Below are 72,089 nucleotides of genomic sequence, written 5' to 3' on the forward strand. Positions count from 1 at the left end.
CAATTAACAAAATTAATTTTAGATGTGGCGCAAATTACATATACAAATTTTAACCATTTATATTTTTTTTATTTTTTTTATTTTTTTTTTTTGGGGGGGGGGGGGGGTATTTTTGGCGCAAATTACATACGCCCATTATAAATTCTAATAAACTTTTAACATAACACAAAATAAAAATAACCACAATAATAGTTTTTTGTTGCACATCTATCATATGTTAGGTTCGTGTTGCAAGAAATAATTTCACTGTTATTTGAGGGCTTTCTTGATTAACATGCAATTAATAATTTCATAATAGGTATAATGGTACATATATAGGTAGGTTTATAGTTATCAGGGTTGCCACTTAATTAAACAACTATAAAAAGTGAATAAATAGTGTAAATTATTTTTTTACGATAATGTTTGATATTTAGTGTTTGATATTCCCATTAATCAATTTTTGATATTATTATATCCAAAAACTTATAGTATTGTAGACACTTGATATTTTTACCAAATATTATTATATTAGAATTTTTAATACATGGCGTAGAATTTTTAAAATATTTTGACTTTTTTGTGCTATTTATAGACGTGGGAAATTTTTGAATTTTATTAATTGTGTTTATATTATTGCCGATAAAAATTTTCACTTGGTAAAAAGTTAGTTTTTTGATATCAGTAGAAAAATATTTATAAAATATATACCTAAGCACAATTATTTTTGTATGCTTTTAAATTTCTATTTATAAAAACATTTCCTTTTCAAAGCTAACGTTAGCAATTTTAAAAGATGATTTCCCACAATTTATTCTACCTTTATAACAACAAACAAAGTTAGTATAAACTATAAACACTATAAAACGCACTATTCATAGAGGTCCGTACAATATAGAATTATGGATTTAGTGGTCCGTGAGGTCCAAAAGGATAGCGAACATACTGATTTAGGCTAATAAATACTTATAAATGAAAATATCAATGTAAAATTAAGTACCTAATAGCTATTTTATAGGTATTGGAGGTAAAGTGTATGGATGGAGAATTATACTGTATAGGTACTAGGTAGGTACTACTAAAGGTACTAAGGTACCTACTAAAAAATACTCGAGCCAATTTGACAAATGCAAAATGCAAATGATAGATAAGTAGATTTATAGATTACAGCTAGCTACCCGGCTTTGTGACGGTATGGATCTATCTGAATCTATTGATGAACATTTTATGAAAATCGGTCAAAAACTTTGGATTTGGATAAGGTTCTTCCGTTTTATACCTTTAATCTTAGGTATATGTATATAGTGTAAATAGCTATATAACCCGACTTCGCCTGTGCAGGGAAAAAATTAACAAATATAAAATACAAAGCTAAATATAAGTGCGTATCTCGGATTGAGTGTACCTATCTCCTATCTCAGTTTTATCTCAGTGCACGGACAAATCGGCGTCAACCTATAGAATTGTGAAATAATTCGAGCTAAATGGGCAACCGCCACTCGTGGATTGGATTTAGCTCTTGCCTCTTGCTATATTATTTTATAGTTGGTTTGAATTACTTATACTCTCTAAACAATTATTGATTACCTTGTTCAAGTATGTGGCTATAATATGACTCTAATATTGTATGATTCCTGCCACCCCCTCCCCCCTCAAAGTTATCTGACGTCGTCGTCGACCAATGCAGGTATACGCTCTATAACGGGCCACTATAAATATTGTGACTAATTAAAATTTTTTTAAAGTAAATTGCGGCATCTTTATATTTCGTATAGGTATAAAATAAAATGTAAATTACGGACTAAAAGAAAATATTTTTTAATTCAGGCGTTAATTACGTCTAGGGTTATTTTAGAAAATCAATATTTTCCTTCTCGTTTTTCAGACTATGATAGGATTGGCAGCATATTAATAGGTATTACAGGTTTAATTAAAAATATTGGTTTGGCCGTTTATACTGTTGATTAAAAATGTTAATTATAGGTATATATAGAAAACTGGTACGAATTTGTATTATCATTCACGCAAAAAGTCTAAATGAGTATTTTTTTTTTTGCTTGCTATTCATTCATTTTTTTTTATAACTAATAAAGATGTAAAATATTTCTTTTTCCATAATTTTTCTGCTTTTTTAGACTTCTAAAATAAATATATGTATGATGTATCTACCTATTGATGTATATCGCTTTTTAAATGACCCGGGACGCAATTTATATACGTTTCAAAAATACCAGTGCCGATTTATCTATTTCGCGCTCCACTGGAACGCGGCTTAACCTAATCCTGTGGCCCACTTTTTCACCACCATCTTTATGCCTTTACTTCCTTATATTTTGCGGTATATACCACTGTACTACCATATCTACTCATTTAAATTATAAATACTTATAAATTTATAACTCGTAAACTATATACTAGTCCAAATTTCGATGTTTATTCACCAAAAATTATGTTGCTTGGAATAAGAATTAAAAAAGCATATTGTCATTATAAAGTTTTAAAAAAATGATTGCAAAAAATAGTTTAATATATTTATTTAGAAAAATGATTCTTAACGACTTAAAAATAAATAAACGTATATTAAGTTTATTATTAATGTTAATAATGTTTGAAATAATTAATGTCTTGCGTTAAATGGTTCACTTAGTACCTCTATACTCTATATATATAAATAAAATATATATAGAGGTTATTTTACATTATTTATATATAAGTGCATTGATACTAAATTAATTTATAATATAAATAAACTTTTAAAAAATATTGTTTAGTTATGTGTGTACCTACAACAATTTACAATTTTAAAATTCTCATATAATTTGCTTTAAAATAAATTAAGTTATAAAATAGTGAAAAGTAGAGTTAGGATGTTGATGACTTTTGCATTTTTTTCCCTTTTATTCTGTACAATGCTATCCTAACTAAAAATTTGTTTCATGCTCCCTTGATGCAGAATATTTTAATTTTATTTTGCATTTTTTTGAATTTTTTGCATTTTTAGCTATAAATGCATTTTTTTTGTTTTTTAACGTCATTTCGATTCATTCAAAAAATGACTTAAAAATATTGTAAAATTACGTTCAAAAACAAAAAAAATGAATTTTTAGATAAAAATGCAAAAAATGCATTTTTTTGTTTTTTAACGTCATCTTACAACATTTTTAAGTCATTTTTCATCTTTTAGGGCATTTTTGTACTTTTTATATAATGTGGGGCATTTTTCACAAATTATAGATTTTAGGGCAAATGTTACACCCAAGTTTGGAAACAAATTTAATTTATTTAAAATCTAACTTTAGATTTGGACTATTAGTAAAAAATAATTTTAATATTATTATTGTGGGGGTTTTGTTGTGATTACATTTATCACGTTCCGATAAGATTTACTCTTTGAGTGTTGTATATTGATGAAACAAGTGCTCTTTCAGACATACGCCGATTATACACCCTTATCGAGTATTATATTTATAAATTGTATGGAATAAATCCGATAAACAAGATTAAATTGACATAGCCATTAGACCTATTGATTGACGTGCTTATTATTGTAGTAAAAGGAACTATGGCAAAGGCCACGTTGTCACGTATCTACTTTCGTAAGTACGGGTGTTATAGAACATATTAGTTGCCTTGTCCGTCCATAACCTACTACCGGCTGATAAGGAATCCACTGCGCTTAAGACGGGTTTCCACTATACGCACGTACGCGTATCCTTTACTGCGATTGATTGGTTAGGTTAGAATACCACACAATCGTACCACAAAGTTACCACGATACCGTATTGTTTGACATAGCTGAATATTTTTCATGTACCTATGGTGAAAATACATTAAAAATCATTTATTACTATAATACAACGATCACGAGTGACGGCGATGAGATTATAAATTACCTGAATGCTGGCCCTTAAACAATAGCCACTAAGAGCCACCTTAACAACTATAGTAAAAAATAATAATAGCTGATCAAGTGGAATTGTAACGGTGTAAAAGTTATAGGTATTAGGTTTATCGAAAAACTAGATGGGCGGCCCGTGACTGTACTGAGAAACTATAAGCCAAGGGAACGCATATGAGGCTCGTGCCAAAAGATCGTCTAGGAGGCGATCACACGCTCACGATTTCTATACGGTGCGTCCATGATACCAAGCCAGCACGAGCCACGAGCCGAACCACGCATTGTGGAAAGCCGACTTTAGAAATGACATGTAACCTGACATGTAACCTTTGTAAATCTTGGGACCTGGCCGAAACAATAATTTTATTTTATCAGGTTACCGAACTCGAAACCACGTACCGATTTCTAATTATCTGGTGGTATATATAAAGATTTTTCGGTTATTATATAATTTATTTGATGTTTTTTAAAGTTTATTAAAACTTATCAACATCGCATCAGTTATACATTGATAAAATATGATGGTAACATTATTATACATATCTACCTATTATCATAACCTATTTGATTTAAATCGTGGTATTCACTAAAACTAAAGAAACCGAACCCTCTTTATTGTAATTTTACGAACCAAAATCAGAATCAAAAATATAACATTTTTAAAATCTAAACTTGAACTTTAATTTTAAACTATATAATGTGTACAAGCCTTTAAGTACATGGTTAAGAGCTTACATTAATTTTTATCTGTGAGGTATGTGTTCAAATTAATTGTGATAATTTAAAATAATTCTGGGTGCGATAATTTAAGTGGTGCATTTCTGGGCATTTTTACCTGTTTTAAATCTCAAATCGACACAATAGTTGGCCACATAATATCCTAAAAATTGTTACACGTATTAGGGTCCTAAAATATTAAGAATGCCTATAAGTGGGCGTATATTTTTTCCATTCTGCCGAAATTGCCTACCTTTTAGATTCTGAGTGGAATGATGAATATTGTATTGGTTTTAAATTTGTCTTTGTACACGATAATTAGTCGAAATAATGCTACGATTTTCAACTTTAGTAACTTGTTCGGTGAGAAAGTGAATATTATTGGTGCATTGGGGAGGTCAAAATTTAAAATTCCCTATAGTTTTTAAAAAAGCTGGGAAAAACAACATAAAAATTAAGAAAAAACAGGAAATTTTATGCAAAATTGGTTTTCCACAAATCGATTTTGGTTTTTGGTGTAACTCTAAAACAAATGAACATACAAATGACATTTTCACTGGTCATTTATATTTGCATTTTCTACACACGATAAAATGTTCAAAATATTTTGATTTGTTTTGAACTGTTTAGGAACATTTTTTTTTCCAATTTTATTAGTCTTTTTTTCTATAAATATCATTAAAACTTTATTTGTTGGGTAAAAAAGCTTGAAAATTTAATACAAGGCTCCTACTATATTGTTACAATGATATTTGAAAAATATTAAAAATCCTTAGTCACAGTTTTTATTTATAAGCATTTAAAGTTCAAATCTTGACAAAATATAGAAAAATCGCAAAAATTAGCAAATTATTATGAGAATTCATAAACATTTTTCTTTTTCTAAGATTTGAAAATGTAATACAAGATTCCTTATAAGGTTGTATATCTTTATCAAAAAAAAAATGTCTACAAGCAAATCAAATGAAATTTTTATGAGCGTTTGAAATTCATATTTTTATAATATTGGATATTCACTCGATTTCTCATATGTAGCAGTTTTGTTATTTTATTGTTATTGAAAAACGAACAACTATTCTGTTAACGACTCTTATTTAAATAAAATATTGATAAATTCACAATTCACTATAATATTATTATATTAAACTGCAGGTATCAAGATTCAATATTTTATAAAATGAAAATTTTGTAAAAGTAATAACTAACTACTATTATTAACCCCCATCAGTATTATTGGAGTTAGTATATCTATTATTATTATTTTATATTTTATTGTTTTTTTTCTGTCATACTTTAAGTATATTATTAATGTATCTATTATAATATACTTATGTCCGCAGGCATGAAATTAAAATGGCAGAATTGATCAAATCTTGTATAGCCGTTTTATAGATATAACAATATTAACGATACTCCGACTTTTTTTAAATAATAATTAACAATATTCATAAGAGTGTGTTTATATTATAGTTTTAGACAACATAAATCATAAATAGGTATAATTATATAATGTGTATTAATATGCAATCATGCAGGTAGGAGGTAAGGTAGGTATATTATAGGTAGATACCTATAATATTTAGATCAAAATTAGGTAAAATAAATTAATAAGAATATTATGTGTAACTGGAAAACCTGCAATAAATACCCTCAACGTTTAAAATTAAATATAATATGACATAAAAAAATTAAAAATCAAATTTGGGAATTTTAATAGGTATAAAAATTGTTTTGAAACAATATTTAGACAAATCGATACATACCCTCTAAATATTTTTTTCTATAATTTATTGTAATGGATAATTTTACTTTAATATCACTCAAAAACGTAAAAAAAGATAATTTATAACTATACATAAGCTAAAATGGATGACCATAAAGCAAATTCATAGTTTTTGACCGATGTTCAAAAAATATGTTCGTCAAAAGATTCGGCAAGATCCGCTTAGTGACATATAGCCCATTAGGCTACTTTTTACTACCTTTTTTTTATTTTTCAACATATAAAACATTGGTTTTAGAATATAAAATAGTAACTATGATTGGATACAATTTTAAGCCCGCGTATCATCAAAGCGACCAAATATAACTGTGAAATAAAATATGTGTTGTTTACATTTAACGCGGAGTTAAGAATATAAGGTGTAATTCACGGATATGCGGGATCAACTAGTACATAATATTATTAAAATAAAATATAATAATAATATACTGTGACACTGTGTCACTGTATTATGGAAGCGCATTATGGCCGCACAACAGGACATCGCTTATTGTTTGTCAATTTAGATACACGCGCGGGTATAATAAATAACAATATTTTATATCTATTTACTTAGATACTCTGCTTGCGCTATAGTTTTTTATGTAATCGGTTATTATACGTCTATAATGGAAAAATATAAAATATAATTGTCATTAAAAGCGATGTAATAATAATATACTTCAATATTATTTCACCTAATACGAAATTCAAACGACCTCATCAAGCGATTCTAGAATCCTGGTTTTTTTTATTGATAATATTTATATACGTTTTATACGTAAACCAAACCCCAATTTTTTTAAACTTTACAATATTATATACTATAACGATGGCTTAATTTAAAAATGTTGCATGTAAAAAATAATGAATTTTACAGTAAAGCCAATACAATTTTTTTAATTTTGTATGTATCACTGAAGTAATTAAACCAAATTGAATAGTTAATGATGCACTGCTTATTTACTCTATGAATAGTATATAAGAACATAAGACATTTTAAAGATAAATAAATTAAAACTGTACTTAACACATTTATTTAACACCAGACTTGGGTAAAATACTTTTTAAAAGTATTTCAAATACATATTCCGAATACTTTTAAAAAAAGTATTCAGAATATGTATTCGAATACTTTATGATAAAAATATTCCTAAGTATTTGGAATACTTCACAAAAAGTATTCCAAATATTTTTCGAATACTTATTTTCAGTGGCTTTAGATTTCAATAGCAAAAATATTTTTTTTTCAATTCTGTATTTATAAATGAACATTATTATAATCTCGATAATACACACCTATCTGAGTATACCTATATAAGATCTCATATCACCAACTATTGTACCTAAATAATTATAATACAATAATATCAATCAATATAATACTTTTAAGCCGTTTATTTCATCAATATATTTATTATTTTATTAGAAATCATAATAATATCTTATCGCCGTCGCTGGCTCGTCGCTATGAAATTAGAAAATACGTAATAACATTACTGGCCAACTAAAAATAGTAGAAAATAAAATAATATACATATACATAAACATATTACTATAAAATATTTTGTATAGAAATATACATACCTATACAAGCACAGAAGCAATTTCTATGACGGAAAATTAATGAAATTATTTTCAAAATTTAATTGGAATAAAAATATTCCGAATACTGTACTCAGAATACTTGTAAAAAGTATTCAAAATACCATGTTGAATACTTTCAAAAAAAAGTATTTAAAAAGTATTCGGAATACTACCCAAGTCTGTTCAACACACACTCAATATGGCGGGAAAAATTTCGTAGACGGTAAAAATGTTGTATAAGTGCTCACTTAACACATTATTGCAAAACTGTTATTAGTACACAATTATAGGACTTAACACATTTTAGAAATAACAATATTTATTTATAGTACTTATCACATAGTAGTCCGCTATCTATTGACTTAAATATGTACAATATCACTTACCACATATTTTCAAACATATAATAATTATTACTATTCTTATACTATTATGCACTTGACTCATTTTCGTCAAAAAATGTACTTACAACATTTTTTAATTAAGCCATCGATAAATAATATATTCTATTACATTGTTGCTGTCGTTGTCGAGACTCTTAAGACTGTAAATAATTACATATAGACGAGCCGGGCAGGCGGGGGGTGTGGTTCTTAAATCTTAATTTACATTTATAAATAAAATAGGTATTATAAATAAGAAAGTGACGGTATATACAGGAAGATTCATTTATCGAGGAACACTCACTATTTCAAAAACATTAAACGTTTATAATAACATTTTTTTATCAAAAGAATTATATTTTTATTTTTATTGTTTTTATGTTTTTATAGTACCTCTAAGTATATATTATTAATTTTAGCATAATATACTGTTTTAGTTCCTATTAAGAAGAATATTTTTCGGAGTAGGTTTCTACCTATTCCAATATATAAAAATCAAATTTTGAACGAGTAGTTTATATATGTGTTAGAAACATATAGACCAATACATTTTATGGACAGCGCTTGGAGAGAGAAACCTGCAGTGGACGAGGTAGCCGAGAAAGAAAAACCATGCGTTTAGTACAATGTTTTTCTCTCTCACTCTATCTTGTTCCCATAAATCCCATCGTGCAGAACTGTGGGTAAGTTAGTGTGGTTAGCACTGTAAATTAAATATAAGTCAATATGGTTAGAAATGTTTAATGTTCAGACTTCAGGAGACCGGAGTTAAGTGGCACAAATGCCTACAAAATGTAGGTCCACTTCCTATACACCGTGCCTATTAGTTAGTTATTACCAATTAACTACTCATCTAAAATTCGATTATTATGCTTATTATATTGAAATACTGACTATGAAATTAAGAACCATATTTTCGTTAAAAAAGTAAAAACTTAGAAAATGATAACAATAAAAACTAAAAAGTAGTAAAATATATTCTTTCAAAACTGTTGTTTTTTAACGACTTTTAGGAATATAAAAAAATATTTTCAAAAACGTCTATAGTGTACGAAACAATGAACCTTTTACGTTAAATGAATCAGAGATGTTATAATATTATAATACTGTTCTCGTTTATGTTGTATACCTATAGGTAAGTCGGGTGAACCGTGCCTATGGAATTTCGTATAGCGCCCCTTCTACTCTCAAGCGGATGGGATCGTGGTCACGGCAGGTGACTCGAAAGCATACGCTGAACCCTAAATGTCTCAAAAAAAAACTGGTTTTAAAACACGTTTCAAAAATCTAAAGACGTTAAATATTTTTGAATTACCGGCACAACCAGTGGTTCTAGCGTGTATGCAGCATGGTCGGGTGGTGAGGTAGGTAGGGGGGGGACCGCCGCTGACACCGACAGGCAACATCGCCGGTGGCGGCGCTGCAAATATTTTCGTTGGCAACAAAGGCGCGCGGGGGGAGGGAGGCGTTGGCGTCCCCACGGACCGCTGCCATTGCTCAAAATCTCGTGTGTCACGCATGCGCCCGGAGCTCTTGGCGCGTCCGAGGCAGATTTAGTGGAGTTAGTGGCCAGAGAGTGCGCGCGCGGCACCGCATTTTTGTCACCAGGCTCTCTTCGGCGTTCCTCCACAGTGATTAGTCGTTTTTGACAATCGTTTCGTTGTAGTCCTCTTTGCGTGTTCTCAACTCTTCGCTCCTCGTCGACTTTCGTCCATCGTTCGCTAACTTGTTCACCGCGTTTGTGGTACCTAAGTGTTTCGAAACGCGTTTATCGGATAGAACGCGCTACCTAAGTCGGTGTCCGTCTCTGTGAACCTATCTCGTACCTGTGTAATTTTCTATAAACTTTATCGTCGATTTAAAATTCTGCTTGCGATCACAATATACTTTTCGCCAATAAACCATAGTTGACATTCAAAAGGCAGTCACAGTCGGAGGAGAAGATCGAACAGACGCCACCATTGTATGTAAAGTCATCAACGCAGCGGGCATAGTAAGTTAAAAACGCTTATTTGTAATAAATTGGGTGGGTAACATAGAGATGTCATGTCCTTGTCCGTGATTCCGGGATCAACAATAAAATATTTTTTTGGTTGGGAAGTTGAAGCTAGTAAATTACTAGCTGCTGGCATGTTTACCGTATTTTTTGTATAATATTATATTCATCAATGCTTAACTACACAGTATCATATAAATTGTAGATAATTTTTCCTTCAATTTTGGAAGTGCTGCAGCCCCTCGAGCACCCTCTCCCCTCCGCTTGGTTACGTCGTTGGCGGGAAGCGAGAAGAGGTTATGATTTAGAGTCGGATAGTGGATGGGTGGGTGCATTTTTGCTCGATTATGTAATAACAACAACAACAACAACAACAACAAACAATAAATACAATACCTATCACCTATGTCTACAACTGGTAGGTGTTTTCAAAATGATCGAGTAGCGTCCTGTTCAGTAGTGCAAATAGGAAAAAATTTTAAGGGGGGGGGCTCAAGCCTCAAAACATTTTTTTTCAAAATTATAATAATAGGTATATATTATATTATTTTTTTTGAGGGGGCTAAGCCCCCCTAAGCCCCCATCTATTTGTGGATTGGAATACAACCGTTTTCGATCGAACTGGCTACTGATCGCTAAAAAAATTTTTTGTTCTAACTGGAATCACATATTAATTAAACTTAGGTTACCTCTTCTAATATTTATTTTTAATGTTTATACATATCAAACGTCCATTCAAAGGTGACTGCGTAAATTGGTGTTTCATTTTACAATTCATGATCCATTTACGATACAATGAGTCGTGTATCGTGAATTCCCCAGTTTTTTTATTTGTTTACATCGCAATTGTTTTACATATATTGTGATTATTTTACTATAATATATTTATTTTAACAACTGTACGTCTGTACCTCAATGAGTATATACAAATTGTTAAAATTTCTAAGATTGAAGTTGACTAAAAAGAAATAATTGCATTAATTTGTGTTTCAAATTTTAGTATAGGTTTGTTAATTCCAATTTTCTTCATCGATCCTCGAATCAAAATCAGTTAGTAGTTACCTATCGATTCAGATTCTTTTCGCTGTATCTATTATCAAAATTAATTTCATCAATATTCGCTAACCCCCCCCCCCCACCGATTTTTTTAGGAATCTATTCTCATGTAATTTAAGCCAATCCTAAATTCCTTGGAATCGATTCGATTTAAAATTCCTTTTTCTACTTCCAAGAATCGAGAATCAAAGATATGTTATAGTATTATACATATTACACAAAACCTATACATAACCTAATGTTGTTTTGTACTTTCAACATTTATAACACTAGTTGAAACCGACAAATGTATTTTATTGAATTTAGGTACATAAATATTCATTACTTATCTTACTTATATTATTAGCTACCATGCAGGATGCGCTCTACCACAAAATGTATTCTACTAGATGTTAAACTAATGACTTCCCATATGTGAATGATATGACAATTTTTAATATTCAAAATATAAAAATATAACTATTGTAATATTAATATAGTACCTACCTACCTAGTTCTATTATTTTATTTAAAAAAATGTAAGATGTATAAACAATACACATTTCTTCATTAATTAATATAGGTACATATACAAAATGACAATATAGGTATTATGAGTAATATTTAAATTTATAATTCCAGATTTGTTCAGTGGCTTTATTTTATGTGTATATAACATAAATATTAAAGCATACCCAAAAACAGCTTGGTTGAGAGTACATAATAATAGTTCATTGTTCAGCAACCATCAAAAATTCATTTTACATTGGTATTGAGAAATGTGTGTACTGCGGTAAGGAATTATTTATCTATATAAATTAATAATAATATAAGAATAAAATGTAATATTAGTTATAATCAATGGTACCTACTACCTAATATAATAATATATACCTAATGTTATGGCTATAGATTAATTTGTTATAGTAATGATTGGTTTATAATTATATTTTATGTTTTATTAGATACTTCATCTGATGCATCCATAACTGTTTGTAATTACATTAAACTGCAAATGTGAAGAAGATCAAATTGAAGGAATATTATTCAACAATTTTTCATTGTCCAAAAATCCTGTTAACTTTTCGGTTCTATCATCATTAAACAGTATCAACTTATTCAGTTTCAAATCTTACTCCATAAATACAGGTAATTTAAGTAATCAATTTATAATTTTTTTCAAAACATAATAAAAACTATATAGGTTTTTAAAACTAAAAACAATGCATAACTTTAACTTTTATACACTAATACTTGCATCTTTTTAGTCATCAGTTTTCTTTATAAAAAATGATGACATTATTAATTGTTAAAAAACAGTAAATAAGATACTGTATGTTTAACACAAGCAATTGTATTACTCTTAAGACAAAACTGATAAAAAAAACATTGTTATAAAAACAATATACTTCACATTTTGCACAGAATCTAAAACCTTATATACTGGTGACTGGTGTTATGTATATTGTATATAATTGTAGTGATATTATTATTTTTACTTACCTATTGATTTATTATTGAATTTAACATTGATATAAACAAATGTATAAGCGTAATAGTGTCTTATAAAAATGACTGGGTAATTTGTCATTGCAGATATTATTTAATTGTTAAGTTGATTATTTAAGCCTTATACACACCAAGTATATACCATTAAAGGGGGTCCGTATCATGTTTTAAGGAGTAATGTTTAAGCAATTCATTTGACATGAACATTTAGACTATGTCTATGTGTGAGTGATAAATGTGTGTTTCCGAAAATCGCTGTAATGCCGCCACAAGCAACCACCGCCGGATCCGATGCAACTCTTGCACGCTCAAGCGCATATCAATACTTAATACAATTTAAATATATTCTTGTTTGCATAACTATAAAAACTACTAAAAGCGGTAGTAAATTAAACATAATTCCTAAAGTTTGATTATATTTTCGAAAAAATGGATGAATTTATAATCTTCTAGACTATGTTCTTAAGGAATCACTGGATTGATTTAAAATCAGATGTCTGCCAAATAAATACAAATTTAATGCAATTATTTTATGGGATTTTTGAAAAAAAAAACTTAACTTTAAGATCCCTTAAAATTGAAAATTAAAAATTGACTTTCTAAAAAGCCTAGATATTTTGTCAAGTTAATACATGTATAAAAAAATTAAAATTGGACATTCCAAAGTATGTGTAATTTGCCACCGCTGTTTGGTCTAAAACTTATGAAAAATATATGTGCTGCGATCCCCTTAAATATTATTAAATATGTCTACGTAAGTGGGATTTTGTTATTTAGTTTAAGTGCGATATTCCTTAGTAAAGCGGCCTGCCAAAATCAGAAATGATACCTTATCACTCAATTTTTATATGTAACTACATTGTTATAAAATTATGTTGATGGAGAATGGAGATCAAAGTATTTATTATGTGAATTGTTGTGGTTAAAGTTTTAAAATTTGTTTCTTTTACTATAGCACGTTTATTTTATTAATTAAAAATTAAAAATTAATTTTAACAATGTCGATTACCGGTGTATGGATATTTAATGTGATAAAAAGTACGAGAATATGCAAACTCAAATACATCAGATCTGGATACAATATACTTTTGAACACACTTTAATTAACAATACATTTTAAAACCTTATAACATTTTTTATGATTTTTATGAGGCTTGTTAAGTCTACATAACTGTGTACAAATGTGTGCATGATAACTGGAAATACTGATCGCATTGATTTAACTATATCTTAATTCTTTTTGCTAATACATTTTTAGTATGTTAGTCTCGCTTTATGCAATATACAAATTATTTTAAATTGCAATCCCTCGTTTTGACCAACAATGCTTTTGTCACAATTCATGTTCAAAAATTGGTAGAATAATATTGATTATAATTTATGTTGATGACATATAAAATTTATGAGTTTTAAACTTGAGCTTATAACACATTATTATTACTACTAATATCATTATTTAATTATCAGTGCATATTAACTGACATAGTAAAGTACAGTTAAAAACAATATTAATATACCGATTGTTATTCAAATTGTTATCATATATTCTTTAGTTTCTATTTCACATTTTTATTTAACTTGAGAAATAATTGTGATGTCATCAAAAGAATTTAGTCAATTGTGCATGTGCTAAACTACCTAGTTTGAGCGTTAAACATGTGACTTATTTGATTTATTGCCAAAAATTATAGAAATATGTTTTGTTGGGCTTTGAGTATTTCTAGTTATTGTGGTCACAATATGTATACATATTTTTTTTAAATTTTAATTCTTTATCTGTGTTAATAAAAAAAAATTTCATTTAAAAACCATAATGAAATCTTATTTTTTTAACTATAAAACAATTATTTATTTGTTTTTTAGAAAATAATTGTATTAATTGTAAAGCACTATAGAGATTTAAAATTTTGAGAAAATGCGTTTTTAAATAATGAGTAAGTAATTTATTATAGTTATAGTATTTTTGTCAATTGCTTTAGAATTTATATATTATATATGCTATATGCTAGTATTTATAATCAATGGTATTATGCATGTTTTATTAGTAAATAATTTAATGCTAGTAGTTTTATTATTATTATTATTATAACTATCATAACCCACATCATGAAATTTTATAATTATCCATATCTTTTAACTAAAGTAATAATATGCAAACAACTTGAAAAAATATTTTATATATTAAAAAAACAAATAAAAAACAAAGCCAGTAATAATAATTATACATTATTAAAAATAGCATTTTCAGAATAACAAAATAAAAACTAATTCTATTTATTTATAATCTTTTTTACCTTAGTTATAATACAGAGAATAATGTTTTTAAATTGATATGGACATTATATTAAAATACGTAGGCCAAAAATAGTTAGCAAATAATCAACTAAAATATGTATTAGTATATTTCACAGACCTGGCGTATACTCTATTTTCTTTTTACCCTTGAAAAATGTACTATTATTATCCATCATAAGACGTATAAATACAAACAAAATACCAAATTTTGTAATGGGATTACACGGTAATATACCCAAATCCCGGTTAAGTAATTTTTCCTAGAAGATCCACCTTAAATAATATTATAATTTCAATAATTGATCTTGATTTTAATACATTTATATTCAAAAGCTATCTGAAGAAATCTCCTAACTCTATTGAAATGTCAGGGGGGAGGGGGTTAAGCTCCTCTAAGCCCCCTCTGATATCCACCTAAAACTTCATCAAATATTTATAACCCTCTGCTTGAAAATGTTAAAGTTGAGATTTTATGTGGTTTGGTATTATATGTCTGTGACCTAAATTATAATTTATAAGTAACTAACAATATTCATCACCATAATATTTGTTAAAAGTAGAGCTAGGAACTTCAACTAAATGCTTTGAAAAATCTTTAAAACTGCATGTATTAATGCCTTAAAAATGTACCATAATAACATTAAAAAATGCTTAAAATACTCTCAAAAATATTTTATTGTCACAATTAAAGAAAAAAAAATTTTAAAATTATATTAACATGTATTTCTTTTTCTTTTTTTGGCTTATCTATTCGGTTAACTGATTTGACATGCTTTTCGGTTTTAAGGTGCTGCAAATAAGTAAAATGTTTTTCAGCACTCACTTCAAACAGCTTACAATATAGTACTGATTGATCGATTAGATAAAAAAAACACCAAGCTTCTGAATTCTGAAACATATGACTGTAGGCGATACGTCTATATGTATTTATTTTTACTAAAAATTTCAATTAATTAATTTATATTTTATACATTTGGACAACTACAAGCTAAATAACACTTTTGAAATAAATAACAACAAAATATGATCATTAGTTATTAAATGGCATAAAAGAAATAACATTAAATATATTAAAATTATGTAAATAATAAGTTTCAAAAATGTAAACTTTTAATCGATAAATTCCATTAAGAAGGTACTTTTTGGCTATTACAATATTAAAACTACTGTATGAATTAGTTTCTTATAAATATTGGTACATGTAATTGAGCTATAATAATTATCATTTTTCAATAATAGTCCATTTACAAACATTATAGTTTTAATCCAAATGTTTTAATAATAAATAACTATAGCTTTTGTTATGTGTGTCAATATTTTTAATTGGTGCTAGTTTGGTATTAATATTAGTTTTATTAAAAATAAAATATTTTTAAGCCTGTATCATATTTGCTTAGTTTGTATTTTTATTTTTATAATCTAATGTTAGCCTACTAAATATATTATTTATTTTTATTGTTTCAGAGAGAAACTTACAAGTGATTAACAACTAAAATTAATGATCAAATTGCTCCATTAAACAGCAGGTGTAAATAATAATGTTTAAAATACGTAGTAAGAGGAACCTCGAGAAAAAGAAGCAGTGGTCATGGGCTGACAACACTCATCCTGATGACATCAACGATACTCATGTGAATAAAGCGTTTTTGCTGTTACTTTCCAGATGTAAACCTTTATCTAACCATCGCCATTATAACAATCCATTCTGCCTATCTGGACTAGGTGAACAACGTTGGCTTCAAAACAAAGTCATTCCAATTGAAGTCCCAGAGCTAGAGCATCGACAAACAAATACTTTCTGTGGTTTGAAAAACTTAGGTGCAACATGTTATATTAATAGTCTCCTCCAGCTATGGTTCCATAATTTAAATATTAGAAATGCAATTTTAAATTGGAATCCTGAGGAGGATGAAATTGAGAAGAATAATCATACTCTATATACTGAAAATGTATATGAGCCAGTAACTGGTGCTGGTCAACTACAGTTAGTATTTGCGTTAATGCAATTTGGAAAAGAACAAACAGTTAATCCAGAAGGGTTTATTAAATCTTTGAAAATCGATGCAAGTATTGAACAGGACGCTGAAGAATTTTCCAATTTGTTTTTAACAATACTGGAAAACAAATTTGAAAAACAAACAAATGTATTTGTCAAAAATATGGTGAAAAATAATTTTTTAGGTGAATATCAGAGTATAATTACATGCTTGACATGTAAATTAAAATCATCCAGTTGTTCAAAATTTAGGGATCTTAGTTTAAACGTTGAGGATCGACAAACTTTAAATAACAGTTTGAAAGAATACTTAAAAGAAGAAGTTCTCGGCGGGAATGACCAATATTATTGTAGCCGGTGTAAACGAAAACAAATTGCTATGCGGCAAATATGTTTGACTGCATTACCTTCAGTGTTAAATTTTCAACTAATACGTTTTATCTACGATAGACAATCAATGCAGAAGAAAAAACTAAACTCATATATAAGATTCCCACAAACATTAGACATGAGGCAATATTTAAATTTACCCGATAAACCCAATGTGTCTTCAAGAGAAAATTATAACTACAATTTATACGCAGTGCTCATACATAAAGGTCCCAGTGCAAATTGTGGTCACTATGTTGCCCAGATCAAGGATAACACTACAAAACAATGGTACCAATTTAACGATGATAAAGTAGTCAAGCTCATTCATAAAGGTACAAATTTGTTTACCGATGATGATTCTAAAAAATTAAAATCAACGAAAACTGACAAAAATTACGTTGATGAGTTTCTATCAAATGAAGCGTATATGCTGGTGTATATGAAAGATACAAAGGCTGAAGAACTGAATACCAAATCAACCACCTTTGAGTTGTCACCTAGATTGACTCAATTGGTAAATTTTCATAACAACAATTTTGAAAATAAAATATTAGAGAGTAAACAAGGTAAAGTATTTGTAGAACAAATGTTAAATTTAATCAATGAAATGAAACATAGTCAAATAAAAGAAAACAAAGGAGATATTATCTCGTTACAGTGGTTAAAATATTGGTTGAAATTGAACCCCAATGAGAATGTCAAGAAAATAAACAACAATCCAATATTATGTAAACATAACTTACTGGATCCAGATAAGGTATTTGAAGCCAAATACATTGGATCAGACTTTGCAGATAAACTGTATGGTATGTATGAAGGGGGTCCAAGATTGAAGTTAATGTCATCATTATGTCAAGTATGCATCAGGAACAAATGCGCTTTAATGTATACAAGAACTTTAGCTGCTAAACATAATGAATCTATTACCGCAATCTTACAAAATTGGTCCCCAACTAACAATTCAGACAGTGAAAATAAAGAAACAAGTTACTGGGTAGGCAATAAAACAATTAAATTCTGGCAAACAAAATATTTTGAGTCATTTCAAACATTTCTCAAAAAAAACGATGTACTTCCTAATACAACATTTCCAATCAGCCACGAAACGTTGTCCGCAGTATGTGAATCATCCACCATATGTGAAGAAATAAATGTCAATGGAGAAATAAACAAAGAAAATGTCAATATGGTCAAAGACACAGAAAATATGATTAAACCTGATTATGATTTTTGTAGAAAGTGGGATGACAATTTGTTACAAAGCCACGAGGAAACATGTCAGAATGATAGTTTCAATTGTTTGCAAATCATAAATAATACTGAACATGTGCCGTGGGTATTTAATAGTGACATTATATGCATTCATGGGAATATGACTATTGAGAAAAATACAAAGAGATTAGTGCCGGAAAAAGTAAAAAATATGTTTCAAACTTATTTTCCAAAAGCATCATTGTTTGTTAAAAGGACCATACAGTGCCACTTGTGTGCGCATATTCGGGTTATGGTAGGCAAGCTTACGCGTATAAGTCTGGCCAAGATAGAGGATTTATATTTAAATGATTTACTGAGGAATAAAAACAGAAGTGTTTTTTCAAAAGTACGTTCCCCATATGCGTGTATTTCTATGAAATTTTTAGAAGCTTTCCGAAAGTTTGTCGGATATCCATTAAAGGAACCAATTCCCAAGTTGATCAGGAATAAAATACTGCTTTGTGATGACCACAGCAAATTGCTTTATCATCCAATGTCGAGTTTGAATCCAACACATCATGACTATAATAAATTGGTGCTTGTAACAATAGAAGAATGGAAAAAGCTTTTACTGTGCTGTGATGCTGATTTTGGAATATTTGTGTACTTTGATGATCAATGCGTGTTTAAATCATCAAACCCAGAATTATGTGAAACTTGTCGTGAGAAGAAACTGCATGAAGATAAAATGAATTATTTGAAATACAATGATGCACAAATTTTTATTCAAGTGATCAATATTGAAAATCAGAATTTGATGTCTGGCAACTGCTCAAAGAAATTCAAACGAGATACTACTGTGTCTGTGAATGGCACTAGTGGCTCAGATACAGCCTCCACTTCAAAGAACACTAACAATCATGCATCTCTGCCCGGAACCAGAAGGAGTGAACGAAAACAAATGCCAAAGGTTGAGTCAGTTATAGTCTCTTCCGACAGTTCGTTGCTTCAGCTCAAATTAAAGATCATGGAAGTATTTCATGTTAAGCCCAACAATCAATGTTTAAAAACGCCAGATGGAATAGAGTTGCTGAACGATGAAGCAACCATGGAAGACCTTAAAATCCTTCCTGATTCGGTGATACTAGCACAATTTGATGAACACGTAATACATAAGCCAGAAGTTGTTATTGCAGAAGAGATTGGATTTAAAGGTACCGAACTCATGAGTTCAAATGTCTGAATTAATTTAATTAATTTATACTTATTATTGTACATTTATAAAGTTTTATACGGGCCGGGCCCTTAGTTTATACAATTATAAATTGCCAGTTTTTTTTTTAATGTTAGCTTATTGAATTGTATAAATTGTGTATGTTATTGTATATAAAACGTTATTTGTGTATTATTCAATACATTGTCTTTTATACATTAGGTTTGTAAAAAGTTATAATTTATATATATATAAATTATTTCTTAACAATGGTATGTAATAATTTTTATTTTATCATCAAAACTTTTTTTTTAAATATAAGATTTATGTATTTTGTATGTTTTATGCTTTATGTTTCAATTTTATATACAAATATTTTTTCAAAATTAGAATTCTCCTGAATATATTATTATAAAATAATATTATAATGTATTTAAGCTTGTTAGAAAACTACCTAACAAATAAAGTATGATATGTATTCTACTCAAATAAATACTTTTTAACACCATTTATGACATTATATTTATCACTTAATGTCACTAAATTATTACTGAGTTATGTGAAAATGATTGTTTTGAAAACACTAAGATCAGAATTTCAAAAACCACCCACTTAAATGTGTAAATGATAAATATTTATAGTTAGTACATAAATTGTACAGTAAATAAATAAATTAATTTAAGAAGACGTTACACTGATATAATATATGAACGCGCTGTTAGATGTTTTCATGATCTACAAGCGAGCGACATTTTTTGAAAATATTCCATTAATGTTCACAGAAAAATTTCACTTAAATAATGCTCTAAAATATGTTCAATACGTTTTTGTTTTAAAATACAAAAATTAAATGTATAATGATGCGATTGAAGTAAAAATATAAATACCATTTCTGCATTGGTTTTAAGACAAAAATATTTTAAGTGTATTTCATGGCAAGGCGCAACTAAAAGATTTAAAAAATCTACATTACACAATAATAGTATTTGATTAATCTTGACACTTAAATTTACTCCTATTTTTTTATTATTTTTAAGACAATTACAATTTTTTCACATAGTATAAATATTAATTATTAAAACAAACACAAATAATTTTTATAATAATATTATTTATTCCAACTACATAGGTATCACATTAAAATTTTGGTTGAAAAGTATACCTATAATTTTCTTTTTACATTAACATCATTGGAAACTAATAATTTTGCAATATAATTAATAACAAAAATATGATAACTTAGATGTAAATAGATATTTTAATACATATTACTTTATCAGTAGTAGTTGTAGTTTAACTTTGTTAAAATTGAATGAATTCATAATTATTATTAGATTTTATTTTAAGTATTCTGTTGTATCAAGATTCGGGACAACTCTGATAACTTCATCAAAATAGAGTGTTATTTCAATTCCCAATTTATAATTAAATAATCGAAATAATATACCTTCTAAATTAGTATCGAAAAACCCCTTATGTAGCAGTGAAACCTCTCACACATTATGCACTCTATTTGGAAGCACTCGTTAAAGGGGAGGTTTGTCAAAAACGCACTACTCAAAAATTAATTATTTTTTTTGTCGATATTAATCTTTTGCCAATTGTATTAACTAACCTATTTATCCAATAAAATATATGAAAACATATTTTAATTTGTCATGAAATTTACTTGAAAACCACTTATTAACATTTTTAAATAATTATTTTCACTTCAATATTATTATAATTTTAAAATGCCAACTCTCTTAAAACTTAAATGTAAGGGTCTGAGAGTTAAGTTTTAAAAAATCAGAAAAGTCGTTTTTATGTAATCTTCAATGACTTGTTGTTATCTGATAAGTTAGGTCATATAGGTATACTATGTATGGAAACTCGGAATTGAATCCCCTTAACAAACTAAAACTAAACGATACGATAACATAACGATAATACCAAACGATCATACAACGAAAGTATCAATGCCTTGACTCCTAATGTTTCGTCTGTTTTTAGTTTTATTAGTTAGTGATTAGTTTTAGACGCGATAAATTTGTATTAAAGCAAAAGAGGTTTTCGCTTCGCTGAAAAATTAAATTCTTGACTTTTTTCGAAACGTTATAAGAATTTGTGTATTTTCAGAAAAGTTTTAAGGTGGAAAAGTCAGAAAATCACCGGGTGGAGTCCCTTTAACCAAAATATATCTAACACTTTTATACACTTTATGAATTTCAAAAATGTATCCCCTTTTGAATAGCGGACAAAATATCGGTGGGTGAGTGTGTCCGCTATTCGGAGGTTTCACTGTGTATAATATATGAGAGGTAGAAAAACAACACGTACTATTAACTATTGCCTAAATTTATAAAATCGATTCTTTCACGATGGAAAATAACGTCGATAAATCATTTTGCATCGTCAGTATATAGATCAAAAGTAATATTTCATAGTCAGAGCCTAATTTAAAAACTAATGAATGCAAAAATGCAAAATAAGAGTTTCACCTTTGAATTATCTGTTACATGGTTGGACTAGGTAGGTAGATGAAACGAAATATGTGCTTGGAATGTGCATTGTCCTAGAGTTTCTAAATAATAATACACTGCTTTGAAATCCGGACTCTACCGGCTACTATAAAACCCCATAGTTGTTATATTATTCTACCCAGTTACAACTTACACCATATTTTATATTACCCAACTCCGATAGGTATTACTTTTACAAACAACTTTTAAACATGAAATCAAAAATTAATTTTTCAATTTTTTTTATTGCTAAAATTTTAGGCTTATGATTGGAAGAGGAAAGTTTTCAACATTTCGCAGTAAATCGCACCCGATTCATCAATTTCTTTATCCGGAACCAATAACTTTGAAGGTATATAATGTGGCGACATGCAAAAGCATCACTTTCACAACACTGCCCAATAAAAAATGTCTTCGGCGATTACACGGCAAAGCTCATGCTTATGACACGTCTTCGTAATCGTAAACTGAGCTTTACCCAGTTTTTTAAAAAAGCTGATGAGCTTAATGATCCGTTATTGAGAAATGACTTCACAAATAACGACGACGACGACGGTTCTGATTGTAGTTCCGAATGTTCTGATACACACACGACTGATACTATGAATACTGATTTGTAAATTCAAAATGATTATATTTTAATTATACTTTTTAAGTACTCATGTAATACATTTAATATTAATAAAAACGTAAAAATTATAGTAATTTTCAATGTGTTATAATTTCAAGACTAATGATAATATGCTCAAATTTATATTGACACCGTCCGTTTTAAAACGTTGATTTACATAATATATGGGTTTCAAAAATAAAAAAAAAGTTCGAAATTCAAAGTGTATTTTGTACTGTTTGAACCCTTTACCCATGATTACACTAATTTACAGTGTTTCTTAACGCACCAGTGCACACTACCGCCTACGACTAAAGGCACATTGTTAAGTCACGGTACAGACCACCACAGGACGACAAAATATTAGTATATTAGTACCAATATGGGACAAATCAAAAAAAAATAAACTAGTAATTACTAATTAGTAATTACCCATTTAAGCGCAGTATAGATAGTAGGTACAGTAAAAACAAACAACTACAAACTACTATAACTTTGAAACTATAATGATATATATATAGATATTATGTGCACATGTGTATCATCATTTTCAAATTTCCAAACGTTGATTAATCTAGGTTTCGAAAAACATACTTTTTCGTTTTTTAAGTAATGCAGATTCGAATCCGTGACTTGCGGTTACCCATCTAGGTCGAATTATTTCACAAAGCTAGGACGCCAATTTTCCCGTGAACTGAGGTAGGTATACTAGAACTGAGATACACATATGTGGTTATACAGCGTACCTACACACCATGTGGGATTTACTACAAAAATGACTGGACACGGGCAAAGTCGGGATATACTCAATAGAAAATCGTGAAAATCGTGAAAATACATAATATTTTATATAAAACTAATGCATTTTTTAGTCCTTGAACTTATATTTATATTATAGGTAGGTACTTATAACATTTTCAATGTGAAAAAATCTCTGTTTTCACCTGAGGTGACTTTTCCCGGGAAACGCAGGGTGGGACAGACGACAGTTAGTACCTATATAATAAATAAAACAAAAATAATCCGTCTTTAATAATAAAATCTTCATCGTTATAGATTTCTCAGCATCAAACGGTATTTATAAAATGTAGTTAATTTAATAACATCTTTCTTTTTTTGCCAATTGTAGATGACTTTAATTGGGCAGGATATAAATTTGACCAATATCTTCAAGATTGGCATTTATTTTTATGACCCCCAACTCTAGTTAGTTCTCCTTCGTATGTTTTATATATCAGTTATCTCAACTGTGTTTTTTTCATTTTAGGTACCTATTGAAATATTTTCTGTTCTATAATTGTTACTCGGAACAGAATTAAAATTTTTAGGATATTAATTGTGTCAGCACGGTAATTTTATCAATTTATTAAAGTTGATACATTTTTAATTATCTACAAAAGCATTTTTAATAAGGTGGTCGTAAATAATGTTGATACATATTCCAAGTTAAGTTATTTATTTTTAACAATTAAAAAAAAGTAGTGTGTTTAACAAATATCTAAGAGTTATAAATTAAAAATAGATATACGGCCAACATTCGCCCATCTGAAGGTAACTTAGTGCAGCCATATAAAAAATAATACAAAATCAGCCACGTCATGAGCATTACCTATATACTTTAATAATTATTTATATTTTTAAAGCAAGACCAAACTTTTAAAGTTAAAATTAGCCTTCTATGAGTATTTGTTACGAGGATAAAAATATTTAAATGTAATTAAAACGGTAACTATACTACAGCACCTAGTATTAGACATTAGTATAGTACCTACCTATATATCTGTGTATATAGTATGTACCTATCAGCGTAGTACCTATATAGACAAACAATGCAGTAGTAGCCAGTGGTGGATTTTAAAAAATTTTCTGGGGGGGGGGGGGGGTCATAAAAATAATATATATTTCAAACCTACCTATTATTTTTTATTTTTATAAACGTACAATTGTTGATAAATTAAAAATAAATATCGAACAATATATTATTTCAGTTTATTTGAAATAGGTATCATAGGCGTGTTCAGACTTTAGTGGCCGAGGGGGCACAACAAATTTTTAAATTGTGAAACCTATTTTTTAGAAATGAAAAAACATTCATTTTTTATGTTACAAAATTCACAATGATAGAAGTATTTTTTAATTATGATCAAAAAGTATAACCATTGTCAAAACAATAAAAATACTTTTTTCCCATCCATTATACAAGGTAAACAACATACAAATTGTAAAACTATTAACTAATCAGTAGGTAATATATATTTTGAGTAGGTATCTGACAAAATTTAAATTATTTTAACAAGTCGTAAAATATCTAAAAACATTTTTGAAATTATAACCGGTAATTGGATAATATCAACTGATAAAACTATAATATGATGAACATAATATTATAATATGATAATAATATAATCACTAGTTAATGAATGCGTAACCAAAAAAATTACAATTAATCAAAAACTATAGGTACTGCAGGGTACACACCGCACGACTTTTTTTATCCTGGCATGATTTTGTTGGGGGCACAGGCTGCCGGGGGGGGGGGGCAGTGCCCACCCGGCCCCTCCCGTAAACACGCCTATGATAGGTATTTAAATACCCTTATATTAATATATTATGCTAGTGTATATAATATAACATAAATATTTATAGTGTCAGAGGGGGGAGGGGGGCCCCTGAAAATCCGCCACTGATAGTAGCGCAGTACGATAGTATAACAATAATAAATTAATAGTACCTATAGGTACTAAAAACGATGCGTTGTCGATAGTACGATAGGTAATAAAATTCGTTTACGTAACGGATTCCGCTCATAAAAACAAAAACCTACATCGCAAGTAGACATAATATTTTAGCATAAGAATAAAAGAGTCGCAGATGTCCATCACATGGCGCTTTAACCCTCGGGCCGCTTATCATTATAATATAATCTATTTGTGGCCAATTATAATAATTCATATTTAGGTACCCATATACTATATTTGTCTGACGACATGAATCGAACGGTTTAGACACACTGGCCCATAGTTAAAGTTGCAAAAAAAATATTTTTAGGAACAATTAACTATTAAGAGCCAACCTCCTCGGTAACGCTATAATATAGCCCTTAAAACGTAAACAGTAAAACAAAAAATGTGAACGCATAGGTACTCAAAAGTTGTACTCATTATAGATGTCTGAAAAAATTGTGTACCATAACGTAGGCTGCATACAAATTGTGTCCCGTTGCAAAAATTCATTCTTATTGCGCTCCCTTATAAACAATATTTCCCATCCAATTTATACACAGACTTAGGACTAACTGGCAATAGTAATTACTAGGGTTCAGATTTGAAGGCAATACCTATAGTCAATAAAAAAAGCATTTAAAATGTAAAAAAAGGCATTTAATTTATACAAAAAGGCAATTCATAAATATACTACAAAATAAAAAAAGTGAACATTTTTTAAACACTTTCAATAAATTGCACACATTTTGAGAAAAATACAAATTAAAAATTAAAACTGCATGCAAAATAAACTAGTTGGTATTAAAAAAAAAATTGACTACCATGTATTTTGATAGGCTTTCTTCAGTAAAACGGCTACGGTTAGGGGTTAAAATGCGGGCGGACTGACGAACAATCTTGAATCTACGCATTACGAACATATCTTAATCTTTAAATAGGTGTACGGGTAATTTTATGGCCATACCAAATACTCGATAAGACGATATCGATAAATATTGCGAATAAGAAAACCCATTTGTAGCGATAGTACGCAAGCTGTGTATAAAATTATAATATCAACTGAAAAATTAAACACAAAATAGGCATTTATAAGTACAAAAGGTAAAAAAAAGGCAAAAGGCAAAAAAAGGCAAAAAAAAAAGGTTCCATCGTCTAAGAAATTAAATGAAACACATTTTTGTATAAAAATTATTTTTCTATTATGATTAATAAAAGAAAGGCATTAAAAGCCTTCAAATCCGAACCCTAGTAATTACTGTTACAGGTATAGGTTAAAAATAATATTTCGTGTGTTATATTATTATTAAATATGCGTTTTGTAATTTTGTAATAGTTAAAAATAAAATAATGTTAAATAAAAATATATTATGGTATTGGTAAAAACTTAAAGATGAATTCAAATCTGCTACCTAATTTGTTTTAATTAAAATCTGTCATTGCCTGTTTAAAAATTAAATTTCATAAGTTGTGTACGTTGTTTAATATAAATATAAGTTTGTAACCACCAGATTAGGAAGGCAATTCGGACGTACTCAAGAAATACCTGGGCAGCAATTAGTATTATACCTTTTTATTTGGGATGCAACTAGTATAGGTTGTACACAAACCCAGGTACACAACTATAAAAAGTATGGGTGATAAATTAATTCCAATTGTAGGTGATGGAATTGTTTATTTTTTTACGTGGCATACACATTAATTGACACGCAAGAAAATTATTGAGATATTCGAATAATAGAAGTTACCCGGTGATTATTGATTGGACAATGAAAAAGAATTTATTATTGGTGATCTTCCTTATAGATTACCAATTGGCTGTTCATAGTTGTAAAGATTACTAGTACTTAATGAACACAATTAAGACGTAGTTTGTCTAACTATCTAAGTGCAAACAAATTGATTTTAACTTAAGGTGTCTGAGTTGCTATATAGATACTCAAACACGGTTTTCGATTTTATATTTTTTACATAGCTCGGGATACGGACAAAGCACTCAATCCACTGTAGGAATATGGCATATACATTTTTTAACAAACATATAATATTATTTTAAACTTAACTTTGGCACGGATAGTGCTGGGCGTTCCGTCTAGCTTAAAACACAATTCATAATTATTTCATCTACAATGTCTTTTTCACATTTTAGAATCATAAAGAAGTTAAATAATTATACTTGTTATTTGTTGGGTTAGTTTGGGACAGCTATGACTTTTAACCATTGTACTTAATATTGATATCAAGTTTAAAAATATGAATTGACATTTAAAATTTGTAGTATTATTCTCAGTAAAATTATTTTTGTAGTTAAATAATTAAATAATACCAATCTAAATCTATAAATTATAGTAAAAATAGTTTGATTATTTCAACAAGAAACAGTCTAATTATTAGTGACCGAATATCAATTCTTATTCATATCAGAATAATTTTGATATTGATTTTATGTTAAACGGCTTTAATTAGTTTTAATAAATATTAGTATTATTAAAAAAAATTAAACTAGTATCAATCGAAATATCTTCACTATAACTGCATTTCTAAATTTAATATTTAAAATTGAAATACCCATTTTCTATATTTATTGTTTTTTTTATTGTTTCAGTTAGACACTATAAAGTGCTAAACAAGAAACGAGCACTATCAATTTCAAAACAGAAGATTTATAAATCAAACTTTTTGTATAAAATTGATAAAAAGATTAAGCTCATGACAAATATGGAATCTACAAACAACATTCTTCCTAGAGAGACAGATATACAAAAAGACTATGTTTTGAAAAAGTATAAAATAGGTTTTCCTAAGTGTAAACTGACATCTGACCATAAAAATCAAATTACTTGTGACAACCCGCATTGTTTGCATGACATTAAAACATTTCATGTGAATGAGGAATTAGAGTACAAGCTCCGACCAGCTGATACTTTTGTCGGATTGAAAAATTTAGGAGCAACTTGTTATCTCAACAGTTTACTTCAACTGTGGTTTCACAATATAAACATTAGAAATGCAATATTAAATTGGGATCCCATAGATGATAAGTATGAAAAACAAAATCAAACTCTTTACATTGAAAACTCATATAAGCCAATGTCTGTAATTGGTAATCTTCAGTTAATATTTGCCCAAATGCAGTTTGGAAATCAAAGAATAGTAGATCCTCAACCCTTTGTAAAATCGTTTAATATTGATGTTAATATTCAAGAGGATTCGGAAGAATTTCAAAATATTTTAGTAACATTTTGTAACGAGAAATTACAATCACAATCAAATGTGTCTGTTAGAGATATTATGAAAGACAATTTTTATGGTAAATCTTACAGTATAACTACATGTTTAAACTGTAAAACTGAATCAGTAACTACATCAGAATTTAGAGAAATTTGTTTAAACATTAAATGCTATAACACCGTAACTGACAGTTTACAAGAGCATTTTAAAAAAGAAAAAATGACAGGAATTAATAAATTTGATTGCTTACAGTGTCATAGTAAACAAAACGCTATTCGCCAAACTGTATTAACTTCATTACCGAATTTAGTACACCTTAAACTCATGCGTTATGTGTATGATAACAATTTGATGACAATAACAAAATTAAATACTGAAACTAGATGCCCGTACACTATAGACTTGGGAAAGTATTTTGATGTATCGCATGAATCATCAAAAGAGGAGCATGTGTATAATTTATATGGAGTTATAATCCACAAAGGCAAAAATGCAAATGTTGGTCACTTCATCACACATATAAAAGATCTGAAAACCGAACAATGGTATGAAATGAACGATGAAAATGTGAAAATGTTGAATAATAACAATTCAAATTTGTACAATGGTAGCATATTTAAGGAATTTGCATCAATTAAATTTTTCAACATTCAAACAAACGAGTACAGAACGAATAATGCATATATTTTGGTGTACATAAGAGCTTCCATAGTAATGAAATTAAAAACTGAATCATCTAACTTCACATTGTCACCACGACTGACTGAGTTAATTAAGGCCCAAAACAATTATTATGAAGATAGATTATCATATGAAATTGATTGTATAGAATCTGCGAAATTTATATCAAAGTTAATTGAAGAAATTAAATGTAATAAAGTGAAAAAAGATGAAGGCGATGCTATTTCATATACCTGGTTAGTATCGTTGGCGGAAACAAAACCTCCTGAGGAAGTTTTTGAAATAAACAACACATCCATAGTATGTCCACATAACAAACTGAATCCTAATGCATTACACATAACCAAATACATTGGAACGGAACTGGCTGATAAACTGTATGATTTGTATCAAGGGGGTCCAAGACTTAAGTTAAATTCGTCATTATGTGATTTATGTGTTAGAAATAGATCTGCCTTATTATGCATGGGGAAATTAACCAATGGACATAAACAATTCATATCTGAGATTCAACAATTTGACTCCAAAAATAATAATACAGATGAGAAAAACAATGAACAAACTTTTTGGTTGGGAATACAATCGTCTCAATGTTGGCAGGTAAGATATTTGAAGATGTTTGAACATTTTCTAAAACTTCACAAAATACTTCCTAATGCAACATTGCCAATAAACAAAGAATTATTAGTTGCCACTTGTAAATCATTAATAGGAATTTTAGATGATACCCTTGTCAATGTAGGTATAGAAGAGAATAATATTGAAACAGATGACGACACGGAAAGAGAATTAATTGAACCTGATTATAATATTAGTGTGTACAAATTTAAAGATAAAATTATGAGAGACTACTTTGAAAACTTAGAAATTGAACGCACTCGCATAATGTTTGATTTCAATATCAACATTGATAGTTATATAGACAATATATTTTATATAGAAAATACCGAAAATGTACAATGGACATTAAATGAAGATATAACATGCCCACACGGTAACTTATGTATAGCTAAAGAGACAATGATATTAGTTCCGGAAGAAGTGAAAAATATATTTCAACTTTACTTTCCTAAAGTAGAATTTTTTGCTAAAAACACCAAACCATGTAGTCTGTGTAAGGCATATTATAAAAATATATACAACCCGAGAATGATAAACTTTATGAGTGGTATTTTACAGAAGAGATATGTAAATACTTTAATATGTGATGATACAAGACCTAATTCCACGGAAGAAAATTGTCCATATTTTTGCATTCCCAAGGACTTTCTTGAATCTTGGCAAAGATATGTTGTCGAACCTCGTGAAGTACCCAGGCCCTTAATGATTAATAACAAATCCCTCCTTTGCCAAGATCACAATGAATTACTATTTGAACCAACATCTAATTTTGTCGCAACAGATCAGAGTGTATCAGTGATAATAACTAAAAAAGAATGGTTAAATCTGTTAAATTTTTATGAAGCTGATTGTGGAGTATTTGTGTATTTTGATAAAAATGGAATTTTTCAAAATTCCATACCAAAAGTCTGTGGGATATGTAAAAAGACTCCGAGGAAAGAAAAAAAGTTTGAGGATTACATTAATAAACAAATATTTATTCAAGTATCCTCAAACTATTTAAAATGTTATGATATGGACAGCGATTCTGAAGGTAATAGTGTAAAGAGATTTAAACAAGATGTTGCATCGACAAATTACGCCAGTGAATATGAAGCAGCAGCAGCCTCTTCAATAAACATTTACAACAGCACTTCTGATTATGGAACTAAGAAAATAGAGAGACAAATGCCACAGTACCAAAGTATTACAATGTCATCGAATGATACAGTTTTCTTACTTAAAAATAAGATAGAAAAGGTATTCAATGTCTCGCCCGCAAATCAAATTTTAGAAACAGCATCAGGAAAAACATTAATTGAAAATGAAGCAAAATTAAGGGATCTACAAATCTATCCTGGATCAGTGATAATAGCAAAGTTTATCAATGCAAATTTAACCAAAAATGTTGCTGTAGAAAGTACAGAATTTAAAGGTAGTCCACTTATGAATTGAACAACCCGACTATTACTTATACATTGAAAAAAACAGTTATAATAATTGTTATTGACTGGTTGAAATGTGACTATTATATTTATTTAGAAAACTCTTTTTTAAAACGTCCATGCCATAAGTTTGTAAAATATTTTTAATTATTAAGTTTGAAATCATAAAACTATTAATACAATTATGTTAAGGTAAATTTTAAGAATGTTGTAGTGTTGTACCATCCGGTAATATATTTTTTTAAAGTAAAATGATACCAAAAATGTTTAAATTTTTTAATTTCAGGATTTTGAATATGTAAACAGACACGTATATTATAAATAAAAATGTTTACTATATTTACTATTTATATTTGTTTCATGTTTGTTAGTGATATTGGCAAAGAAACAAGTGATTTTATTGTTTTAGTTGTTGACTGTTTTAAACATTAGCTACTATATTACCTACATTATTACTATATAATTTTAAAGTTCGAGTGCATTCTTAACTATTAACTATGTGTATTTTATGTGATTTTATTGTATTAATTACATATTTTTAGTTTTATGACAATGTACATTACTATACAATACATCAAAATTAATTTATCTACAAACCTGTATATTATTATTTATTTTCCGAAATAGTAGTTTTGGTGGAATAATCACAATTGCCCAACGGTATAAAACTATGTATTAAACAGACCACATTTTGGGTCGATTCACTCAAACATGACTTGTGCCGCCCGTCTATAAATCCGTTTATCACAATAGACTGTATAGTATTATGCATTGTTAAAAAAAAATCTAATAAGTAACAGTAAATTACAATATAGATATATTATTACATATTTACATTGTTGAATTGTTCCAATATTAGATAGGTATATATGCGATTGAAAATAATGGCTACAGCTCACCACTAAGGATGAGAATAGAGCCTGCACATTCCTAAAGCTGACCAGGGACGGCCTGGCCAACCAGGATACCAGAAAGTTCCCGGTGGCCTAACGTATTGGGACTTGCCTTGGGCTGGTAGATGCATGAAATTATTTTTTTAAATAATTAGTATTTATATATATATATTCTAGTCGCATTATTCTTATTTTAGATTCTGAGCAGAGCGAGGAAGCTAGTGGTTTTATAATTGTTTTTTTTTTTATACAAAATGTCAACTAGAAGGAGTTCTTCGATTTCAACACATAGAATCTTATCTATTAGCAAATTGGATCAAGATGGTACTTAAGAGAGGTTATTTTTCGATTTTCTCAATAAATATTTAATGCCACGGGATAAACCACTGACAAATTACGAAAAACCGCTAAAAACAGGATTTTAATTTCTAACGATTTGTTTATCACCATAAAAACAAATAAAAAATAAAAATAAATAAATAATAAAAACAATTTTAGTTATTTTGTTGTAATTTATAATATTAATTCAACTTCAGGCTATAATAAATAATAACAATATAAAATATCCAGACTGAAAAACTGTCTCCGCTCAGAATTGTTTTTCGTATACAATGATATTATATCATTGAATATTCAAATTTAATACAATCCACTATAGTACACTATTTCGATTTAGCGTTGCAATTTCAGTGACTTGTCATTGTTCAATTTACATTGACACTGCTGTAGGTAAGTGCTATTTAAATATTTTTTTCTTACCTACCTATTTAAACAGGAAAATAATACATAGGTAATCAAAATATATTATAGTTTACATACACATCTAGATAACTACTGTAAATTAACATATAATTTATCAATAAAATTTATTTGTTCCTAATAAATCGGTGGACCAGACTAAATTTTGGTAAATTAATTATAAGATTTAATTGATCAAACCCAGTTTAACGAGGTTTGGGCTGGTAGAAGTTCTTCTAAAGTTCTGTAGGACGGTACTTACCAATTCTACACTGAGCAGAAGTCTGAACGGTGACTTATATTTCATGCTTAATATTTTAATCCATAAAGATAACATTTTCTAATTTTTTATTAGTAGTATGAAGTATATTTATGTGTTTATGACACTTGTGAGATTATAATTTTGATATATTTTCTAGATTTTTTACAGTATAATATTTAAACTACTAGAGTGCATTTAGTGCGAGTGGCACAGCGCAGCGATACGTTGCAAACTCAATTTTACAATATTTATAATATTATATGTTATAAATTATAATTTATATTACTAGGTATAAGTATTAGGTACAATATATGCGTGGCTGTGTGTCTTAATTTCTTAAACACAAAAATAAAAATAATATTTGGACGAACAAAATTCTTAAATACAATTGTAAGTTATTGACATCATTATGTAAATAATTAGACAAATTTTACAATAATATGCAAAATTGGTGGCCATTTATCAACACTCATTGAAACACTCAGTTAAACATAATATTATAATCATTTTTTATTATTTCATACTTCATAGTATAAATTACTAAAATGTTTACTATTATTTTTAATTATTTTTTAGATTCTTAGCGAAGCGATGAATGTATTGATTTTACAATGATGTGTTTTTTTTTTATTTTTGTGTCTGTCATCACCTTTTAGGACAGTAAAAGTGCTTGGATTTTCTTCAATAGTAACTTTTCTGATAGGAAAGTGAATCTAGTTGGTACTTTGGGGGGTCAAAAGTAAAAATTTCCCAGTAGTTTTCACAAGCGACGTGAAAAACAAAAGAAAAATTAAGGAAAAACGGGAATTTTTACGCAAAATCTGTTTTCGAGAAAATCGATTTTGGTTTTTGGTGTAACTCTAAAACAAATGACCGTAGGGACATGAAATTTTGACTGAATGTTTATATTAGCATTTTCTATACATCATAACATTTTCCAAATATTTTGACTTATTTTGAGCTGTTTACGGACATTGTCAATTTCCATTTTTTTTTCTATAAATATCAATAAAATGTTATCTGTTAAGTAAAAAATCTTGAAAATTTAATAGAAGGCTCTTAGGTTATTGTTTCAAAGGCAGATGAAAAAAATTAAAAATCCTTAGTCACAGTTTTTATTTATAAGCATTTAAAGTTTAAATGTTGAAAAATACGGAAAAATCACAAAAATTAGCAAATTATTTTGAGTTGAGAATTCATAAAAATGTTTCTTTTTAAATCTAAGATTTAATATAATGTAATATAAGATTACTCATAAGTTTGTCTACCTTGATCTAAAAAAAAAAATTTAATATAAGGCTCCTGATATATCGTTCTAATAGCAGTTGAAAAATATTATAAATACATAGGCACAATTTATTTTTTAAGCATTTAAAGTTCAAATTTTGACAACATTTTATAATTTATTAATTATTTTGTAGTTAAAAATGTATAAAATGTTTAACTTTTATGGCTAATGATTGAAAATTTAAAACAAGGCTCCACGTAAATAGGTTACAAATAAATTACTTTATTCACATTAATATCATCAAATATACTTGGTAATATCATAGGCTGACTGACCGTTTTCGCTCAGAATCGTTTTTCTTATACTATGATATTATATCATTGAATTAAAATTTAACACCATCCATTACAGTGACCCACTTGTAACTTACTGTACAGCAGAACGACATCCACTTACCCACCTTTTTTTTTTTTTGGTAATAAACTTTTAAACTTAAAATTTGAAAAAAACTATTTAATTGATGTGATGATTTTTAAGATAACTTAAATTTTTTTTTTAAGTACCAACTATAGTTTTTTTAGCTTCAAGGGGTTAACTGTAGGTAGAAATAACCATGGATTCATGGTATAAAAATTTTAAATTAGTCTATACTTTGAAAATGTCATTGAGCATAGGAAATAATCATATTATATTAAAACTGTAATATAATTATGTTATATTTTTATGGGTAAGTAATTTAAAAATTTCAGGGCCTATGAATTTTTTTTTCTGAATTACAATAAATTGTTAGAAAAAAATTGTTATTTTTAGTTAAAATATCCAATTTTTTCAACATTTGAACTTGAAATTTGTACTAAACAAATTATGCTTATGTATTAATAAAGAGTGTTGCCATAAGAACTTATGAGGAACCCTCAATTATATTTTCAAACCTCTGCTATAAAAATGGAAAGTTGTACAAACTTTTAAGTTTTAACTATAAAATAATTTGCTTAATTTTTTACTTTTGATGAATTTTGTGGCAAGATATATGCATTTTTAAATTGTAATATTTTACAAACTCTTAAGTCATAAATACCCATGACATGCATAAAAATTTAAATATCATAAAAAAAATTCATTGATAATGTTCTTAACGTCAAGAAAAATTCAAAGATAATGTTTTTAACGTCATAGTTTTACATTAGATAAATTCAATCTAATACTTAAGCTAATATTAGAAGGCTGAATACAAATTTGCTATGTTGCGCGTGGACCAGAGAGAGAAAACAGACAGTGCCTCAACATTCTTACAACCAAACCATTATTCCAACATCTACAACATATTTGATCTAAATTATAAAATACAAAATACTTCAATTTATTCTTTACTAAAAAATGTTTAGTTTAATGATAACAGTATTATGGTATAATAATATAATGAGTTATAATCAACAAATTTAAGGGGTAACCAGGACTTTTATGCACAAATGAATATAAATAAAAAATTATGGTAACTTAATTATTTAAATATTTAAGCTCAGACTTCATAAATAAACAATAATTAAACAATTTTTTTTAACATTGTGAATTTCTCATATGTTCTCTATTTCTATTTATAATAAAATTGTATATATTCTTTATAATCACAACAGTATTCTTCAAAATACAATTCAAAGTTGTAAACTTGTAACTAATATAATAATACAGTTTAATTTTACTAAATAAATAACATAAAAAAATGAATAATGTATCTATAATTTTAATATGAAGACATAAATTTCAATTAATTCTAAAAGTATCAAATATTTTATATATCAAACTACCATAACCCTGTTTGTTTATATAGATATAATATAATGCTTAGAGTTTTTTAACCACAAAATTATTTGTAGCGAGCTTAAACACAAATAATATTATATTATAAATATATATAGGTATATATGAAAAGTACCATTGTTTAAAATATTAGCAATATTTTGTGATTACAACCTTACAAAACCATAAAATTAATATTATATTATTTATATTAAATAGATACATCTATTTAAACTTGAAATATTATGCTATCTTCTTCAAGCCATAATTTGTGGTCAAATATACTGGATGCTAATTATCCTTTTCAACTCGAATTGATAAGTAACGATGTCTTGAATTTGTTAACTCTGAATCATAATAAATACAACTATATAAAATATGGTTTAAACGTAATATTCTAAAATATTAAACATATGTACAAGTTTTTATAAATATTTGTTAATTGTTTTTAGTTTTATTTAATTAAAAAAAAAAAATATTTTTTTTAAATTTAAACACCAAACTGTTCTGCACGACAATTGATATAATATACAAATTAAAACATAATCTAAAAACATTTATGTACCTAGTTTGAAAAAGACTTAAAACAAAGTTCAAAATTTAATTTCGTTTTAATAAATAAATTATAGAAGAAAAAAGAAAGTTGAAATTCCATATTATGGCTCAACCGCTTAACTAATGTATAGTTATAGGAGATGGTAGAATTGCGCTCGTTGTAGAACCTAGAACGGTCAAATTGCACTCTATACAGAAAAAAATATTAGTTAAATTGCGCATGGTTTGAATTAAAAGACCCAATCAACATTTTTAAATGCCCATGGATTAATGGTTTTCGTTAAAAAAATTTAACATTAATTAGTTAAAAATAATTTGATATAAGTATTATAATATATATTATTATATTTAATATTAAATACAAAATATTTTATATTGATAATGTTTAACAACCTTTCAAATATAATATTGTGTTTTTAGTAAGTACGTCTCTAATAATTGTCATGAAATTTATAAAAACTTTGGCAAGCTTTAATATTTTTAAGTTTTAAGAAACATTTGGAATGAGTACAATGTAAACTTTGCTCGGGTGCAATTTGACTAAAATAAGTGCTATTTGACCTTATCTTTAAAATAGTCTTTGGGACTTTTAATCAAAATATAGAATTTCAGTATTGAATGGCTTATAAATATTAAAGAAGACTATGAAGGCAATACAAAAGGGTCAAAATTGAGTTATAATAAAATTTGTTTAATATACCTACTTAAAAATAATTTTGAAATTTAATAAAAATATTTATTATCAAAGGCTAAAATAACTAAATGTTTCTATCGAAGATACTAAATTAGTTATTAATGTATAATGTATTACCAATGACTTTAAAATAATATAAATATATCAACAATTAGATAAATGAGTAACTACTTTTTTTACAAGGAATCATCTAAAGATAAAATGTTATATTACCTTATTTATGAACTTGAGATTGGAGTAGTTGCCATCTACTAGGAGGCCAGATTATAACTGAAACCTTAGCAACAACAAGTCCTTTAGAAATAGGTCCAAAACTAGTAGAATCATATGTGTGGCCTTTGTGATCACCTTCAATCCAATAATATCCTCTAGGAATAAAATTTTGTATCCTTGAAGTATTATTCTTCTTTTTTGATAGTACAACGTCACCTTCAACACCGATTACACGCTTAATAATTGTTTCGTTTGGATTTCTAGGTGATATGGCTACAATAATATCACCGCGCTTAATAGAATCAAATCGCACTGGAATATACGATAGGAACACAAAGTCCACTGTGGTATTTGGATTGAATGTTGGTTGCATAGAAATTCCATCAACTCTGGCCACAGAACCAAACGTGTCAATTACTGTGCGTCCAATAGCCACGCCAAATAAAAGATTTTTTACTCGACACCAAACTCCCATTTGAATTAAAGCGATTGACTGAGTCTGAAATAGTGAACAATATTTAATATAGACAGGTACTTAACAGTAAACAGTTAATAAAATCAAAAACCAAAATCAAGTCAAAATTGCAGATTAATAAATTATATACTTACACAAACCGGCAGGCGGCAATCGACGAATCAGAGACGGGTCATTTTCATTAATCCACAATCAGAACTTCGAAATAATTTTTCCTTTTGACCGGTGACCAGTGCTTTTAGAAATTCGTGATTATTATTTATTATTATCCGTATGATCGAGATAAAGAATCATGTGTTTCCTTATCAAAATTGATAAACAGAAATCACAGATATCAGCACTATCACTAGAAGTTATTTAAGATATTGACATATAATTGTAGCTTTTGCCAAATACTCAGAATACTCTATATACAGTATTTGCTTTTGCTTTTTCTACGTACCTACCTATAAATATTTACTATTTTACTATTTAGTTTAAAAAAATATATTATACCTAGTCCTATAAGTTATAATAGGCATAACTGCACATGTGTCAAATATAATTTAATTATATACGTTGCATTGCAGCTGGATGTACTCGATGATAGTAATTTAGGTAGGTATTTTTGTTCTGTGGTATTATGGACCTAAAGTTCTTTTTACCAACCCTGAGTGGATTTAAAAACACATAAAATACATTTAATTGTGTAACAATTTTGTCAGTACTTCCCTATAGACATATACTAGCTGAAACTCGTAAGATTTTTAAATCAGTTTTAGACAAAATGTGTGTTTACTAACTATAATGTAGCTTTACTCACAAAAGTAAAATGTGTACTATGTACATAGGTGATAGACACCTAAGAACTTAATTCAAATTAATGAACTTTGGGCCTTAATGCATAAAACAAAACATCTTATAATTAACCCACTATTATAACTATTTTAAGTTATGATGTATACAATTTTAATGACTGTTACAATCCATAACTAAATCAAAGATTTTCAATGAAGTTTAATTTTATATTATAGTCAGTATAGTCACTAATCAGTATTATATTAATATTTACAAAGAAATCAATATATTTTTATACAAATCAAAAAAAAAAATTTATTAAATACCAAACAATATAATATATAAGTAAACATTTTAATATTTTGGTTTTGAATAAATGCACAACAAAACATAGTAAAAAATAAAAGATTTTGTAAGTATAATTTAGTAGTAATCTTAAAACTTTTTATTAAATTCAATCTAAAATTATAGGTATTAAGATAACATACGTATAATAAAAATGTGGGTAATTTATTTTGACTAAAATTATAAAAATATGTCCTAAAAATCTTTTAAAAATATTAAAATTGTTTAAAATACCATCAACAAACAGTAAAACAATATAAAATATGTAAATATAGATGTGGATTGACTAACTAAAATCTATCTATTAAAAATTAAAAATATACATCTATATAAAATTACAAATGTGTATATTACATACACGTTTAGTTAGTTAAACTTTCAACTATCATATGATTTAAAAGTTATTAAATTCTTTAAACAATATATAAAGTTTGTCTTGTATTTTATCTTGATTCTCATCATATTCATTTTGCCACAATTTATTTGTTTCATTATCAACTAACAAATCATCTTCATCAAGTGTTTTTATTATATTTTCAATCTCTATAGTACCTCCAAAATCATCTGATGGAAAAAAAATTCTATAAATACCTATAAATTATATATATATATATATGAAAAAATAAATTATTGTACCTGTATCTGTAAAATCATTCATAAAAAAATTATTTGGTTCATATAATTGATTTTCAATAAAACTAAATTCTAATAATGAATTGTCTTCCTTTTTTATAATATGTTCATCTCTAGAAAGTACAAACATAAATTTACATACATAATAAAAACACATAACTAACTCTAGAATGTTTACAAATAAAGTCTTAAGATGAAGCTACCCATGCGTTTATTGTCTACGTCTTACAAATGTACATCATAGCAAATTTTTGTTTTGTAGTTTAAATAGTGTTCTATTAGTTTTGATATTTGAGTTAATTGACCTATTATAAACTGTATAGGTAAGAAGATTATCTGTGCTTAAGGCGTTGGCAATTTTTCGATATTTTAATTTTCAAGCAAGAAATGGGTATGGGAAATATCACAAATTAAAAATGCTCATCTTTCTTAAAAATTAATATATTGAATATAAGTCGACGTTAAGCACAGATAATGTTCTTACCTAAAAGTTTGATAATAGGCTAATTCACACTAATATCAAAACTAATGGCACACTATTGAAACTCGAGAATAACATTTTACTATGTCATAAATGTGTAAGACGGAGACAACAAATGTATAGGTAGTTTTCTCTTTAAAGAAAGATTACTTAAATTAATTTAAAATGTTAACATACTTGAGTTATCTACCAATAGTTTTGTAATATTGTGATATAAAAAAATTGAAAATTAAATAGTTGATTCTATAATTAAATGTTTTGTCAAATAAATTTGTTAATTTATGTAACAATTGAAGCTTTACAATATTAAGGTGCCCACATAATAAGAATTAAATACCTACTACTTAAATTTTACTATAACTTGGTATAATTAATATTTAACCTAGCAGTTATACAACTATATAATATATTACACTGTATAATTTACTTATTTAGAATTATTAATTTTAGACCTAAATAAGTAGAAGGAAATAAAATTAAAAATATTTTCTTTGTTGAAACATTTGTATTGGTAAATTAAGTAATTAACATCAATATAATATCATATTATAACAAATCTAATAAATAGGTTTATAAATTGAGTTCTATTCAATTAAAATTTAAAATTACTTCTTGTAATCTAAATAATAATATTCTATTCACCTACCTATATACTATGATACTAACTATACATTTTCAATTATCTAAACTAATAAGAAATATATAACACTGCTTACTAAATGTTAAACCTACAAATTACATATTTAATATAAAATGTCATACTTGATTAATTCTATTTTATTCAGCAATAGATTTTCTTCATTGTTTGTCCATGAATATAACTCATTATTCTGATTATTATTTGGTATGCATTTACCAGTAAACTGCAAAAGTGGAACAGCTTCTTTTAATTGAGACCGAATAAAATTTTTATTTTCCCAAAATATTTTGTTAGTAGATAATGTTTTTTTAATAGTTGGATGTCTTCTTTGTTTCAGTTTCTTCGATGAAATCCGTAATTCATTTGTGTTATATTTAAATGTGCAAACTGAGGATCTGGTTTTAAGTATTTTTGAATTTGAGAACTTTTTTTTTAATGAATGTTCATGAGATAGCCGTGTAGAAAGTTGAGAAGTTAATTTCTATAAAAATATATATATATATATATAATTTATTAGTTGTTACCTTACACATAAATAAACATTTCAATATAAATATAATCAATATTTGTCATTTAAGGAATTGATTGATGTATTGAACTAATTTATCCAATAAATGTTTAATTATTAATAATAAATTCAGTAAATATTATGAAGTATATTTTTAAAATAGTTATAGAAATTATATTATTAAAATTATTTTAATTAGTTTAGTATATTAATTATTTAATATGAATCTATGGTGTCATTCAAACTGTAGTATAAAATGATCAAAGCAAATAATAATAAATAATAATACATCTGCATTGTATAATTAGATCTGGGATAAGGGCATAGCTATATACCTAATTTTTTTTAACTCCTTAAATTAAGATAATATAGAAAATAGTAACCAGTTGTTTTTTTCTAATTATGTTAAGTCATGCTAATTAAGTTGAAAATTAACTGCTAAACCAATTAAATTATCTTTGTTAAAAGAAAAAAAGAAAATTTTAAATTGATAACAAAAAATGCATACCTACTAAATAAATAAATTACGATATTTTTCCAAGTTTGAAATCATGTAGATTAGAGGCACAGCAGGAGTTTACAATAAAATGCATGGAGACAGTAGTTGACTCTCCGGAAAAATCCCCCCTCACATGTAATTAAGGTGCAAATATAGAGGTGAATGACCAATCGTTTTTATACCCATAAAGTTGTGTTAATAATTTGTTCTCTGGTATTTGTAAATTTAAGTTTTATAAAAAGTACTTAAATATTAAGGATGTATCCATTGAAAATTGTTACTATATGAACTATTATATTTATAAGTTATAATACTATTTTATATAATGAGATATTAGTTACCTAACTAGTTGAATTTTAATTATTTACTCATTAATGCCAATATCTGTAAATTACCATCATCATAGTATAATACATTGATATGTAAAATTTAAACTCTGAGAGGAGACAGTATGGATATTTTATATTATATTTATATTGTTATTACTTATTATTAATATGGTAGCCGGTAAGTTGAATTAATTTATAAAAATACAACAAAATAACTAAAATCGTTATTCTTAGTTATTCTTATTTAATATGTCATTTCGTCCAAATTTGAACACAAAATAACTATAAACAAAAACTGTGTTTTTATATTTTTGAGTTTGTTTTGGTTTTCTGAATAAACTTTTTGAACCTTTGAACCTTGTTTTAAATGTTCAATCCTTAACTATAAAAGCTGAACATTTTATAAATTTATAACTACAAAATCATTTTAAAATTTAAAATTTGATTAATGTTGTCAAAAATCTAACTTTAAATGCTTATAAAAAAATTGTATGTGTATTTTTAATATTTTTCAACTTCTAATGTAATAATATATTAGGAGCCTTGTATTAAATTTTCAAGCTCTTTGACCCAACGAATAAAATTTTATTGACATTTATTAAAAAAAAACTAGAAACTAAATATGTCCATTAACAGCTCAACCAAGTCAAAATATTTTGAAAATTTTATCGTATATCGAAAATTATAATATAAACACATAGTAAAATGTTCATGTATCTACATTTGTTAGATTTGGTCATTTGTTTTACAGTTACACCAAAAACTAAAATCGATTTTGTCAAAAATTCCCATTTTTCCTTAATTTTTATTTTGTTTTTCCTTGCGCTTTTGAAAACAATTGAGAATTGACCTCTCGAATTCACTAACTAGATTCACCTTCCCATCAAACAAGATACTGTTGAAGAAAATTAAAGCAGTTTTACTACCTCAAATGACAGACACAAAAAAAACACATCATTGCAAAAACAATACATTCATCAGAATCTAAAATACTTTTATTATTAAATATTTTGTTAGTTATTATAAATTATAGTAATAGTAATAAATTATTTTTAAATTATTTTTACATGCATACTCATTACCTGTTTTCCATAAAAAAGTGTTGCGTCCAATTTCATTATTGGTTTCGTGTCTTCTGTTTTATTATAAGTGATTATTTTTTCTGAAGTTTTAGTTTTTGTAACTTTATTATTTCCAGGAGAACTGTTAGTTTTACTTAATTTACATATAGCAGGCTGTAATTGTTTCGTACTATAATCTAAAATTTTAGAATTATCCTTTAATCTCAAATACAATGAGTTTAATGATCCTAAACTGCAATCAGAGTCGTATTCATCTGAATCGAGACAAATATTCTCATTTTCAGATTTAGTATCGTTTAAATGAATAATGTTAGCATCTTTATCATTTTTTGGTTTAGGTAATGGGACTTCATTATTTTCAGAAGCGCTGTCTGTTTCATTAAAATTACAAACAGTAGGCTGTAATTGTTGTATACTCACTATAGTTTTATTTAAATTTTGAATATTAGAATTATCCTTTAACCTTAAATACAAAGAATTTAAAGATCCCAAACTGCAATCAGATTCGTATTCATCTGATTCGAGACAAATGTTGTCATTTTGAGATTGATTTTCATTTGAATGATTAATGTAAGATTGTTTATAATCTTTCAATTCAGGTGACGAGACTATACCAGTCATATTTTGTTTATTGAGTTCGGAGTTGACATTTAATAATTGATGCGTACTGTTCATCAAACATTTTTCGGCTAAATAGTATTCACTTGATATATTTTCCATCGCTTAACTTGAAAAAAAAATATAATAATTAGATACCCTTTTATTATAGATTGAAATAAAAACTTGGTTTTATTGCAATGGATAAGCCTATTTTTAGTAATCAAGTAGATATAAGTAGATATATTATTTTACAGGAGTAAATAAAGGTTTCAGAACCTAGCTAAAAACCATAAAAAAAATCACAAATTTCAACAAATTTGCATTTTTAACTTCAGAAAAATAAAATCTAATATTTTAGATCCAAATATTATAATATGCATGTTCAAAATTAGTATCATTTTCTCTGGGGTACCTATGCTTTGTCTTTCCAGCCTTGTTTTTCAGCTCCTTTTATAATAGCACATTCCTCTGCAAATTATATCTTCAATTCACCCAACTAAATTCACGAGACTAATGTAATATATGAACAATATTCCAAATTCCAACCACCCCATCTAAACTAATCACTAATTTTTCTGGGTCTCATTGATACTATATATAACCTAATTTAATATCTTTTTTGTTAATCATCTATACTATATATTACTAGCTGACCCGGCAAACGTTGTTTTGCCATATAAATAATTTCCTAGTAATTTCTAGTGTAGACTAAAAATAGCTTACTTATTGGAAGTATGTATCTATGTTAGAATGTGTGTAATATTGTATGTATGTAAGAATGTGGTATATGCGTGAAATAAGCATGGAGCGCTGTGAACGATGAGGGAATATAAAAATAACAAAAGGCAAACATTATTTTTAAGTTATTATAATTTATTCCGTAAAATTATATATCATTAATTAAACAATTACGACAGTAACACTATTAAACAAAATCAATCTCTTAATGCTATAGCGTGAACAATATTTTTTGTTAGTCCATCATTAGCTAACACAAACAAACTGGATGGTTTACCCACTCGAGAGCATGCCATGTATAATTGTCCGTGTGAAAAACATGGTGTTCTCAAATCTAATCCACAAACAGACATCGTAGGGGCAGATTAAAATGAAAAATGATTAAATTACTAAAATGGCTATTAAATAATAAGGGTTGATCGTAGAAGGGTGAAAATTGAGGATTGTATGTATTTTTGTATATTGTATCTATTATTTTTTTTTTTTTTATATATATAATCAATACCTTAGCAACCATTTATAAACAATTATTTCTACCGTAAATTATCAAAATCCCTGTTTGAGCACTTCTTTTATTTTTTTCTGGACAACCCTTATCACTTAGGGGTATGAAAATAGATGTTAGCCGATTCTCATACCTACTGAATATGCACAAAAAATTTCATCAAAATCTGTCAAGCCATTTCGGAGGAGTATGGCAACGAAAACTGTGACACGAGAATTTTATATATTAGATTGTATTTTCTATGATGTTATTGTGTACTCATACATTTTAAACTATTTAACACTATGTTTAATTTGTTTTATGGGCAAGTCAGTACTGTATTAAAATAAAAGAAAGTAAACTATAAGACATTAGAAGCTAGTCAATATTGTACCAAAAATTTCAAGTTGTCTGGACAACCCTCCTCCACACTTGTGTACATATTGCTATAGTTCCAAAATAAATAGTCAGCATATTTAAATATTTCAGTACTTATTTCACAGTAATATTTTACTTAGTTATAACACGCATCGTTAATTATTATAGTCTTATAATCTACTTTTTATTGGTTTTGAAAAAGAAATTTCTTTTTCAATTAACAAAAATAAGAATTTAGAGGATTTTTTACCGACCCTTTATAAGGAATCAACTATAGAAAATGTTCAAAGAGTGTGTGTACGTATAGTAAGTTATCATTAGTATGCATATGAGTGACTGTGATGTAAAAGAAATAGAGGCAATTTTTGTTTTTAATCTAAAAGTATCAATTTGTATTACTAACTTAATGGCTAGTTATACAGTTAAATTTCTAAAAACGTATTTAAATTTGTTAAACTTGCTTTAAATCAACTTTCTTACATTTTTAAATATTTTTTTATTTCGATATTATTAAAATTTTAAATTCTTAATATTCAAAATTAAAAAGCTAACTTTGAAGAGCTTATGAGTTCAATTTCAAAAGTAAATTTCAAGTAATCTTCATGACAAATTCAAATATGTTTTCGGGATTTTTATCCAATTAATAAAATAGTTGGTAAAAATGGAATAACATACATATATTTTTTATATTATTTAGATTTGAATCACAAAGGCCACACAGTAACTTTTTAAGAGGTTTGATATAGGCAATTTTAATGTAGTATATAGAATGATGAATAAATGATGAATAGGTAATGATATTATCAAATATTATTTAAAATTAATTAATTATAGTTCTTAGTACCATATCTTATTATTATTACCAAAACTACTCGTCACATAATTACTAAAATTTTATAGAAAAATGGTTTCATACGGGAAATAACCGATTGGGCATAATGGATAATAAACTACAATGTCAAAAAAAAAAGTGGATACTGTTCCGCTGTACGTGAGATGTCGACATAGGCATCTGGCTCATTGTAATGGATGTGTTAAATTGGAGTTCAATGATATTTTACAATTTTACACGAAAAATGATTCTAAGCAGCATACGGTTTTCACCCTATATTACTAAGTATATTTTATATTGCAGTTAAAGTAATTTATTTGTAGTTTTTTCAGAAAAAACTGCATTTTTTGTGTGTATAAAATATAATAATATACCTACTTTAAAAGGCTCCAAATACCCACGAATAATATTTTTAAATTACAGGAAAAGAACTAAAACTGGTATTTTCTGTTTAAATGTCTAATTTCATCCAAAATTTAATTTAAAATAACTATTAAAAATAAAACTGTGTTTATATATTTTTTAATTTTTTTGGTTACAGTATGGAATACTTATGAGTAACCTTATTTTAAATTTACAATTCATTAACATTTTATTAATTTTTAACGCTAAAATAATTTGCAAATTTTCAATTTGATACATTTTATCAAAATTTGATTTTTAAATGTTCATAAAAAATGCCTATGTATTTTTAAACTGTTATTGTCACGAGGAACCTTCTATTAAATTTTCAAGCTTTTTCGCCCGACGAATAAAATCTTATCGACATTTATAGAAAAAAATTAAAAACAAATCAATATTTTCCAATGTCTATTATCTATAAATAGCCCAAAAAGAGTCAAAATATTGTTAAAATAAATTGTATTGTATCATACAGGAAAACGATAAAATAAACATTTGATGAATTCAATTATCTTCGGTTATTCGTTTTAAGAATTACCTACTACAAAATAAAAAAATCGTTCCATGAGAAATCGTACTATGATTTGTATAAAATTAATTTGACTTTCCAGTATACTTTTTTTTTGTTAATGATAGGAAAGCTTATGGAGTATCTTGTATTACATTTCAAATATTGGATACAAACAGAAACATTTTTATGAATTTCTAACTCGAAATAATTCGCAAATGTTCGTGATTTTGACGAATTTGGTCAAAATTCTAACTTTAAATGCTCATAATAATTTACTGTGGCTTTGTCAATTTTTTTTTAAATTTTTATTTGCTACAAATTATGAAGAACCTTCCATTAAATGTTTAAGTTTATGACTGATCAAAAATTTAAAAAAGAAATATATATTTTTTTTAGCTCAAAAATAGTCAAAATATTTTTAAAACTGTATGGTGAATAAAAAATATAAACATTTAGTGAAAATATCATGTATCTAGATTCTAGTGCTATTTTTTTTAGAGTTACACTAAAAAATAAATTATTGATTTTGTCAAAATCAAGTTTTTGCGTAAAAAATTCCGTTTTCCTTAGTTTGTTTTATAGACGCTTTTTAAAACTACTGGGAGGGTTTTAATAGTCTCAAAGTACAAACTAGGTTTTATTTCTAGGAAAATATTATTTGGCGGTTCATTTTTTTGTTGTAAACTAGGACCGGATATTTTAGGTAATAAAATAGGTTATTAATTGTAAACTCTGTCCGGAAATGACAAATTCCCAGTATTTTTCAAAATAACTAGGTAAAACAAAAAAAAACAGGGAAAACGAGAATTTTAACGTAAAATCAGTTTGGTTTTGATTCAAAAATGAATATCTGAAGACTTGATTTTTTCACCAAATATTTATATAAGCATTTTCTACAATTAATATAATTATCAAAATATTTTAGATTTTTTAGTATAATTTATACATGTAAAATTGTCAACGTGTTTAGTTTTATGATTTATGAATGATACATTTTTGTTTTCAACTAAAAACTTCTGATAAGTGACAAATTAATACTTCTATACTAGGTTTCTCATATATTATACCAGTTTAAAAATTTCGATCAATACGGTCAGAGTTATTTTTATAAACTTTTAAAGATAATAAATTTACGAAATACATCCATATCTATCAGGTATTCAAATCCCACCTATTTTGTTCTTACAAAATTTGACTAACATGAAAAATATAATGGCACAATTTATTTTTTATAATTGTTGAAGTTTAGATTTTGACAAAATTTTTTATAATCATTAGCATAAGAACATTTAAAAATCATTTTGTGCCTAGTTCCAAATGTATAACATTTTCAATTTTATGGATTAGGCTTGAAAATCTAATACAACGTTCCCCATAAGTTATTGTTCTTACAGAATTCAGAAACCTAAAAACCTCAAAAATTCGAATGGACATTATTTTTCTATAGATATTTTAAATTTTAATTTGAATGAAATTGCTGGATATTTATAGGACAAAAATAACTATTGTTATTCAAAACATATTATTCGTATAAAGACTTCAAGTTTTATTCATTATGTAATACGTATGTTGTATATTATGGTATATTATTATTTACTCTACAGTCTACACCAGGCGTCACCAATTAATATTTTTGAAAGACCACATTAAATTTAGAACATGGAAATTGTTGAAAATGAAATTGTCAAAGTGTTTAGATTCATTTAAAGCTATTTATACCACAGACAATTTTTTTTTGAAATTAAATTCTTGAGCAGTAGAACTAACTCTATAATACACGGTACATGGCTTACATGTAATATTTTGTCAATTATTACGCTAAAGGTTTAAAGGGATTCAAATATTTAATATTGACCGTTTTTAAGGAGTTCAATATAGGCAATTTTCTAGGCTTTTGTGTCGTGTAAATTTGTACGAAGTAAGCAAGGCTGGGCAAGTTAATGATTTTTTTTTAAACTCAGTAAAGTTAAGTACTATTTCATTACTTTTTATTAAGTAAAAAAAAGTTAATTTGTTTATACAAAGCATAGTGTACTTAATTTTTTTCCAACCCAAAACTAAATTATAGACTATAGTATTTATACATTATACAATATTTCCATATAAGTTAGATTCAAATGATATACGTTTTTAACTTTAAACAATAAACAGTAAATATTTTTTGACATTAGTGAAACAAAATAAAATTAAAAACAAATTAAATTAATAACTTACTTCTGAAAACGAAAAGTTAATTCGTTAATTTCACGTTAATTAAAAAATAAATTTAGTAAGTTAACCGTTAAGTTAATTAAAAGCCAAAAGTAAAAAGTAAACTTAAAAAGTTAAAATACAATTAATACTTTTTAACTTAACTTTAACTTTTTAACTCGTTAATGCCCAGCCTTGGACTAGTAAGTAATCATTATAACATTAACATAGTTATTTATTTAGTCATTACTCAATTCTGTATGTGACTGTGTGTAAAAGAAAAATCGGAGCACTACAAGAATGGGTATTAATTATTTTGAGTATTTTGGTCAAAACTCAAAAGTATCAATACTCGTAGGTAGGTATTTTTCCAATCATATTAACTACCTATTGTAATCTATTTGTCCGATATCATGTCTGAAAACATCGTCATTAAATTAACTCGTAAACGATTATTCTTACATTTGAGATTCTAAGCGGATCATTGCAAAATAATGTGTTTATTATTTTTTTTGTGTGTTTGTCATCACTATTTGGGACCAGTAATGCTTCAATTATTTTCAACATTATCTTTTTATAGTTATTTTATGTTCAATTTGGACGAAATTACACATACGGTTTTAGATATTTTTTATAATATATTAATTTAAATTACCGACTACCGTATTAATAATAAATATGTACCTAATAACAATATAATTTATATAATATAAAATATCCTAGACTGACAAAACGTCTCCACTCAGTTTTTCGTATACAATGATAATATTATACATCATTGAATTCAAATTTAAATCGTCCATTATACAGTGACCCACTTGAGTAGAGCAGAGCGACATCCACTTACCAGATTTTTAAATTTAATTTCTAACTTCAATATTGTTAACATATTACAAATCTTAGTAAGTATAACCTAATTTAAAATAATTTAAAAATCCAATTTTGAAGGGTTTAGTACCTAGTTAAATTTCAATAAAGTGGAAAAGTTGTTTACAAGTTAACTTTGCAAATTATGGCGAATTCAAATAATATGTTTTCAGAATTTTACCGATGACTAGGAATTATGATTATTTGTATCGCCGGTACGTAAGTATATAATATACCTATATCGGTACCTACTAGTTACAGTTGACATAATATGATAGGTCTATTTTGGTAGAAAACATGGGATCCCTTGTAGAGAAGCTTTGTATTTAATTTTTAAATCATTCACAAAAATAATTCGTTATTAATTTAAGGACCATAAAAAAAATTAAAAAACAGTAGTTTCATAAATTATTTTGGTTTCGTAGTTTCTTATGTTTTCAGGAATAAAATAATTTTTCTTTAACAAATCGACAATTGTTCTGTGTTCATCATTATAGATATCTATGACCTGTATGTAACTTTACTATGCTTAACTGCCTAAACTTATTAACACAGACGAGAACTATTCGATGACTAAAAAATGTTTCAATAAAATCAATTTAATAAACTTTATAGGTACATATCATATTGTACGTATATTATTATTTTTCCCTTCCATAATATTATTATTTCATGTTTTTTATATCGATATTGTGTTTTTCAAACGATAAAAAAACTAAATCAATAAGTACCAATTATACAAGGACTAAGGAATATGATTTACTTACCTAGGTATATAGGAACTTCGGATATTGACAGGATATAATATAAATACGATGTGTGTAATAATGCAAGGAATATGATGTACAATATGAAAGATTGGAATTGGTATGTAATTAATAAACAATATCTTGTAACTATTGCCGAAAAAAAATACGTAAGACAAAGAACGAGAGACAGAATGATTTCGCAGCTTACGATGTGCGATAGTAGCAAGACAAAGAAAATGAAAAATGATTTGTGAATAATTAATTATTTCTTTCTTCTACAGAAATCTCGTAATCGGACGACGGTCATATGAGACCAAAAGTGCAGTGTAGCACACCCAATGATTATTATAGTATAACTATTATTATTTTTCCCAAATAATAACTAAAATAATACAATTATTAAAATACCATATTTTGATAACATTTATACACAACGGACACAGTTGCTGATATCTACCTATGTGTGATGGTCGACGGATCAAAGTACACCTTACGTCTTGCGAAGGGTATTTTAATGTTTTATTTTACAACCATCGTTAAAATTGTGTTGTGACATAATATTATTATTTATGTAATGTGTTATGAGTACGTCATCGACTTGGTGACATGTATTAGTACCTTTCCTATTTCCATCACGTTTTTAGTTTTTTGCCTAATAAAACGCATTTTTACAAACAAAAAATGATAGAAATTAATCTCGTCCTATTAGAATATTTTAAATCCGGACGAGACTCGATCGTCAGCCGGCACAGGATATGGTGGCTTGCGGAGTGACATTAAATCCGATTGTTAGCAACGAGAAAATCTAACAAATTTTACTGTTTTCAACGGTGCTGGTGGTCGGCAGTAGCTGCTTAATTATTCAGCTTAACAAAACTACACATCCGATTAGGTATGTCTGTGCTTATGGCTTACACAAAAAATGCACTTTGGGCGATTCGAAATATTCCATAGTCACTGCATAGATTGTGCAACATGCAACTATTGTGCAGTTATTAGCTATTACAATAAGTATCGTGTATCATTAATTATTCTTTTCTATGTCATGTATTTTAGTGATTTTTTTTTAAATACGTACCTATTTTTTATGTCCCTAACTTTTAGTTATACTATTTTATATTGTTCATATACATACAAATTGTACTCTACCATGTTTCAATCTTTTGTTCAGTTCATTGAATTTGGATTTTAAATTATCAATAGTTATCAAGTATACTGGGATGGCCTTCTATGATCAAACAAAAATCCCATCTATTGTCACGTTGATTAAATGTGATTCTCGGAAATATACATTTTGCTAGCAGGTGTAGGTTGTTAATAAGTAATTGAGGTTTGGCAGACGACATATTTTTATTTTTTATTATCCTTGTACACTGTTGCTCACACAAAACATGTTAACATGATGGCCAATTCATTGTTATACCAATTATAGATACTTAATATAGTTATATCATGTACACTAACTACATATTATATAGTGATTGTTGTGTGTATTTTTACATAATTATTGTATACAGTGTGTTACTATGAACATGGATCAATTAATCTATGGGCTATAAGCATGACTATGGTCTATTTTATTTAGGAATACATTTCTTAGTTATATTGCCCTTCTGTACTTTCATAACAATTTTGCTTATATGTATTAAAAAAATTATCTATAGTTAAGTATAATAAATAATTCATAAAGTTACCTTATAAATTAGAAAATGTCTGGTAACATTTATGAATAGAATACATATTATAATAAGAAGAAAATATCTATTCACTCTATTACAAAATTGTATATAATTTTTGACACATTAACTAATAATCTTACTTTGATTTGAATACATCTTATTAGAAATGAATTGCATACAGTAAAAAGATTGTTTAGTGCTTATCAAGTGTCCTCTAAATAAATTACTTATTATTTTCAGTTAACATTAAGAAAACATAATATGTTTGATATGTATACCAATATTAAGATAGTTACTAAAATATTTAAAATAGTACATATTTCAATATTAATTTAAACGGTACTATTAGTACCTATAAGTTTGTATGGTTCCATTGTTATTTTATAGTGATTTGTGACAATCTTAAAAATTAAAATACAGAACAAAAGAAAGGTGAATTCTTCAATAAAACATTTGGGCCAATGTTTAAACTCTACAATTAAACGTTCTAGATAAAACAATGTAATTATTGTTATATCTTATAAATTATGATACATCATCTATATGAATATTATATTTTATTACTATAGTCTAATATAGAAATGCACTACTAAATTTGTAATTCATTACACAGAATATTGAGTTTTAAATGGTTTGATTTGGTAAAAAGTAAAAACATTTTATACAATTTCAAACAATTCATATTTATCTATAATATATTTAAGATGAAAATTGATAACTAATATAAAATACTTCTAGTTATTTAAATATATATTGCCTCTTACATTCTACACATATATTTTTGTTTCTGGGACAGCTTTTAGATAAATACTACCGCTAATTTATAGTAAGATTTTATAAAATACAATTTCTATTATCTATTTACTGGTTTATAAAAATATGTTGTTAACAATCCAAAAAATATTGAACAGAAAAATAAAGGATACTAGACAGATTACCATAAATATATTATTTTTCATATCAGAAAATAAGTTAGATATCTCACTAAATAGAATTTATCAAAGGACAATTTTTAAGAATTTTTATTTCACGCCGACATGTAAAAAAACATACACACTTCAAGTTTAACTTAAAACATTTAACTAAAATTAATTTATCTAAGCAATTCAATATCACTTCATTTGATCCCCATTTCAATAAAAATACTTTAAAATGTTTTTATATATAATCAACAACAAAATGGAATAAAATATATAGTAAACATGTAATTTTGAGAATTGAAAATACTTTTTTTGTTCAAAATCCTGTATAATATTCGTTTGACATTTACGGTAAATTGCACATGATTCTAAATTTATTTTTCTATACCAATTATAGGAATCCATAAAATATTCTATTGATAATAATTGAATTAAAATATTACATTGTAAATAAATAAGTTTTTTTTTATATATAAATACAATTTAATTTAAATAATTAAATTAAATAAATTAACTAATAATATAATATATGATTAATACAGTTACAATACATTAGTTGGGTAAATAGTAATATGTTTATGATAAGGGTTAACAGTTGCTTATTCATTATAAATAAAAATAGAGCTTTGAAAAGTTTTAAACATTATAATTATTTCAAAAATAAAAATTGTATTTTACAGTTTATTTTAGTTATAATAATAAATAATGGTAATAATTGTATTTTGATACTCAACACACTATCTTTTATGTATGATATCAGAATTTATTATTGGTACAACTTGTACTTAATCACAATTCTTTACTATAATACTGGTGCATAAAAATATAACATTTAAGAATATTTAATAAATGTATAAAATAATAGTTGTGAGTTAACACTGTTGATAGTAATTCAAATCATAATCATAATCAAATGTTAACAAAGAAAAATATTTTCCGTATTGGACAAATGCTATAACATATTATAATTTGTAATAAGATTTTGCTAATTAAAACATATTGAGAAAAAAAAAGTAGAAATTTGACTTCAATAAAACCAAGGTTTTCAAACCCATAAACTCAAAACCAAATCAATATTGTCCATAAATCAATCAAAAGTATTTGTAAAAATAATGTTATTTATAAATAATTTTCTAAATATGACAATGTATTTAAATAGCAAATACAATATAGATATTAATAATATAATTCGACATTATTTTAAAACTATATAACATTGTTTCCTTTTTTCCTATGAGAACAATAATTGTAATAAATAATTGGTAGTGGAATGTATTACATTGCTTAATTATTAATTGAAATATAAGAGCATTTTTATTCACATTTACTTTTTACGGTTATCATAATTTGGTTTGTTTGGTGAATTAAATATAAGGCACTGATAAATACTGCATTGGCACTGAAAAAAAAAAACAAATTCAATCCATTACTATAACTTAGATATAAAATATAATTAATATTACTAAAAATATACATAAAATAATATAATAATCAGTACTGTCTTAAACGTTTAGCAAGTATTACAGTTTTTTGATAAAAATACAATTTTGTCACATTTTATGTAACCTATATCATGTCTCTAAATTTCAGAAATCTAATTTTCTTTAATAATTCCTAAATAAATCAATGGGCCAATGATGTTTTGTATTATTTTAATTTTTGATAGGGAAGCCAAGCTGATTTAAAATAGGTTTGTTGGTAGAAATCTTTCATATGATAAAACTAAATTGTCAAAATGTATATGTCACTTATAATTCAACAGGAACTATCTTTAGGTTTTGTAAATAAACATTAAATTAACTTACTGTCCTTCCTTGAAGTAATCTTTTAGTGTATTACTGAACCGTTTGGAATACTTAACAAACTCACGTTTTCTCTGTTCTAATGCTTGTTTGTTACTAGGCCCTGGAATATATGCAGATACTTCATTTACTGCATCAAGTAATTTTTTTATAGCACTAGCTATCTCTCTGTAATCATGAATAAAATAATGTTAATATTGTAGTAAATACCAACAATATTTAAAAAATTGAATAAAATTGATAAAAAACTTTTAACATTTAAACACTTAAATTTTTTAATTATATCACTTGGATAATTTGTTTTACATTTTTGAGCGATTATAAACTATAAAATGTCAGCAAAAACTCAACTAACAAATGAACCGAAAAGTAAAATTTTGTACATACTCTCAATAAAATATTAAACGTTCATTGAGATATATAATTGTAAAATTACATTATGTGTTACTACCAAACCCTCTTTACCACTAGCAATATCATACATAATAAAAGGATGATTCTTATATGAAAAACGTAGAACGCTACATGAAGTTTATCATCTGAAAGGAAAAATCTATGAATCATAGATTCATAGGAGGGTTTATTATGGTAACAATAATACATTTTACTATTACAAAAATTAGCCAGAAACAAAATAATTGTAGCCAGCACAACAAAAACATAGATATTTATGTAAAAAAAGATTTTTTAGCTGATTAACTTGAAAAATTAATTTAATTACTATATACTACTAAGAAATATAAATTGTAAAATATATATTTTTCTGTTTTTATATTTCTATTTAATTTGTAATAGCCCTGTAATGTATTGTATGTTAATAAATAGATTTTAGAAAAATAAAAAACAACTAATACATTTTTGTTATATCAACTTAAGAGGATTTCAGCGCACTAAAATTGTAAAATATATATTTTTCTGTTTTTATATTTCTATTTAATTTGTAATAGCCCTGTAATGTATTGTATGTTAATAAATAGATTTTAGAAAAGTAAAAAACACAACTAATACAATGTCAAATAACAATAAAATATAAAATTGATATGTTCCCTCTAAAATATTATTCTCTATCTTTTTTATAATGGGTGATTTTATTCTAAGATGACTTAAAAACATAGAAAAAACAATTCTGCGCAAATGCGTTTTGTCGATGTTGTGTGTGAGCCAGAGAGAGATAACAATTAGTGCGCTGACATCCTCTCAATACAAATAAAAACAGAAAATTAACTTTTAATTGATGATCACAGTAAATATTTATTCCCAAGTGATTTTGAGGCATATTTGTATTGTGTTATCTTCATATAATAACTTTTATATTATAAACATTTATAAAAGAAAAAAAAAAGTTTCTATGCATATAATAGTATAGATAATTTAACACATGACATATGATTTGATCTACATAAAATAAACAATAAGAAATATAAATAAATTATATTTAAAAAAAAAATGAATGTCACCACTTTACCATTAGTAGTAGACAGTAGTTCAGAATCTAAATAACTGAAAATATATATTTTTCTATCAAACTAATGGTTGTACTTAGTCATTTAAAAGAGTTTCCACACATTATTAAATACATTTACAATTAGTAATAAAATTATAAAAATCCTTTAAAAACATTTTAATATTTTTTATAACTTACTTAATTGTTTCCAAAAAGGTTTTACGATCATTGATTTCATCTGGTATGCGACTTAATATTCTTTTTAAAGCCATAGACTTTTTATTTAATTCTTGAAATGCATCTTCAGATCTATTTAACCTATATTCACCACCTAAACAATATATAAGATTTTAGAATATTTGTATTAATAATTTAATATTTTGTATTATACTAAAATAATCAATGTAAAATTAATAATCCTTACATATTATGTACTTATTAAATTATAAATAAATCTAATGCTAGTTATATATTATTAATATTAACTATTAAATTACCATAAACATATTTAAAATTTGATAGTAAATAATTATCAAACCCAGAATCAATTACCCACAAAAAGTTTTCATTAAGACATAATATTTATTAACCTAACCTTTCTATAAAAAATATTGAAAAAAAACAAGGGACACTTTAGAACTTTTAAACTTTTTTAAATAGATGTAAATAAAACATTAGTTTTTTTGTAATTACAGTATATTACAACCATAACATATTATAAAATGTATTTAATACTTCTTAAACGTTGATAAACTTATGTAATATATTTTATTTATGTACTTTTATTAAATTAACTAATTATTTAATTATTACCTAGAGTACAATAGTGTTTCTTGGTTTTTTATGAACAATAATATACATACTATGTATTATATACAATATTTTACATACTCATAACTCACTTAAAAATTAAAATATTGTAAAAAACCAACGATAGAACACAGATAATGTTGTTATCTAAAAGTTTGATAAAAGGTCCATTCACTCTAATATCAAGACTGGCAAACAAAAATTGATTGTATATAATTTTTGCAGTGAAAAGTGTTCTCTTATTGGATACCGCCGTTTTGATTCCATCAAATGTATTTTCATTGGAATCATTGCAAGAAAAACAAAATTGTAATAAATTTGTAATAAACAAATTTGTAATAATGAGTCTGTGTTATTTTTTTTAATACAGAATAACGAAAACAAAATCAATGTGGTGCTATCTAATAGTGGGACATATTTGTGACCCATAGTGTGTTCCATACATACAGTTCAGTGCTACTTAGTACTATTAGGGCTTAGATGTATATGCACTAAAAATTACCAAATATGTTCGTAAAAAATTATGCTTTGTAAAAAAATATATTATGGTTTTGGTTTTAATTTAATATAAGACAAGTTACAGCAATGTTTATTAATAATTATTTATTTATAATTGTATAACTATAATATCTGATAAGTTATACTAAAATGCTGAAAAAATCATATAGTATAAAATGTACAGGTTTTGATTATGCCTGTCCAGAAAGTATTCCTTTGCCAATTAAATTTAGTTAACACATTCCACTTATTTCTATTGTATTTTTGATGTTCTAATAGGTAATTTAAATAAAATGTATAAATTCACTTATTGAATAATTTAAGAATAATGTTTTTTTTAAATTATAATAGTATTATACAAGATATAACCTTGTGTAACATTCTGTTGAAAATACTGTAGTACAGTTACTAAAACGAAATAAAATGAATTTCCGACCAATTTGTAATGACTCGTGCACGACCATTGATCGGCAATTGAATAATTACAAAAAAATACAAAAATCATTAATCTCCATTTAAATATCAAATTTAGCTCAAATATGAATAAAAAATATTTATTAAAAAAGACAATGTTTAAATATAGATTTATTGGTTACCCTAAGAAAACCTGATAAGAAACCTTGTTTTAAATTTTCAATTTTTAGCTATAAAAATATAATATTTAATACATTTTTAACTAGGTACAAAATTATTTGCAAATTTTCAAGATTTTGATGAATTTTGTCAAAATTTGATCTTTAAATACTTATAAAAAAAATAATCTTAATATGTAAATTTATATTTTACAGTACTTAATTGATAAAAAAATAACAAACAGCAAGTCTAATAAAAAGGGTTAAAACCGTTATTAACCGAATTAAAAATTTTATATTTTTGAAATCCAAGACCTATTTTTGATTTTAGAGCAGATAACCAAAACCCTAACATAAACTGACAAAATCATAAAGGTTCCAGTCCCAATTCAACTGAATTGGCAGGTGTTATTAAAATTCTTATTGTTATTGTTATTAACTTATTAATAATTAATAACAGAGTTTTATCATATAATATATTGTATACATCTGTGGCAGTAGTTTATATACGTCTTGGATAGGTAGTAAAAATAAAAATTGATAATTATACTATACACCTTTAATAATTTATATTAATAATTTCCCTATTTTTTCTATACAAATTTCACATGTAACGAGGTAAAATATAAAACTTGGTCCAACATATCTTTAACACATTTTAAAAATGGAAGTGCGTAAAATAATTCTAAAATATTAAATACTTAGGTACTTAATATTAAATAGGTAGTTTAAAATTTACCTTCTAGATCAGAAACTGTGCCTTGAAGTCTTAAAACACTCTCATTCATATTAATACTAATATCACCTTGTTTCATTATTCCAGCAACCAAATTATACGCAAACCCTGGATGAGTATTTTCTGTTTTAAACAATGCTGACCGTAGAGTTTGCGACGCAGAAACATTGCGTTTCTCTAACTGAAAATTACAACATAGTTTAGTTTTGTCACAATAGCGTAAATGTAAACCGCATCAATACAATTTGGTTAAAAATCAAAAATATGATAGAACCAAAAAAAAGGATATTACAAAGCATCTTCGAAGCGATTGTTAAAGCACATAACATTAAATACCTGAGACAAAATCGGCCTGATCAATACTGGTAGAACCAGAGAACTGACTGGCGTTTCGTCGCTCATTTTCATCATTTAGCGACAGAGTTGAACTGGAGCAATACGACGGACATCAGATCTTTTTCCGAAGACGTTTGGAAACCGTCGGCCAGACAGGACGTTGTTGTACGGCCCCCGGGGCGTCCGCGATCGGCAGTCGTTTAGATTGAATCGAAAAACGGTCGTGACCGCGTTACATGTCGTCCGTTGATTTCTTAAAGGCCGTCACGCAAACTACGACGACGATGCTGTTGGCGGTGCCGTTGTTGTTTGTCGTGGACACTTTTCGTTGTCGTTGTGTACGGGGAAATCGAAAAAAAACCAACGCTATCAACGGAATAAAAATTCGTGTACCGTAGTGAAGCACTTCTGGTTCGGGGGACGAAAACAAGAAAAAATAAAAAGAAACGATGATAACGATAAGCAGGACCGCCCGCCCCTTAGCCAACGTGAACGACAAACGTTTGACCGTGCCGGGACGAAACGTTCTGCCACCGGCGCCCACCGCGCGAAAATTTGAAACGATCGGTGGCGAACTCACTCGACCCGAAATTGTTGGCCTGCCTTCCGCCGAAGTGCCGAACACTCAACAATCGATCGACAATTGGGACAAGTTTTGAATTATGAATTTAAATCTTAAATCTCAAGAAGTGACCAAAAGCGAATCCCGGACAAAAAGTCCGAAAATACAAAATATTCTATTCAATTTTAACTTACAATTATAGTATAATTTATTATAAAGATATACGGACTTTTCATTACCTATACAGCTATACAATATATTATATTATTATTATTAATATAAATTAAAAAAGTGAAATTTATTTTAATATTCTAATAATTCATTTAGTAATTTTAGTGTAGTTGTAAACCATTAGGTAAACAATTACATAAAAATAATTATTTTGATGGATTTAAAAGTACAACAATAACTAATTAGTAATAATGAGTTGACAATAGAAGAATTTTTAAATCGCATAAGTCATTGTTGTTTAGGTATATTTAATTTAGGTACATACTTCACAGCATTACTAGCACTCACTAGTCTTGCTCGGAAATCCCGCCTACTTGCTTCGAACATCGCTATATTATAATAATATAATTATATTATATATAGGAACATATTATACTATACGAGATACTGACAAAACTCACAGGTCGATCCGATCGTCGGTGAGTACTGAGTAGTAGTATGATACAAAGTATTTCAGTGACCGAGCTCACTGCATAATAGGTATTGTTCCTTTCAATAGTAGGTAATTACAAGGTATACAATATAAGCACAACTTTTCAGATGTTCAAATGTTTACGAAATTAGATACCTATTTAAATATATATGTTACGCATAGGTCTGAGAAAGATAACAAAATATTGCGTTGACACGATTGGATCATCGCAGGAAAAATTTTTTTGTGATCCATGATGTCAAAAATGTCCACCAGAGTGAGTCACGTCTAATCCCTATCATCTTATCATTAATGATAATCACGATTCATGATAATACATAGCAGTATCATGATTATGTGTTAAGAATTTTTTATTATTCATTATATTTTATATTATTTTATTCATTAGAACCATGTTTAATTGCCAAGTTTGTGATGCTAAATATATTTTTGGTTTGTTTTATCAACTATAACTGATAAGATGATAGGGATTAGACTAGACGTGAATCATTCTGGTGGATATTTTTGACATCATGGATCACAAAAAATTTTTTCCTGCGATGATCCAATCGTTGCGTTGACATCCTCTAAATCAGGGGTTCCCAACCTTTTTATCATCGAGTACCACCAGATAATTGTATAATCAGTTCGCGTACCACTTCAATTCTAAAACTAAATTAGGAGTCAAAGGTCAAATTTTTTTTTAACGTATATTTTTATTATTTATTAATTTCTTAACATATTTTCTTATTAGATATTTATGAAAGTAAAAAAATCTCAATTTTTAATTAAATCTTAATATTTAAGTTTATTACAATTTTTAAATTTAATGTGATATTTGTTGTTGTTTATTTTGTACAAGAACATCAATATCAGGCTGAATGGAACTTATTTTCACTCTTAAGTCATTTTGAATATCGAGCCTACTTCTGCACTTATTTTTCAAATACATGTTTGGCTGTGTTTTTGATTTTTTACTTGTGTTTCCAACGGAAGTAGTATAATCGCTACACTTAAGAAATCTCTTCATTTTTACGTAAAAATTGTATTTAAAATAAAAGTTTCGCAAAATAAAACACTACTAAAATACAGATCGTTTAATTTGGACGTATAACGACACACTAAAATAACTCATTGAAATTTCGTTCGTATATTATCCAATAATCGTTATCGCCAATTTTAGTGCTGTACTGCTGTCGGTAATCGTCAGTCATCCCAACGCGGCGACGCAGGTACATTAAATATTATCGGTAATAATATAATATTATGTAATATTACATTATAAAATGGTCCGTCATCCGTCGATAACGACGTATGGGAAAACCATCCATATATCACATACGACATTACGACGTATATATAAAAAAATATATAATATAATTCTAGTTAATTAATATAATGTAAGATATAACATTTTACATTTACATATTATACATTTTATAAAAAATTATACCAAAAAATTTCTTCGCGTACCACCTACGAGCTTTCCACGTACCATTAGTGGTACGTGTACCACGGGTTGGGAACCTCTGCTCTAAATTGTGCGGGCTCAGATGGACACTTTCCCACAAATAACCGTCACAAAAAAAAATAACAGTCACGTCCATAATGCATTAACATAGCCACATAATACAACGTCGATTTACACCATATAGTCGAATTTAATAGGTGCTACTCGCCCCTCGAATTCACTCGCTGCAACCAAACTAGCTCATTGTAAAGATCTAATATTACAATCGAGTATAACACTATTACGCTCGCTCGCGAATAAAGTTTAACGACCGGACTTCTTTTTTCGCTATTCGCTGGTAATTAAAATTAAACTTTGTCTAATAATATTATTGACCACATACATGGCTAGGAAAATCGCTTATTAGTGTGCTACCTATATAGCGGCTTATATAGTGGTTAGCAGCAGTATTATGACTGAGTTTAAAAGTTTAATGCCTCTGTAATCGGACAGGCAGCGAGAAATTTCACTCAATGTAATCGAGGGCCATTTGCCTACATCCACATGCCAATGTAAAGTATTAAAATAAAAGTATTCTGACAAAGATTGCACACATCATTATAATAAATAAACTAAAATCTTATAAAATCATAAATAACGGTCAGATTGTCGTTCGTAGAAATTGGCCATCTCCAAAAAACCATTATCACCGATAAAAATATACGATCACGCGGATCACGAATTAAGAAATCGGCACGTATTTACGACCGTAGAGCGTGGGGCGTGCGGCCTTCTTATATGGCTCCAGAAAAAAGGAATGGTCGAAAAAAGTCTTTGCCGCCGAAGAGAAATCTAGCTCTGAGAAACACAAAAACCTCTGATAAAACCACCTACCACCCTCTGGTCAGCATATAAGTGTCGTCCCTTAAATCAGTGCATGAGCACCAGCCACCTAAGTAACTACCTCCCAACACCGAATCCTACGAGCGACTTTGTCGAATAGGTTTTAGCGTATGGTGATCATTATCAATAAAATAAATAAAGTTCTAAATTCTAATAAAATAAACACAATAATAATTATCAAAGTGTAATATGTTTTGTAAGAAACACAAAATTAATTTTCGACGTTTAATACTATTGCTAGTTATTATATTTCAAACGTGAGTAAAATAATAAAATTAATCATAAATTGACCGATAACTTGCTCTTGTTTGGTTGTGATTGCTATAGTATTAGTAGGTACTATATTTAAGTTAAAGTATTACTAACATACAATTTATGTCTCTTATTGTAAAACTAATACAAAGAATAAGGAGCATAAAAAAATGTATATAATATTAAATATATACCAATAGAAGCAGAGCATGCATTTGAAAAAAAAACTGTTTTATGTTATTTATAATTAAAATGTAACACAATTTTTGCGTTTATCGTTATTTAGAACTAAAACGTTGTACAAGTTTTGCGTTTATCGTTATTTAAAATAGTGTTATAAGGACGTGTCACGGAAAAAAATCATTCGAAAAATTCCTTTAAAAACATGTTTGCGCGTTCCAATAACATGGGTTAATGAATGGATTGATCATAAAAACACCTATGAACAAAATTGTAGAGGAGATTTTTATCTGGTTCCGTAAAAAGCCCAATTTTTGAAATTTTCATTTTGAAATTCTAAAAATAACTTTTGAACAATTAAAAAAAAGTCTATTATTAATCATGATAATACATTATATGTATAATATAATATAAAAATATGAACTTCAAACGCTCATAAAAATTTAATTTGATTTGCTAATGGACATTTTTTTTTTGATGAAGGTAGACAAACTTATGAGGAATCTTGTATTACATTTTCGAATTTTAGGTTTAAAAAGAAAAATTTGTATGAATTTCTAACTCAAAATAGTTTGCACATTTTCGTAAATTTTACGTATTTTTTGAATATTTGAACTTTAAATGCTTATAAAAAAAAATTGTGACTACCTATGGATATTTAATATTTTTCATCTGTCTTTGAAACATTATATTATGAGCCTTGTATTAAATTGTCAAGCTTTTTTACCAAACAAATAACATTTTATTGATATTTATTGAATAAAAAACTAAAAAAAATTGGAAACTGAAAACGACCCTAAACAGCTCAAAATAAGTCAAAATATTTAAAAAATGGCATGTTTTATAGAAAATGCTAATATAAACATTCAATTGAAATTTCATCCAATACGGTTACTTCATAGTTGTTTTAAAGTTGCCTAACCTAACCTAACCAAAATCTTTTTTTTCGAAAACAGATTTTGCGTAAAAATCCCCGTATTTCCTTAATTTTTCTTTTGTTTTTTACGGCGCTTTTGAAAACTACTGGAAAATTTACTTTTGACTCCCCAATGTACTAACTATATTTACTTTCCTATCAGAAAAGATACAGTTGAAGAAAATCTAAGCATTTTTACTGTCCTAAAGGTGATGACAGACAAAAAATCTAAAATCAGAATCTCAAATAAAATTATAAATTATATTTTATTTGTTGAACTTATATAAATTTTTTTTCATGGTTAAATAAAAAAAAATTGTTGCTCGTTACAATTTTATTATATTAATGTAGGTAATATAATTATAATTTATTTTTTTAATAAAAATATAGTGATAAATAATATAGGTCACTTACTAAATCTATTGATTGATTTTATACATTTCATAAACTGTAATTCATTGAATTGTGTAATACTTATATAGTAGTTTGTATAGTAATTTTAAACAAACAGTTACTTATATAAATAATTTTTTGCTAAATTTATGTTACAATTTGTTAACATTATATTATACAACTATACATTTTAAATTAGTTATTTTTAGGCAGTGAATGTACCCGATCTCTTCAAAAATTACAGAATGATAATTAAAGATTTTAGAGTGTTATTATTATCATTATGAGTATATTATAATAATTATTATATTATTATATTAGGTATAGCCGTATAGGTATACCTACTACCAACATATTATTAATTTAAAATATATTTGGAATTACTTACATCATATTTTAATATAACATTAATAGCTGAACGTAAAAGATAAACACGGAAAATTGATATTAATTTAATTTTTTAACAGGTAAATAATCAACTAATGAGGTGTTTTTTATTTTTATTCAAGCTTCTTGACAAAGCAAACATTTTAGATTCTGAGCGGAACGAAAATTTATTTTTTATTTTTGTGTCTGTCATCACCATTTTTCATTCGGGAGGTCAATAATATTCAAAAATCCCAATAGTTTTCAAAAGCGCAGGGAAAAACAAAATTAAAATTAAGGAAAAATCGCAATTTTTACAAAAAATCGGTTATCGGTTTTCGGCAAAACCGATTTTGGTTTTTGGTGTTCAAAACTCAAAACAAATAACCGTTAATACGTGCGAATTGCACTGAATGTTTATTTTAGAACTTTACATACACGATATCATTTTGATTTGTTTTAAACTGCTTACGGACATGTCAGTTTCAAATTTGTTTAGTTTTTTAGTTTTTATAAATGCCATTACGATTTTATTTGTAGTTTAAAAAACTTGAAAATATAATACAAGGCTCCTAATATATTAGTACAATTCATTTGAAAAATATTAAAAATACAGTCACAATTTTTTTTATAAGCATTTAAAATTCGAATTTTGACAAAATATGTATTCATCACGAAAATGTGAAAATTTTATTATGAATTCAACTTACCGGCTACAGTATTAATAATGGGTAATAACAATATAAATATAATATAAAATATTCTTGACTGACAAGCGCATTCGCTCAGTATCGTTTTTTTTAAGGAACCTTTTAGGCTAAGAAGGACTAAATATACATTAAATTATAACTTTGTCTTGGATTATAACTGTAAATTCTGGGAGTCATCGTACGTTTTAAATTAGTTAAATTTCCGTTCATATAAATTGTACTACCTTTCATACAAGTATCTGAAAATCTCGAGTTACAGAAAAACACAATGACTCGGTAATATTATTTTTTAGATTCTGAGCGAAGCGATGAATGTATTGATTTTACAATGATGTGTTTTTTTTTTATTTTTTATTTTTTTTATTTTTGTGTCTGTCATCGCCTTTTAGGACAGTAAAAGTGCTTGGATTTTCTTCAATAGTAACTTTTCTGATAGGAAAGTGAATCTAGTTGGTACTTTGGGGGGTCAAAATTAAAAAATTTCCCAGTAGTTTTCACAGGCGACGTGAAAAACAAAAGAAAAATTAAGGAAAAACTGGAATTTTTATGCAAAATCTGTTTTCGAGAAAATCGATTTTGGTTTTTGGTGTAACTCTAAAACAAATGACCGTAGGGACATGAAATTTTGACTGAATGTTTATATTAGCATTTTCTATACACCATAAAATGTTGAAAATATTTTGACTCTTTTTGAGCTGTTTACGGACATTGTCAGTTTTCAATTTTTTTAGTTTTTTTTTCTATAAATATCAATAAAATTTTATCTGTTGATTAAAAAAGCTTGAAAATTTAATAGAAGGCTCCTAGGTTATTGTTTCAAAGGCAAATGAAAAAAATTAAAAATCCTTTGTCACAGTTTTTAATTATAAGCATTTAAAGTTGAAATTTTGACAAAATACGGAAAAAACATGAAAAATAGCAAATTATTTTGAGTTGAGAATTCATAAAAATTTTCCTTTTTAAATCTAAGATTTGAAAATGTAATATAAGATTACTCATAAGTTTGTCTACCTTTATCAAAAAAAAAATGTCTAGAAGAAACTTAAATTAAATTTTTATGAGCGTCTGAAATTTATATTTTTACAACATTTGATATTTACTCGATTTCTCATGTAACAATTTTCTTATTTTATTGTAATTAAAAAACGAATGACTGTAGATACTTGAAAATTTCACTGAATGTTTATATTAGCATTTTCTATACACCATAAAATGTTGAAAATATTTTGACTCTTTTTGAGCTGTTTACGGACATTGTCAGTTTTCAATTTTTTTAGTTTTTTTTTCTATAAATATCAATAAATTTTTATTTGTTGGGTAAAAAAGCGTGAAAATTTAATATAAGGCTCCTGATATATCGTTCTAATAGCAGTTGAAAAATATTAAAAATACATATGCACAATTTTTTTTTAGAAGCATTTAAAGTTCAAATTTTGACAACATTTATCAAATTTATAATTTATTAATTATTTTGTGGTTAAAAATTTATAAATTTTATAAATTTTTACCTTTTATGGCTAAGGATTGAAAATTTAAAACAAGGCTCCACGTAAATAGGTTATATATAAATTACTTTATTCACAATAATATCATCAAATATACTTGGTAATATCATAGGCTGACTGACCGTTTTCGCTCAGAATCGTTTTTCTTATACTATGATATTATATCATTGAATTAAAATTTAACACCATCCATTACAGTGACCCACTTGTAACTTACTGTACAGCAGAACGACATCCACTTACCCACCTTTTTTCGTTTAAATATAAGAGAATCAGCATTATTTTTAAAGAATTTCACATTTGTTTTATTTCTAAATCATTTGGAAGTTCGTTAAGGGACGTTGGTATTCAAAAAGCACACAAATAATGTCATATTATTTAATAGTTAATAATATACAAATCATAACTTCCAAAGTTTGCACATTACGTACGTTTTTGAAGTACTAATTATTGTGTAATGTGTTTATTTGAGTATACATTAACTGTTGATAGACCAGTAGGCCCAAACCTATTTTCACTCAGGTAATGTAGAGTTTAGCATATGGCCTTACATTATTGCCAATTAAAAGAAAATGATGATTGCACTGGTGAGACATCAAGTCCAACCAAAACTGTTACATAATAATATACAATGCTCTATATATACTGGAGTGAATATTTTATATTTTTAAAGAGTACACTATATATACATTCTGTTATTTGACATCATCAGTAAAAAATGATAACTAACTTTTAAGTACATGATATTATGAATATGTCAGTTGTTTGTGAATATATTCTACCACAATATGTACACGGTAGATCGCATACTATAAAATCAGATTACAAGAAATTTGTATGTTTAAGAAGCTGTAGTTAAAAATAACATTCTAGATAAGTTAAAATTATTTAATGGTAAGATATAGTTACAATACATTGATAATAGATTACATACAATGATTTTTAATTGTTAGTCAAAATGATAACAGTTGCATAGTGGTCATTGGGAGATACAGTTTTTATTTAAATAAATAGAAAAAATTACATAACAAATATACAATAAAATTTTTTTAAAAAAAAGACAATATAAGCTTATACATTGAATTACAATATAATTTTAACATTTTAAATTTAACCTTTAAAACATATTTAAAAATAAAACTTTGAAATTTATTTAAGCTATATAAAAACAAAAAATATTTTTTTGTAAGAAATAGTCACAATATATTGAATGTAGATTACATACATTTATTTATGAAATAATTTGTAATATTGTTCTATAAAACTAAGCTTATTTACAATTAACTCTCTAATATAATAAAATGTCCATTATAAATTATACTGCTTTATACATTAAACAAATAATAAAAATATATATTTAAAGGATGAGAATAAAAATGTGATCAGATTTATCCCTCATATTTTGTTCTGCTCACCCTATGACACACATCTATTTTATGAACATACATGTGTATTTTAATAGATAACATAAATAAATGGTTTGCAGACTTAATACATAATATTGAATGAACTTTGAATCATACAGAAGAAAAGTCATACAAATGTGTTAATTGTAATATATCCTACTATGTTGATGTAAGGTTAAAAAAATTATTTATTAAAAGCATAAAAAAATATACTTAATGGACAAGCCAATGAAATATGGGCTTAATGAATACTACTACAATTACTTAAAATTAATACATTAATTTATTACCAACTATTCATTTGTATGATTATTCTCCGGTATAAATCCTAATGAGAGTTATGATAACCTAGCAGAACTCACATTAGGAATAATTCATACCGGAGAAAAACCATATAAATGAGTAATTTTTAATAAATACAACTGCATTGAATTAATTTTAATGCTTGAAAAAAATACTCCAAAAATATAATAGTTTAACTTTGTAATATTTAATTGAATGAATAACGGGATTACAGATTGAAGTTCATACTCGAGAAAATGATTCATTACCAAGAACTCATATGTATGGTTGTTCTCCCGTATAAATTTTAATGGGAGTTTTGATAACCTAGCAAAACTAACATTAAAAATAAAAAATTCACACGGGAGAAAAACCATACAAATGTTTTATTTATAATAAATAGAACTATGTTGATTTATAGTTTATGATTGAGAAAATTGTTTTTACCATAAATATTTATGATAATTTTCCGCTTTTTGAAAATTAAATAAAGGGCTATGAATACTAGTGAGTTGGGTTTAGGTTTATAATCAACAATAATAATTATTGCCAACAATACATCTACACGGCTACATTTCCGTATAAATTCTAATGGGAGTTTGATAACCTAGCAAAATTTACATTTAGAACCTTAATTTCATACGGAAATGAAACCGTATAAATTTTTTATTCATAATATATAGCATATGTTGAATTAATAATGACATTGTTGGAACGTTTCTAGAGGCGTATTTACGGGGGGGGGGGGGGGATATGGGAGATAGATCCCCCCTTGGCTTTTTTTTTTTTTTGAGGTACTAATGGTATAACCTACTTACTTTAATTATATGGTACTTAATTTTTTTTGTCCTTTTTGTTTAACAGTCCACAATTCCGCGTAAATATGTTATTCTCCCAAAGAAAAGACTCATACTTACACGAAATGCAAAGGTTTGACGAAAGTTGTCAGCTACCATAAGATTGTATTAATTGACGATTCGCAGATTCTATTGGCAAAATCGAAGTAGCTTGGCACTGGGACATGATACAGATCTAGATGCAGACAAACTTCTAGACCTGATTATTGTCCCCGTACAACGTCAATAAAAACCCCATAGACGGAACCCATCTTGCCGTGGTGGGGGGCTCACCGGCCACTAACACAAATATGTAATTTTAGCTGCTAAATATATAATTGCCTCTCACATAGGGTATATGAAATCCTACAATCTTTACGCGAGTATGTAGTTTTAGCTGCTACTAAAACAAAGTGTTAATACAATTATGTATTTCAATACCTACAATGTTTCATAATTTCAAAGAAAAAAATTAAGATAGTGTTATTAAATCCACAATTCTAGACATTGTAAGAACGGCTCTTAATAGACTTTATTTATTCAGGGGAAATCATAGTCACTGAAAAAAATGTACTGGTATAATATAGAAATATTTGATTGTGAAAGAGGTGAAACCACATAATATAATATACATTTAGGGTATTTCAAAACTTACAATCATTACCCAAGTATGAAGTTTTAGCTGCTACTGAAATAAGTATTAATACAATTATGTATTTCAATACAATGTTCCCCAATTTCCAAGAAAAAAATAAAGATAGTGTTATAAGATAAAACAGATGATAGTACAATAGTATGTGGACATAAAACTGTTCTATATAGTATCAGGGAGTCAATTAAATTCAATGTTGCCTAATTTCGTAGAAAAATATAAAGATTGTGTTATAAGAGAATTAGATTCTATTGACTTACAACTCTTACAAGAAGATATAAAATAAATAGAAGTATGTTTAGTTATAGTTTGTGATTGAGAAAAACGTATTTATCGTAAAATATTGATAATACTTTTCAGCTAATGGGTTTAGTACATTAAAGGCTATAAATACTCCTGTGTTGGCCTTAAGTTTATAGTCAAGGAAAATATTCATAATGATCTACTCATTCATAAGGCTGATTTATGCTTGAAAAATGTGCGTAGATTGTTGTTAAGCTTTTTAATGAAATATATTGAGGGTTATGAATACTCCTAGGTTTATTTAAGTATATGGTCAAGATACATACCTATTATTAACATTTCATTCATATGGCATATCTCCAGTATAAA

The 72,089-nt window shown here is 26.9% G+C and overlaps 3 protein-coding genes across 5 annotated transcripts; 1 reads left to right on the forward strand and 2 right to left on the reverse strand.

Annotated features, from left to right (window-relative positions):
* The first annotated feature begins 9,892 nt into the window (after positions 1-9,892).
* LOC132936845 (ubiquitin carboxyl-terminal hydrolase 48-like) lies at positions 9,893-32,021 on the forward strand. Of its 3 annotated transcripts, none has more exons than XR_009663545.1 (4): positions 9,893-10,319; positions 12,000-12,150; positions 12,323-12,506; positions 22,699-23,164. XR_009663545.1 is itself a non-coding variant. In XM_061003633.1 (4 exons), the coding sequence occupies exon 4, from the start codon at positions 28,477-28,479 to the stop codon at positions 31,732-31,734; it is 3,258 nt and encodes a 1,085-aa protein (XP_060859616.1). In that variant the 5' UTR covers positions 9,893-10,319; positions 12,000-12,150; positions 12,323-12,506; positions 28,373-28,476; the 3' UTR covers positions 31,735-32,021. The 3 variants fall into 3 exon arrangements, 2 of the variants coding, with proteins under 2 accessions (XP_060859616.1, XP_060859615.1); XM_061003633.1 differs by lacking the exon at positions 22,699-23,164 and adding an exon at positions 28,373-32,021; XM_061003632.1 differs by lacking the exon at positions 22,699-23,164 and adding an exon at positions 16,626-20,222.
* A 4,243-nt stretch (positions 32,022-36,264) lies between these two features.
* LOC132935124 (mitochondrial inner membrane protease subunit 2) lies at positions 36,265-38,837 on the reverse strand. The gene is made up of 3 exons (XM_061001583.1): positions 38,714-38,837; positions 38,105-38,603; positions 36,265-36,989 (listed from the first exon to the last, which is right to left on the reverse strand). Exon 2 carries the CDS (start codon positions 38,577-38,579, stop codon positions 38,106-38,108), a length of 474 nt encoding a protein of 157 aa, XP_060857566.1. The 5' UTR covers positions 38,580-38,603; positions 38,714-38,837; the 3' UTR covers positions 36,265-36,989; position 38,105.
* A 15,913-nt stretch (positions 38,838-54,750) lies between these two features.
* On the reverse strand, positions 54,751-60,866 carry LOC132936317 (programmed cell death protein 10). Its single transcript, XM_061003019.1, has 5 exons — positions 60,422-60,866; positions 60,089-60,266; positions 57,668-57,800; positions 56,029-56,193; positions 54,751-55,622 (listed from the first exon to the last, which is right to left on the reverse strand). Exons 1-5 carry the CDS (start codon positions 60,494-60,496, stop codon positions 55,538-55,540), a joined length of 636 nt encoding a protein of 211 aa, XP_060859002.1. The 5' UTR covers positions 60,497-60,866; the 3' UTR covers positions 54,751-55,537.
* Between the last annotated feature and the right edge of the window lie 11,223 nt (positions 60,867-72,089).

This window comes from Metopolophium dirhodum, chromosome 1 (genome assembly GCF_019925205.1).
Source record: "Metopolophium dirhodum isolate CAU chromosome 1, ASM1992520v1, whole genome shotgun sequence".
Classification (NCBI taxonomy): domain Eukaryota; kingdom Metazoa; phylum Arthropoda; class Insecta; order Hemiptera; family Aphididae; genus Metopolophium; species Metopolophium dirhodum.

Excerpts from the sequence above, each read along its gene's own strand:
- LOC132936317 (XM_061003019.1), bottom strand. The coding sequence starts at position 60,496 with ATGATGAAAATGAGCGACGAAACGCCAGTCAGTTCTCTGGTTCTACCA. Across the intron at positions 60,267-60,421 it reads TCAGGCCGATTTTGTCTCAG|TTAGAGAAACGCAATGTTTC; the intron begins GTATTTAATGTT and ends TGTAATTTTCAG. Across the intron at positions 56,194-57,667 it reads ACCTTTTTGGAAACAATTAA|AGAGATAGCTAGTGCTATAA; the intron begins GTAAGTTATAAA and ends TCATGATTACAG.
- LOC132936845 (XM_061003632.1), top strand. The coding sequence starts at position 16,700 with ATGTTTAAAATACGTAGTAAGAGGAACCTCGAGAAAAAGAAGCAGTGG.
- LOC132935124 (XM_061001583.1), bottom strand. The coding sequence starts at position 38,579 with ATGGGAGTTTGGTGTCGAGTAAAAAATCTTTTATTTGGCGTGGCTATT.